This window comes from Rana temporaria, chromosome 1 (genome assembly GCF_905171775.1).
Source record: "Rana temporaria chromosome 1, aRanTem1.1, whole genome shotgun sequence".
Lineage (NCBI taxonomy): Eukaryota > Metazoa > Chordata > Amphibia > Anura > Ranidae > Rana > Rana temporaria.
Genome location: NC_053489.1, coordinates 342,682,810 through 342,754,898, shown reverse-complemented (window position 1 = coordinate 342,754,898; position 72,089 = coordinate 342,682,810). Strand labels below are relative to the sequence as shown.

At 43.3% G+C, this 72,089-nt stretch overlaps 1 protein-coding gene across 1 annotated transcript; it reads left to right on the top strand.

The window, feature by feature from the left end:
• The first annotated feature begins 25,722 nt into the window (after positions 1-25,722).
• Positions 25,723-48,471, top strand: NANS (N-acetylneuraminate synthase). Its single transcript, XM_040361795.1, has 6 exons — positions 25,723-25,854; positions 36,313-36,528; positions 36,703-36,802; positions 40,029-40,183; positions 41,951-42,217; positions 47,476-48,471. Exons 1-6 carry the CDS (start codon positions 25,723-25,725, stop codon positions 47,683-47,685), a joined length of 1,080 nt encoding a protein of 359 aa, XP_040217729.1. The 3' UTR covers positions 47,686-48,471.
• The last annotated feature ends 23,618 nt before the right edge of the window (positions 48,472-72,089 follow it).

Sequence of the window (72,089 nt, the reverse complement as noted above, 5' to 3'; positions counted from 1 at the left end):
GCAGAGCTGTTTCTGGTCTGGAACGCATTAGTGGGTCTTAAGTCAGGTCCAGGTAATAAGGGAGAATGTCTTCCACAACAAGTAGTGTATTGATGGTAGCGTGGATCCCGGATTCAATGCGTTGATGGTAGCGTGGATCCAGGATTCAGTATATTGATGGTAGCGTGGTACCGAGGTTGACAAGGCTATGGCTAACAATAAAGGAACGCCGTGTTTGTGTCTCTGAAGTGGTTTTATAGGGTCCGGAAGTGCGGAAGAGAGGAGCCGCACGTTGCGCTTGGCACTTCCGCGTTCCAGCGTGGAACGCAGCGGCGCCGAGCATTGACGTCATTGCACGAGCGCCGGATGCGTTCTAACATGGAACGCAACCGGCGAAAAAGCGACAGATGTCGCTTACACATTGCCTCTTCATCTGATCCCCCCCACTTTATCCTCACTGTTTTTTGTAGACTAGCACATGTACTCATATACCAATGTTCACAAGGCCAACATGCAGACAAGCCAGTATAGAAATCAGATGTATATGCAGAGGGGGCCAGCTACCTGCTTAAAGGACAGTCTGGGAAGCTGTGGGTAGGCGGACCAGCTGATATCGTATATACAGTTCTAATTATTTAAGATCTAACATATGTTCAAGCTGGTTGCTTCGCTGGAGGTCAGGTAATCTGCTCTGAAGTAGGCATAATGTACAGACACGCCAAAATGTTGTGGGTCAGTCTATTATAATTCTACTACAGCAGTACCTTCTTATCTGTTACCTCCTCTTTCACACTTGCGGTCCTCCTTGCCTTTGCTGCCACTGGTATCTTTTGCCAAGCTCCTCACAGCAGTCTTTAACACGGCTTTAATGCAAGTTTCCCGTTTGTCTGTTCAGACCATCGGCTCAACCAAGACTCGGTCAGCGCCACCAGGGATGCAGGGGGTGGGGGGGGAGACAGCACAGGTTTCGGTCCTCTAGCGTCCACTCACATGTCTGCGTTACGCCTGGCGAGTCTGTTTGAGGTGTAGGATCTGGTCAGGGTCGGGCTCATCATTTGTGGCGGCGGCGCTGCCTCTCACGCTGGGGGTCGGCCATGGCTGTTTCCATGTTACGCCTCTAACCCCCTTCGGCGGCACGGTCAGGCCCCTCCCTTAGCGCACGCGTCACGTCATCACCCGGCAGGAGAACCTGGTAGGGTGTATACGCTAAACTTTGTTTTCACCTTTCACTCGCCATCTCCAGTAGTAACTCGGCTTCTCACCTATTCTTTGTCACTTTCCCCTTTTAGGTCAGTTGAGTACCAGTTGGGCCTTCTCGCACCAGGTTTGGACAGTATTACCCCCCCAAAAAAATATTTTATATATATATATATATATATATATATATATATATATATATATTTTGAGTACTTGCATCTTTTCCAGGAGCGCCAGCTACTGCCCAGAACAGCTTTTTGCAATCCCCCTTGTCAAAACAAATTCCCCATGTCACCTTACTACAGGTTCCCGGTCAACCCAGTCCTCCACCACAATCAAAACTTCACAACTAGGGCATCAAGTCAGGCGAGTATTTCTTGGGAATTCCCACTTTGCTTTTCTCTTAAACACTCTTTCACAACATATTTTACTTCACATACACAATTCAACTTGCTCCTGAGGCATTAGTGACGGCCACATACTTCTGTGAATGTCAGTCTCTTTTCAGAGTGACATCCTTCACCACGCAGACTAGGTCGCCTAACGTCAAGCTTGTCGGCAGTGCAAGTGTTAGCAGACCAAACATATGTCAACAAACTATAGGTCGCAACATTCATACTTAGAATACCAGACTTTAGCTACCCACCCCAGTTCGCCCTGGGGGCTCTGGTTCATTAGTCTGTGCCAAGCACACACGTACACTGGAACTATTGGTTACCTAGCCAGCTCACCACTGTTGCCACGCATTCTTTTGAGTTTTTAAAATCTCACTCAACAGCACTCGCACGCAAACTAGCATTCACTAAGCCTATCGTTCCTTCAAGCTGACCCGCATCAGCTCAGTTCTCCAAGACTTCACCCGTACACAGGGGTGTACTAAGAAGCAGCTTCAATCTCTCCTGGGAATGCTTAATTCTCCAGTGGGGATCATTCCCCAGTGTCAATCTTTTGTGTTTCGCCTCCTGGTCTTCCTCTCCCAATGACTGGACCCCGATCAGATCCTTAGACAGCGCGCCAGTAGTGGACCTGTCAATGTGGGAGGAGTTCCTTACTATATGGAACGGTATGTCAATGTTCATACCATCTATATCCCCTTATCAAAGCAGGTAGAGACAGATGCCGCAGCTCCCACAGGCCTCGCTGCAATTTTTGGCCACCATTGGTTTGCAGGACCATGCCCCCCAGAGATACTCTTAAATCTCAGGGTTTACCAGGACTTCCTACCTGTTCGAACTATACCCGATCGTGGCAGCCGCTCAGCTCTGGGGTCGTATCTGAACAGGACAGACCGTGGCCTTCACCACCAACAACCAGGCCACGGCTGACATTATTAATAAAGGCAGGTCCAAGTCGCTCTCAATTATGTCCTTCCTACGCAGGCTGGTACAACTGTCTCTACAGCACCAGTTTAATGTCCACTGTACAATCGTTCTGCGCAAGTGCAACCTTGCAGCACACGCACTGTCCTGCTTTAATTACACTTCCATTTTCAGCAACATGCTCAAAGCCTACCACACAGCTTGGGACATATTCAGCAAATTCCTAGGGTCCTGCACCGCAGAAACAACGATAGACACCAAGCACATACTGACTTTTATCTCATACTGCCATAATCGCTTGGCCCTATCCCATAACACTATCTGACTATACTTAGCTGGCATCCAACACTTTCTGACTTACAAGATCCTGCAAACTGTCGATGTTCGCATCCCATGCACTTCGAGCCGTCCTACGCAGCATCCAAAATGACAACCCGTGATCAAAGCTAATCGTCTGTCTGTAACAAGTGCCATCTTCCGGGATATGTCTACTATCCTTGCTAGTTCTTCATTGGCCTTCTCCACAGCCTGATCATACAAGCAGCCATCTACTTGGCTTACTACGGGTTCTTGTGGCCAGCAAGTTCACCTGCGGCAACCCCGCTGGCCAAGTTCTGCGTAGACGTCACTTGGCTCGCTACCAAGACCATTTCATACTCCAACTTGCAGTATCTAAAACCGAACTATCAGGCTCTATAAAACAATGTCTGGTGTCTAGTAGCCATACTCGATCGCCTTCTGTCACTCCTACAGGAACGTTCAAACTCTAGTCCCCTACTACCTTTTCCGATCAAACCCTTGAGTGCCTGCCAGTTTGTCAAACACGTGAGTATTCTTCTACGCAACCTACACCTCAACCCCAGTCAGTACTTTCGGTCACTCTTTCGTATTGGAGCAGCCTCGGCCGCATCCCAGCATGGGGTCCCATATCATGTCATTAAGTGACTAGCCAGGTGGAAGTCTGCCTGCTTCGTCCGGTGCATCCCCAATCCTCAGGTGGAAATGGCACAAGCATTTAGCAAACTTGCTCAATGAATAAAGCTAAAACTAATAAAACTACACCCCTACCTGAATGTTTTTGCCCCCTTATTTTGGTATACCGTCCATCAGACCAGGGCACACTTCAGGTCCATTTCATGTTGTAAGTCTTATGGTAAGTCTATGTTGTTCATATCCGTATCGGCCATAGGGCTTCAATCATAAGTAAGAAGGCCAGTACGATGGCCTGAATTTATGGGAGGAGCCTGGGGAGTATTTAACCAGCCCGCTCGCCTGTGGTCTTCGTCGGTTTCCTGTGTGCGATACCCACTCTTCCATCCCTTTTTTTAGGGCATTTCTCAAATTCATTTCTCTCCACATAATATTTATTTCTAATCTTGGGTATGCCCTCTTATTTTGGCATACCGTCCATCAGACCAGGGCACACTTCAGGTCCATTTCATGTTTCAAGTCTTATGCCGCGTGCACACGACCGTTTTTCATGACGAGAAAAATGCCATTTTTTTAATTACCCGGGCACAGGGGTGCACTGGGCATCCATCATATAGCACAATGGCAACAAAGGTGTCCAGTGCGTCGCCTCACCAGTATTCTAACAGTACAAACAAATGGCCACTGCCCCCACTTATAACTGGCCTTTGCAGCAAGGAGCACTCTGCCTGATTCTGCCCCCCCCCTGTAAACTGACCATGATATTCATGGCTGCTGAGCCATGACACCGTGGTCAGTTTACATGCCTCTGTCATCTGAAGCCCTCCTGTCCTCCTCTGTCCTCTCCCCAACTCCCTCCCTGCCTGTCTGCTCTGTGTCATGTGCCTGCCCCCTCCTCTCCTGCTGCTAAAATTTATTTTAACATCTTATATAATCCTGTGTGTTTCCTAATGATATGTGCTCATGTCTCTGTTTTTTATAAAACAAATGCCAGCTATACCTTATTTCAGAGCATCACTCTGCGCTCACGTGACCCGCCGGCTCTCTCCTCCTGACTGACGTCAGTGGGAGGAATCTTGGCCCTGCCTGCTTCAGCTGTCAGATGGACAAAGGAAAGAGCCACCTGGTCATGTGAGCACCTGCTGTGAAATGAGGTATAGCCAGAATTTTTTTTTATAAAACACAGACACATGAGCTCATATCATTAGGAAACAAAAAGGATTATATGAAGTTAAATGAGTGGGTGAACAACCACTTTAAGGTTTGACATGTATCTATCTACTCCGTGCAACAACATCTTTTATATCTTACTAAAAAAGTGTTTTTTTTTTGCATTTATGTGCCCTAAAATAACTTTAGTGTACTCTTTTTTCCTTTTCGGTAATATCTTGTGCCATAAAAAAAAAATGGGAACTACAACAATTTTATTCGCTGGGGTGTCTGCTTTCAGAAAATATATAATGTTTTAGGGGTTTTATCCAACCTTCAGGCTTGAAATCATTTTTTAAACGTGTGCAATAAAAAAAAAAAAAACATATTCAAAAGGGTTCTGGCAATGAAAGAGTTAAAGCTGAACTCCAGGCACATTTCATGGCCACAAAGGATATAAATCCACCTTGTGTGTGCCTTTTGCAAACCCAGATATAACCTTGTAAAAGTAGCAGTGACATCCTCGTTGTGCTGTACATAGCTGGTGCCGAGCTGTGGGAGGGACCCAGTAGACCAGTGGCAACTGGTGCTCAAAACCTTTGGGGGGGCGCAAACAAACTGAAAAAAAAAAACACATCAATTGCAGCCCCACTGTGCCATCAAACGCAGCCACTGTGCCCATCAAACCCAGCCACTGTGCCCATCAAACGCAGCCACTGTGCCCATCAAACAGGGCCACTGTACCCATAAATTGCCACCACTGTGCCCATTAACCACTTCAGTCCTGGAAGAATTTACCCCCTTCCTTACCAGAGCACTTTTTGCGATTCGGCACTGCGTTGCTTTAACTGACAATTGAGCGGTCGTGCGACGTAGCGCCCAAACACAATTGACGTCCTTTTTTTCCCCACAAATAGAGCTTTTTTTTGGTGGTATTTGATCACATCTGCGGTTTTTATTTTTTGCGCAATAAACAGAAATAGAGCAACAATTTAAAAAAAAAATCTGTATTTTTTACTTTTTGCTATAATAAATATCCCCCAAAAATATATAAAAAAAAAAAAAAATCCCCAGTTTAGGCCGATACGTATTCTTCTACATATTTTTGGTAAAAAAAAAATAAAAAAAAATCGCAATAATCATATATTGATTGGTTTTGCGCAAAAGTTATAGCGTCTACAAAATAGGGGGTTTATTTTTTTCTAGTAATGACGGCGATCTGCGATTTTTATTGTGACCGTGACACTGCGAAGGACATATCAGACTCTTTTGACACATTTTTGGATCATTCACAATTATACAGCGATTAGAGCCCTTTCACACTGGTGCGTTTTTGCGGCGTTTTTGCCGCATTTTCGCGGTAAAAATATCCCTATTAAAATGCTTCAAAAACGCCCCTCTCCATTGAAATGAATTGAAAACGCTGTAAAAACGTGGTAAAATCGCAGTGTTTTACCGCTATTTTAACACTCCGCTATAGGCATTTTTTGTGTGAAAGGGCTCTTAGTGCTATAAAACGGCACTGATTACTGTATAAATGTGACTGGCAGGGAAGGGGTTAACACTAGGGGGCGCTGAAGGGGTTAAATATGTTCCCTAGTGAGTGATTCTAACTGTAGGGGGAGGGGACTCATAAGGGGAGGAGACCGATGTGTGTCTCTGACAGGACGTGGATCTGTGTGTTTATACACGCAGGCCGCGTACACACGGTCGATCCATCCGATGAGAATGGTCCGACGGACCGTTTTCATCGGTTCCCCGCTGAAGTGGCCTGACGGACTGATGTGCGTACACACCATCAGTTCAAAATCTGATCGGGTCAGAACGCAGACACGTAAACCACGTACGACGTCACTATAAAGGGGAAGGCCAAAGCCTTCGTTATCGCCCTTGAGTCCGCTTTTGCTAATTTCATGTAACCGCGTGTTAGTGAAAGTTTGGTGAGAGCCGATTCGCGCATTTCAGTCTCCGTGCTTTTTCAGATCGTATTCTCGGGTTCAGTGTGTGCTTGTGGGTTCGTATTTGGCATTCAGTGCTGGCTTTCGGGTCGTTTCTGCTTTGCAGTGCCGTCCTGTCCGTATCTGTTTCCAGTGCGTTCTTTACAGGTATTGCTGGATTTGGGGGTGCTTTCTGTTTGAAGTGCGTTCTGACCAGCCGACCGGTTTGAAGCCATGATGGAGCAGCGTGATTTTGCTAGAATTCGTGCTGCCTTCTGCAGTTCATATTAACTCAAGGACTTTGGCCAGGACCAGGGGGAGGAGGAGTTCCTGGGCCAAGAATTGGTTGCGCCAGCATGACCAATTCTCTCATATGCCTCTGCTTAGGGAAATCCAGGAGAATAATCCTGATGACTTCAGGAACTTTCTCCGTATGACGGCCCCCGTTTTCCACCGTCTATTGGATCTTCTGTTCCCCCTATATCACGAGGCAGGACACTGTGATGCGCCAAGCCATCAAGGCCGAGCAGAGGCTTATTGCCACGTTGCGGTACCTGGCGACTGGGAGGAGCCTGCAGGACCTCAAGTTCTCGACAGGCATCTCTCCCCAGGCGCTTGGGATCATCATACCGAAGACGTGTTCTGCTATCATTCAAGTCATGCAGGAGGACTATATTAAGGTAAGTTTCCTCCTTTAAACATCACAATCTATGTCTTTTTAACCGCTTCCCGACCGCCGCATGTAGATATACGTCGGCAGAATGGCACGTACAGGCACATTGGCGTACCTGTACGTCCCTGCCTAGACGTGGGTCGGGGGTCCGATCGGGACCCCCCCACGCTACACGAGGCGGTCGGATTCCCTCGGGGAGCGATCCGGGACGATGGCGCGGCTATTTGTTTATAGCCGCTCCGTCGCGATCGCTCCCCGGAGCTGAAGAACGGGGAGAGCCGTATGTAAACACGGCTTCCCCGTGCTTCACTATGGCGCTGCATCGATCGAGTGATCCCTTATATAGGGAGACTCGATCGATGACGTCAGTCCTACAGCCACAACCCCCTACAGTTGTAAACACACACTAAGTGAACACTAAATCCTACAGCGCCCCCTGTGGTTAACTCCCAAACTGCAACTGTCATTTTCACAATAAACAATGCAATTTAAATGCATTTTTTGCTGTGAAAATGACAATGGTCCCAAAAATGTGTCAAAATTGTCCGAAGTGTCCGCCATAATGTCGCAGTCACGAAAAAAATCGCTGATCGCCGCCATTAGTAGTAAAAAATTATTTTTTTTTGAAAAATGCAATAAAACTATCCCCTATTTTGTAAACACTATAAATTTTGCGCAAAGCAATCGATAAACGCTTTTTGCGATTTTTTTTACCAAAAATAGGTAGAAGAATACGTATCGGCCTAAACTGAGAAAAAAAAATATTTTTATATATGTTTTTGGGGGATATTTATTATAGCAAAAAGTAAAAAATATTGATTTTTTTTCAAAATTGTCGCTCTATTTTTGTTTATAGCGCAAAAAATAAAAACCGCAGAGGTGATCAAATACCACCAAAAGAAAGCTCTATTTGTGGGGAAAAAAGGACGCAATTTTGTTTGGGAGCCACGTCGCATGACCGCGCAATTGTCTGTTAAAGCGACGCAGTGCCGAATTGTAAAAACCCCTTGGGTCATGTAGCAGCATATTGGTCCGGTCCTTAAGTGGTTAATGTATGCTAATGTCTTGTATTTCTTGCATATTTCCCTAATGACCATGATTGTAATATGCTGTGAATGTTCCCTTTTGTCCCCACGCATGTTGTAAGCTTTCCATGCTCTTTTCTTGGCCTACATACATCTTTCCCTTCACTAACCTGTCCAGCATGCTATCCTAGGGCCAAACACACCTAGCCTAGTCTTTGTACAACCTGATTTTTGTCTGCTCCATTGTAGTTTAACCCCCCCCTCCCTTAAAATGTGTCCCAGTGTTTTTTTTCTACTTCATTTTAGGCAGAGTGCTACCTGTTTATAATTTTAGGGCCTACACTCAGTTAGAACCCCCCCTAAAAATGTTTAATGCCCCATCAGAGGGGTGAGGAGTCTGATAAGTGGGCCTATATTTTTGAAATACTCACTCCTATACTAAATGTTATACTGATGTTGCACAAGGATGTTTTTTTAATTGTGATTGCAATGTTTATTTGGCAAAGTACTAATTTTCTTATTTTGTTTGTCCCCACAGTTTCCCTCCACGCCACAGGAATGGCAGACTGTGGCTTCCCAATTTGCCCAGCGGTGTGATTTTCCCAACTGCGGAGGGGCAATAGATGGGAAACACGTACGCATAGTGCCGCCACCCCGTTCGGGGTCGTACTATTTCAACTATAAAGGTGTTCATAGTATCGTGTTGATGGCTGTGGTGTCGGTACAGTACGAATTTTTGTATGTGGACGTGGGGAAGAACGGCCGGCTGTCTGATGGGGGAGTGTTCGCGCAGACGGAGTTTGCCAAGCGTCTACAATCTGGTGGTCTGGAACTGCCACTGGATGAAGACAATTTGGAGGGACTTCCGTTTGTTTTTCTCGCGGATGAAGCTTTCGGGCTTGGACCTCACCTCATGCTGCCTTTTCCCCAGAGGACCCTCACCCCGGAGAGGAGGGTTTTCAATTTTCGGCTGGCCAGAGCCCAGAGGGTAGTCGAGAATGCCTTTGGGATACTCGCAAGCCGGTTCCGCCTGTTCCAGACAGCGATACACCTGGCAGAATATAGATTGAACACCGATGTTTTTGCCTGTTGCATTTTGCACAATTTTTTACGCAGGCACTCCCAGTCGTACCTATCCAACATTGGTGCTGAGGCAGGACTACCCTCAGATACCTTTCCTGGCATGGACACTGGTCGCGCTGGCTTGGCCCCCCAATCTGCTCGTGAGGCATGCGACAAATATGTTGAGTACTTCATGGGTCGGGGGGCCATTGCTATGCCAGAACATATTTCTTTCTAATTCGGCCCCCAAAAGAAAGAAATATTAATTAATAAATAATTTGACCATTGGAATTTATACAGTTGTTTATCATTCTTGCTTTGGTGTCCATTTATCTGTCTCCCTGGTTCTCCAACTAGTGCACTTCTGTAGTTCTCTGTTTTAGTAAATAACCACAATTGCACAGTAGTCACTCACCTACATACTGGTATTGAGCATAGAAAGAAGAAGCCACTCCATTTTATTATTTTTCAGGGGTTTTTTATCCTGTGCTCAACCTCTGCGTTTATTAATTTTTCTGGTAACAAAATAGTACATTCTTGTGCTTTTTTTTTTTTTGGTAATAAAAATAGATTCTTTTTTTTTTCATGTTGTACAAAAACCATGCGTTTTTACAAAAAAAACAATATCTCCAAACAATGGAACTTACAAAGTTCAACCTTATTCGAAACACATGTGATGGGGTGATGTCACCCCTGGAACAAGCCAGAATTTTAAGATGCACACATTTTGACTGGCCAAATGGGGAATTCTCTCCTGATACCATGCCAAATGTCAACATGTGCTATCTGCCATCATGGGTGATCAATCGATGTGTTTTGGGGGTGCAAACCCTTCCTCTCACCTACTTGAGTAGCGAGAAAGGGGTTGCACCCACAAAGCACAGACAATCGATATCCTGTGAAGGCAGATAGCACATGTTGCCACACTGTGTGCATCTTCAAATTTTGGTGTGTGGATTATCCAATACAAATTGGTGTGCAAAACATAACATTGAAACTGGTTTGGGGGGGGGGGGGTTAATCTTTTATGCGGCCCATCATGTCAATGATGTTCTTAAAATTTTGCTCCATGACATTCATCCTATTCCTCATAATGTCCATTTCTGTACTGCATTCCATAATTTGTTGGATGACGATTTGAGCACTAGCACTGGAAAAATGTGTACTACCAGATGCTGGGATACCACCATCTTCATCCCCTAAAAAAAAGCAAAAGGGTTTTTTAGTAATGTGCAGGCCTACCTACATCTCTTTTTCCCTGTAAAGCTGGGGTGACACTGACCTATTGTGCTGATAATCTCCACCTCCCCATCTTCCACAACTCCTTCTTCCTCCTCTATTTCTTCCACCTCTCTTTCTTCCTCCTCTCTTTCTTCCACCTCTCCTTCTTCCACCTCTCCTTCTTCCACCTCTCCTTCTTCCACCTCTCCTTCTTCCACCTCTCCTTCCACCTCTCATTCTTCCACCTCTCCTTCTTCCACCTCTCCTTCTTCCACCTCTCCTTCTAAACAAATTGGGTCTAAGGTCCCCAAACCAGAGAACCAGGAGGGAGTGGGCCAGTAGGACTATTGCGGTACAGATAAATTAAGATAATAAAAATGTGATTAAAATATGAAAAAGAATAGAGAATTTTATTAAATTAACAACACAATATACATTAAAACCGGTGACGACCATACATGACACCAATACAATGATCCCAAGGAGGAAAAAATGATGGGTTGATGGTCACGACATTAAACTTTACTAGTTTCGCGGCCAAGGCCGCTTCATCAGAAGCATGTCTACAATAAAGTTGGAAAAACAAACAATTAACACATAAACAAGTTATAGATTATACATTGGGGAACAAAGGCTCAGCTGCTTACCTGGGGAGAACCCGCAGGAGAGAGAGGCGGGGATCACCAAATAGCGTCCCATATATCGGCCAGGAGGCAGGCAAATGGGGAGATATCTACTTGCCAGGAATATAGAATATAAGATAAAAGGGTAATTAATATCGAGGCCATGACCGGAACTGCAACAGGAAGGGGGGGGGGGGAAGGTGAGGGGTATGCGTGACCACACGTGTTGATTGTTAGTGCTAAAAAAGGGTGTTGGGTAAGTGTTGTGCAAATTGTGAGTGAGGGACGACATAGAAAAAAGGGGGGGAGGGGGGATAGGGGAAGGGGGTTTGTGGCAAACATATCAGGAAGGGTGAACACAGAAAAGGGAGGGGGGCGAGGGGGGAAGGGGAGGGAAAAAAAGGGAGAAAAAGGGGGGGGGAAACAGAAGGAGCAGGAGGGGGGGAGGGAGGAGGGAGATGGGGGGGGGAAGAGAGGAAGAAAGGGGGAAGGGGGAGGAGAAAAAAGGGGGGGCCAAGGGCGGTGGGGGGAAAAAAGAGGGAAGAAAAGATAACGATGTGTTGTGTGTACCTTAAATGTGGAAAGGTAAGTCGTGGAAAAGAGGGTGCTCCAGGTAATGGAGCCCAGCTTGAGTATGTGTTGGGAACACAAATGGCTCGATAAAGCCGTGTTTTGTAGGTTGATAACCACAAATGACGGAGGGGTGGCGTCAAGGTAATGAAGCCAGCCAATTACACCTATAGGGAAAAAATGATGAATTGCATTTTTATTATCTTAATTTATCTGTACCGCAATAGTCCTACTGGCCCACTCCCTCCTGGTTCTCTGGTTTGGGGACCTTAGACCCAATTTGTTTATATTGAAATTTCAGGATGATGGTACCTTTTTATATTTTGTCTACTTATTATTCCTTCAGAGGCTTTATTATAAATCATATTCCACCTCTCCTTCTTTCACCACTCCTTCTTTCACCACTCTTTCTTCCACCACTCTTTCTTCCACCACTCTTTCTTCCACCACTCCTTCTTCCACATCCTCCTCCTCCACATGCTGAGGTTGGTGGTTTTTTTGGGGTCTGGGCCTCCTTGCCTCCTCCGAATGGTGTCCTCTTCTTTCCCCTAATAACAATAAACAAAAGGTATACTCAGCACACAGATTTTGGAGGGCAGAAAGAGAAAACATTGTTTAGAAGTAACGTAAAATTGTCTGTTTGGTGGCAATCATAAAAACATAACCTTGGTTTGTCTGACTTCTCCCAAGCTGGGATCCTGACGCTTTTTGGCAAAGTGACACACATGGATGCACCCCAAAAAAAATATTTGTGGGAGACCCTATTAAAAATGTTAGTTATTGGGGGACACACAGGTGCTCTTGAGTCCAGATGTGAAAACAGCTGCTGATTATCAATGTGTGAATGAATCCGGTTTGCCGTTCACAATCTAGTAAGGTTGAACAAACACATAATCTTGTCAACATTGTTTATAAACATTGTTTTACGCCAAATAGGCATGTCCAGGTGTGCTTTTCGTGGAACACCGGAAAACATCGGATTTGTGAGGAACTATGTGAAGGAACGATGTTTACTACGAACGGGAAAATACTACACTTTGCTAAATCCAACAAATAAATTTGCCATGTTAAAAAGTACAACCAGGCCAAAGAAGCACATGGAGAAAAACATGTTCACAAATTATAAAGACAATAGCAAAAAACACATTAAAATTACCTACTTTTCTCAATAATTCTCTTGATCCTCCTATACTGCTCACGCAATTTCAAGTCCAACCACCTTTTTCTGAGCTGCTCCTTGGACCTTCTGACCCCAAATATGTCATAAAGTCTCCTCGCCATTTTGTCCATTATTTTGGCCTTCCTCCGATTAGGGGTGTTGTATGGGCCATGATCTCCATCATAATCTTTCCTCCGCAGTATGTCCACCATCTCCACTATATCTTCTAGTGACATATTTGTCGCTTTGTTAAGCCTGGGCCTGGATCGTGACGTTCCCGCCTCAGGCCTTTCCTCGTCGGCAAAGGGTAAACCACGCTCCTGTGACGCCGCCATATTCTCGTTTCACAATGATTTGGGGCGTGAAAAAGAGGAAAGGGTCCGTCATGGGCGGGCGAAGAGGGCGGCGGCTTCACGCATGCGCCGGTATATAAGAAGAACGACGTGATTACGTTAGTTACGCGGAGTCTGCTTGAGCAGAAGTGAGGAACGGCAGAAACGAAGGTAAATTTGAAAATGGGACCAGCAGAGGCCTAGAGACTTGAGTCATGGGATGTGGGGTTTATATGTTGATTGCACCCTTGCGCGATTATTTAGCTTGGGGCCCCCCGTGCTATTTTGCTCCCCATCTGCTCGGAGACAGCTCCAAATATATATGTGAGATTGCAAAACCTCTTTATTTTATTGTGTATCAGATCAGGCAACGATTGTGAATGTTGGACAGAGGTAATTAGGCAGTGTATCATCTCATCAATGCTGAGGGGCATGATATCTACACATGAATAGTGCCTTGATGAATGCTATCATTACTTTTGCATGTTTTTATGCCACTTATTTAGTAAAATGTAAACGCAGGGTCTGCAGGTAAAGTCAGCATTTTCAACAACAATGGGGCAGAGCTGGGCATCATTTTAGCAGCAGGAGACACTGTGTTTGAAGCTCAAAAGATTGTGCGCATATTGTGACAATGTAAAAGCTGAGCCTAGTGTTTATAATTTTTTGTTTTGGTATTCTAGAAAAACAATTAAACGATGGACCACCTAAATGTGCATGAAAATGTTATCAGATTTATCGATAAATATTGCGAACTACCCTCCCTTTGGGATTCCAGGAACCCAGCCTACCACAAGGCCAATGTGAGAACGGCAACACTTGAACAATTTGCAATATACATGCAGACTTGGATTCCGGAGTGCACATCCACCATGGTTAGGGATAAAATCAACAACCTCAGGGGCACATACAGGAAGAACTGCCGGAATAAGCACAAATCACAGAGGTCAGGAGCAGCAGCACGTGCTGTAAAGGAGCCCAAGCTGTGGTACTACAAGGAGCTCAGCTTTTGGAGGATCAAATGGATGGCCGGGATTCAATTTCCAGTCTTCCTTCCAGGCTTCCTTCCAGCGGAACTTCCACGTTCCCCCCACCCCTGCAGAGTGTGAGCAGGAGCTGGCTGACATAGAGGGGCAGATCTGCCGAGCTTCAGTGAGGTATAGTAGTTTACAACATATTTCTTGGCTGCAAATTCTTGTTGGTTTATTGAGATGAATTTGTAACCAAAAAGGAAAGCTTGGAAACACAAACAAAAGTCGTGGGCAGAAAGAATTGTGTCAGGGATGCCAACTGCAGGGGTCAGAATGAGAGTCTGTTCAATTTAAATGACGAAAAAATAAAACAGTCAAGAGCATGAAAATGTGTGTGATTGATTGTGCAAAATATTACATGTCCCCTTTTTATACACAGGAAGAGACCAGCCAAGAGGCGGCAGGTCCCAAAGATGTCAGCCAGGCGGAAGGGGTGAGTGGAAGCCAGGAGGAGGCTGGGCCGAGTGGATGTCAGCAGGTGCCCAGGCTCAGCACCATCTCACAGGTGCCTCCCCTCCAGATGCGCCAACCAAGCCAAAGGAGGCGCTTGAGGCAGCTGGAGGAGGAGAGCCTGCAGGTCATCAGGGAGGCATCCCAGATCATGCGGGCCCCCCTGAACCCAACGGAGAGCTACAGTGCCTCCCTCTCCAACGACCTTAACAAATTGGGGGAGGAACAAAGGGGCCTGGCCAAAGATCTGTTCAACAAGGTCATGTGGTGGGCGAGAAGGGACCTGCTGACAAGGGACACTGATTTGAGTGACCCGACCCGGCCTGCTGCTCATCTTACTCCTGCTGCCACATCATCACCACCTGCAAGGGGTCGTGGACGGGGCCTTAGAAGTTACGCTGCAAGGCAGCCTGGAAGGAAGGCTGTAAGGAAAACCATAAAGTGAATCCCTGCCTTCCTGCTGATTTGGCCACAAACTGAGCTTGTTGTAGTACCACAGCTTGGGGTCATTTATGTCATTTGCTGCTGTTTCTGATTTCTGTGATTTGTGGAGCACATTGTGACTCCTGAGTTTGTTGATTTTGTTCTTGATCATGATGGACTGTGCCTTTGGTGTCCATAAAGTCTGCATGTATTTTGTAAATTGATCAAGTGTTGCCATTCTTTTTCTTATTTAGTTTGGCCAGAATAAATGGTAATTTATTTTACGCTACAACCTTGTCTATTGTGTTTTTCTGGTGAATAGCCATCAAACATTTCTGAAATACAATGTGTAATTAACAAAGGACACAACCTCCTTGAGGGGGGGGGGGGGACATTGGTGTGATAACTTGCCAAAAAACAAAAAAATAATCTCCATAAAAAAGAAAAAAAAATGCCCAAAAAAAAAAAATTCTCACAAAAAAAACATTGGTGTGATAACTTGCCAAAATATATATATATATATATATATATATATATATATATATATATATATATACAGGGAGTGCAGAATTATTAGGCAAGTTGTATTTTTGAGGATTAATTTTATTATTGAACAACAACCATGTTCTCAATGAACCCAAAAAACTCATTAATATCAAAGCTGAATATTTTTGGAAGTAGTTTTTAGTTTGTTTTTAGTTTTAGCTATTTTAGGGGGATATCTGTGTGTGCAGGTGACTATTAGTGTGCATAATTATTAGGCAACTTAACAAAAAAAAAATATATACCCATTTCAATTATTTATTTTTACCAGTGAAACCAATATAACATCTCAACATTCACAAATATACATTTCTGACATTCAAAAACAAAACAAAAACAAATCAGTGACCAATATAGCCACCTTTCTTTGCAAGGACACTCAAAAGCCTGCCATCCATGGATTCTGTCAGTGTTTTGATCTGTTCACCATCAACATTGCGTGCAGCAGCAACCACAGCCTCCCAGACACTGTTCAGAGAGGTGTACTGTTTTCCCTCCTTGTAAATCTCACATTTGATGATGGACCACAGGTTCTCAATGGGGTTCAGATCAGGTGAACAAGGAGGCCATGTCATTAGTTTTTCTTCTTTTATACCCTTTCTTGCCAGCCACGCTGTGGAGTACTTGGACGCGTGTGATGGAGCATTGTCCTGCATGAAAATCATGTTTTTCTTGAAGGATGCAGACTTCTTCCTGTACCACTGCTTGAAGAAGGTGTCTTCCAGAAACTGGCAGTAGGACTGGGAGTTGAGCTTGACTCCATCCTCAACCCGAAAAGGCCCCACAAGCTCATCTTTGATGATACCAGCCCAAACCAGTACTCCACCTCCACCTTGCTGGCGTCTGAGTCGGACTGGAGCTCTCTGCCCTTTACAAAGCCAGCCACGGGCCCATCAAGACTCACTCTCATTTCATCAGTCCATAAAACCTTAGAAAAATCATTCTTGAGATATTTCTTGGCCCAGTCTTGACGTTTCAGCTTGTGTCTTGTTCAGTGGTGGTCGTCTTTCAGTCTTTCTTACCTTGGCCATGTCTCTGAGTATTGCACACCTTGTGCTTTTGGGCACTCCAGTGATGTTGCAGCTCTGAAATATGGCCAAACTGGTGGCAAGTGGCATCTTGGCAGCTGCACGCTCGACTTTTCTCAGTTCATGGGCAGTTATTTTGCGCCTTGGTTTTTCCACACGCTTCTTGCGACCCTGTTGACTATTTTGAATGAAACGCTTGATTGTTCGATGATCACGCTTCAGAAGCTTTGCAATTTTAAGAGTGCTGCATCCCTCTGCAATATATCTCACTATTTTTGACTTTTCTGAGCCTGTCAAGTCCTTCTTTTGACCCATTTTGCCAAAGGAAAGGAAGTTGCCTAATAATGATGCACACCTGATATAGGGTGTTGATGTCATTAGACCACACACCTTCTCATTACAGAGATGAACATCACCTAATATGCTTAATTGGTAGTAGGCTTTCGAGCCTATACAGCTTGGAGTAAGACAACATGCATAAAGAGGATGATGTGGTCAAAATACTCATTTGCCTAATAATTCTGCACTCCCTGTATATATATATATATATATATATATATATATATATATATATATATATGTGGAGTACAAAGAAATATTTTGGAGATCTGGCTTGCGAAAAAAACAGGAGATCGCAAGCAAAAAAGAAAATAAATCAGTATGGGAGAACTCTGTCTAAATAGCATCAGCAAAACAACGTGTTTATTCTAGCAATAGAGCGAAGAAAAAAATGTGCAGCAAGAACCGAGACACTAATTTTAAAAATGTAGAATGTGCCATCTCAAAAACGAACACGAGTTTTACAAGAACGAGCGCTCCCGTCCCCTCATTTAGTCTGAGCATGCACAGGTTTTGAACCGATTCTTTTGTGTACTAACCATCGCTTTGGACCTATTGGTCAGCGGTCCATTGGTTAGATTTTAAAGCAAGTTCTAAAATTTTGGACCGAAGGACAACAGACCGATGGGCCGTACACACGGTCGGTTTGTAACAATGAAACTGGACCTCAGGCCGTTTTCATCGGTTTGGACCGACCGTGTGTACGCGGCCACAGATCCACAGTCCTGCCGTGATCGCGGGTGCCCGGCGGACATCACGACCGCCGGGCACACGCACTGGGTCCCCTGCATAATGCTGTGTGCGCGTGCGCCCCCTAGACGGCCGGGAAGCCCAGGACGTCATATGACGTCCACCCAGGATGGGAGATCCCATCTGTGGACATCATATGACTATGGGCGGTAGGGAAGCGGTTAAACGCTGCCACTGTGCCATCAAACGCAGCTACTTTAACCATCAATTGCCGCCAGTGTGCCCCATCAATTGCCGCCTGTTAGCCCCATCAATTGCCGCCAGTGTGCCCCATCAATTGCCGCCAGTGTGCCCCATCAATTGCTGCCAGTTTGTCCAATCAATTGCCGCCAGTGTGCCCCATAAATTGCCGCCACTTTGCCCCATAAATTACCACCAGTTTGCCCCATCAAATGCTGCCAGTGTACCCCGGCGCCTGGCACTTACCTATCTCGGGTCAGCGCTGTCCTCCATGCTCCCTCCGAGTACTCAATGTCTTCTCCGTTCTCTTCTGCTATGATTGGATGCCTGATACGCGTCCAATCACAGTGCCTACCGCTTCAGCCAATCAGGTGACAGGTAACCAGACCCGGTGCACCTGATTGGCTGAGATGCGGGTAAGTGTTAGGCCGCGTACACACGGTCGGTCCATCCGATGACAACGGTCCTAAGGACCGTTGTCATCGGTTAACCGATGAAGCTGACTGATGGTCTGATGTGCCTACACACCATCAGTTAAAAAAACGATCGAGTCCAACGCGGTGACGTAAAACACAACGACGTGCAGAGAAAAATTAAGTTCAATGCTTCCAAGCATGCGTCGACTTGATTCTGAGCATGCGAAAGTTTTTAACCAATGCTTTTGCATACTAACCATCGGTTTTGACCTATCGGTTAGGCGTCCATCGGTTCAATTTAAAAGCAAGTTCTAAAATTTTTGACCAAAGGATAACTGACTGATGGGGCCCACACACGATCGGTTTGGACCGATGAAAAGGTCCTTCAGTCCGTTTTTATTGGTTTGGACCGACCGTGTGTACAGGGCTTTGGGGAAGCGATTTATTCCATTCCCTAACACAGCAGTGCGCCCGCTGTTTACCAATTTGGAAGCCTATTAGAGCCCATGGCTCAATAGGGACGTCTATTAGAGCCGACGGCTCTAATCAGGCACTTCCAAAAACACCCCTGCCGCTGTAATTCAGATGCCCTGCAAGGGCTGGACACCTGAATAGGGGGCGGCAGCGGCGACAATAGATAGATTCTTTGACGGGTGCAGGAGAGAGGGGGCGGCGCTCATGCGCCCTCTATGCACGCACCTCCAGTGCAGCAGACCCCACTACAGACTGCCTGCAGAAGTCTACAGGAGGGAGCAGAGACAATGCCAGTCACCCTGCACAAGGAGAGAGAGCAGCAGCAGTGACTGTTTTTTAGTTCCAGCAAAGAGGCAAAGTTTTACAATGGATTACTGCACAGATCTGGAAGAAATTCACAAAGCATATGAAGATTCAAGTAAGAATACACATGGCTCTTGTATTTAGATCAGTGGCCCAGATTCAAGTAGATTTGCGCTTTATTTGCGCAGGCACAGGGCAACGATTTTGCCCTGCGCCCACGCAAATATTTTGCGCTGCCCTCGATTCACGGAGCAGTAGCTCCGTAAATTGCGAGGGCGCGCCGGCAAAATTGCCCGGCGTAAGCGCGCGCAATGTAAATGATCCCGCCGGGGGCGGGAATCATTTAAATTAGGCGCGCTCCCGCGCCGAGCGTACAGCGCATGCTCCGTCTGGAAACTTTCCTGACGTGCATTGCGGCAAATGACGTCGCAAGGACGTCATTTGCTCCAAAGTGAACGTGAATGGCGTCCAGCGGCATTCACGATTCACTTATGCAAACGACGTAAAATTCGAACGTCGCGACACGGGAACGTGGGTATCCTATAGCATTGGCTGCGCCTGCTATTAGGATGTGTATCGTTACGCCAAACCCCGAAGTACGCAAACTACGTAATTTGCGTACGCAGGGCTCGCGCAACGTTGTGAATCGGTGTTAGTATGCAATTTGCATACTATACACAGATCACAATGGGAGCGCCCCCTAGCGGTCATCGCTAGAATGCAGCCTAAAATCTGTGTGGCATAAGAGCCTTATGCCACGCAGATTTTAGGCTGCAGTCGGCGTAGCGATGTTCCTGAATCAGGAGCATTCGCTACGCCGGAGCAAGTAAGCAATTGCGCCGTGTAACCTATGGTTACACAGGCGCAATTGCTTCTTGAATCTAGGCCAGTGTTTCTCAACCTTTTTTTTAGTCAAGGCACCCTTTATAAAATGATGGACAGTCTTGAGGCGCCCTATTCTAAAATGTAAAAACTATTCTATTAACCCTTACAACCCCTTTAATGCTTTGGAACAAGTGACACTGACAGTGGTCAGTATATTTCTATAGGAAAAGTGTCATTAGTTGTAGAAGACCCCAGAATAAGATATTGCAATGGGCTGGTACAGTTCAGCATTGCCTGAATGAAAAGCTAAGGAGATAGACTGCATACTAAACTCAATGGACTTCCACTGTAATGCCGCGTACACACGGTCGGAATTTCCGACAAGAAATGTTCCATGTGAGAATATAGAAAAAACACCCAATCCAAAGAGTGGGCAAAGTCGGACTTTGAGGCACGTGGAAGTATAAAATATATTATTTATTACAAATATGAAAAAATATATAATGTACAATAACAGTGGTATAATGGAATGTGAATAAATACAGTCACAATAAAAAACCATCTGGATCAGAAATATATGGATAGTGAATAAATCCTATTGAAGTCGCCTACGCGTTTCACCATGGGGGCTTCTTCAGGACGAGACAAACAGGATTTTTGCTAATATGCAGATATTGTTTCACAATCTGATGCAGTACGGTGGGTACAACCATCCAGGAAAACTCTGAACATACACAGAGTATCTACCGATAATGTCAGATAGTTTACAAATCACTTTTAATGATATCGGAAATGGTCATCAATAGTCCAGGCCAAGTGTGTCTATGATGACAATTTCATGACGTCAACGATTGAGCGCTCGAATCCATATATATAGAGAGGCAGGCATGAGAGGGGTATAAGTCAGGGTAACGGAAAACCCCCTGGAAAGTCCACCGGGGGACTTAAAACTGGGGCAGAGAGAGGCTCTTAAATGAGAGCATAGGATATCCAAAATCGGATGGGTGACATGTCCTACTTGACAGGGATCATCTGTTAAACGCGTTGTGGAAGCGCAGCGTCCGTTTGTGCCCCAGGGTCACAGCACAGGCTTCTTTTCCCTTATCCTTTTCTCCTTTCCTTCCCCTCTCTCCCTCTCCTGCCCCTTCCCTCTCTTACTCTCCCTCCCCCCCCCCCTCTCCCCTCCGTTCTTTCTCTTTTTTCTTCCCAGTTATGTGTTTTCCCCTTCCCCTTTTGTTCCATGTGAGCTTTTGGTTGAAAATTCCGACCGTGTGTGGGCCCCATCGGACATTTTCTGTCGGAATTTCCGACAGCAAAAATTTGAGAGCTGGTTCTCAAATTTTCCGACAAAAAAAGTTCTTGTCGGAAATTCTGATCGTCTGTATGCAATTCCGATGCACAAAAATCCTTTGCATGCTCAGAATCAATTCGACGCATGCTCGGAATCATTGAACTTCATTTTCTCGGCTTGTCAACGTGACCGCGTTCTTGGCAATCGGAATTTCCGACATTTGTGTGTAGCGCTACCCCCTTAGGAGCCGCTGGTTGTTGTTGGGATCGGCATATTAAGTTACCTCTTACCGTTGTCTAGGGGTGAAGTTGATGAGTAGATTAGTGAGCGAATGTCCAGACAATAAATAAAGGTTTTCCAAATGCTTTATTCTCGGCCCAACATGACCAACATCAACATGAGGTAGAGAGGAAAGGTTGATGAAGCAATAGAGAACTTTGCAGTATCAGGCCTGGATATGAAGCGAGCAATCCTGCTCTCAGTAGTAATAAACACAGTTCGTCGTCACTCTAGCCAGAGTGGGTGAAGTGCCCCAGGACAAACTCCTGCCACGAGTTTGGCAGCCGAAGCGCTACTTTAAAGTGGTTGTAAACCCACTATTTGGACTTTTACCTACTGGTAAGCCTATAATAAGGCTTACCTGTAGGCAAGGAGAATATCTCCTAAACCTGCACGGTTTAGGAGATATTCCCCCCGCAATGCGGGCGGCGCATGCGCAGGGGGGATTCCACGGCTGAAGGACCGGCATCCGCCGGACCCTGCCGATTTTAAATCTCCCGCACGCACGCGCGGGAGTGACGTCATCCCTGCTCCAGCCAATCACAGCGCTGGAGCGGCGATACCCGGAAGACACACCGGAGCAAGATGACATCCTGCTCGGCGTGGACCAGGTAAGTGGTACACACCTCGTTCCGAGGTAAGTATTTCATAATCGGCTAGTATGCGGTGCATACTAGCCTATTATGCCTTTTGCATTGCAGGTTTGGGAAAAAAAAAAAAAAGTTTATGCGGTTTACAACCGCTTTAAGGTTGCTGGGAGGAACAGGCCTCTGCCACAGACCTGGCTCTAGGGCCTCTGCCACAGGCCTAGTACTTGGATGAGCTGAATGGATTGAGCGAATCCTCCCAGTAAATTAAGTCAGGGTCACCGGGTGACAGTTGAAGTGTACCTGTCAATGTCCCGGTCACCAGATCCCCGATGGTTCGTTCAAGCCCCTCAGATAACCTGCCTCTGGATTCTCCTTGAGCCAATCCCCCACCATTCAGCACATAGCTTGGGATCTCTTCAATAGAGCCGGGGACCCAGCGAGTCACTGGGGCCCCTTTCGGCAACATGGAGCTCCGCGTAGCATGCGACCCCGGCCTGGTAGGCCATATCGCCGGGGTCCATTGGATGCGCACACCCTAAAGGTGGGTGGCGCACCTGGAACCCGCGAAGAACCAACAAAAATGGCGTCTGCCACAGATATACTCCCCCCCAGCATGCCCCGCGAGGGAAAACCCCTCTAATTGGCTGCTGGGGAAAAGCGGCTCTGCCAGAACCCCTCTAGCGCCAACTGTCGCCCAGGGGTGGGATCGGCACCCCTGGAGCACAGACTGACCTACAGGACAGTACAGGACTACAGGACGTAGTGTGGGCAAGTTTGCCCATATTCTCTTGCACACCCATTGGTTCCTGGTGCACCTGACATGGGAGGTGCAATGCTGTCATGTGACAGCATTATACACTACGAAGCGCAGAACGCTCAGGATGGCCACATAACAATCATCTCGGTCACATTTTTTAAATGAGTACTGGAAAATAGACATGATCAATATACAGACACCACTTGGATCGAGATGGGCTGCCTGATATAAGCGATCTAAGGATTTATGAGGTGGATTTTCCAATCTGCCTTTCTGTGTGAGTAGCAAAAAAATCCTTTTTATTTTTACTTCAATATAAACAAAATTAAGTAATTTTTCTTTTTTCTTTCTTCTCCTTTTTTTGGCTGTAGTTGATACTCCAGCTAGATGAGCAGGAGATTTCAGGAATAGTTATTTTTATATTTTAAACATTTCCCTTATCCAAGATGGCCATTAAAGCTTCAGGGATTCTGGGAGCTCAGATGGGGGCAGTACCCTCTGTGTTAGTTAGATATAAATTGCGGTGAGTCAGTACGCCGCTCGTGCCCCTGGACGAAGTCTTCTAAGACTAAACGGCGTAGGGTAGCGGCGTGCTGACGTCTATAACCGCATACTGTGTCTCGGAGTGAACGGGTTGTGCTAGCCGGCCGGCTATATTTTCACAAGCGAATTTTATCTACTTTCTTGTAAGTGTGATTTTAATTTTTTTTATAATAAACTGCTATATGGATTCACACTATGTCAGCTCTTTTCCTTCTCCACATTGGTTTTAAACGACACTAATCATCGGTCCATTGTGGGAGAAATCTCGGCTCTTGGAGATCGTGCCACACAAGCCCTTGGCTAGGGAATAAGCCATCTGCCGTCAGAAGATCTCTAGTTGGGATCTTCCCCTCTGGTAAGAGGCAGTGTGTTTGAAAGGTGGAGGTGTCTTATCTATCCGTGCACTGTTCTGAGGTTTCCTTGCATTGATGTCACTATCCACTTGAAGGAAAATGATAATTGACTGTCAGTAATCATCATCAGATGCACGTTTTTGTGTTTCATGTTTTCTAACGATAGACTCATTTTTCACTTTATTTTTCTATCGGTTTAATACTAAACCATTGGGACTGTTTTATTTCACTTTTTGGACGAATCAATTTGTTCCATGCAAATTTATTTCATCTGTATCATATCACTAAGTGTTATACATATTTGTATGTTTATATTAGTTGCGCAGCTTGTTTTCCATTGACCTACAGGACAGTTCAGGAATGACAGCAGCCCAAATTTAGCAAATTATGAATGGGAGCAAAATAACTCTCCCATTCCCCACTAACTTTAGTGTAGTACCCATACTGAAAGTAAGGGGCGCTACATGTGTGACCGTGTGTATGCAAGACAAAGTTTGAGCCAAAATTCAGTCGGAAAAAAAATCCACGGTTTTGTTGTCGGAAATTCCGATCATGTGTACGTGGCATTAGTGATACTTACCTGCAGTGGATTTGCACAGAGCAGTCTAGATCCTCCTCCTCTCAGGTCCCTCTTCTGTGCTCCTGGCCCCTCCCTCCTGTTGAGTACCCCCATCCCTCCTGTTGAGTACCCCCATGGCAAGCAGCTTGCTATGGGGGCACCCGAGCCGAGTCACAGCTCCCTGTGTCCATTCAGGCATGGAGCCCCGCGCCCTCCTCTCCCCTGATTGGCTAGCTGACTTTGATTGCCAATGATGCCGCTGCTGCGTCTCTGGTGGGAGAATCTTGAATGGCTGAGACGCACGTGGACATTGCTGGACAGAGATGGAGGCTCAAGTAAGTATTAGGGGGGCTGCTGCATACAGAAGGCTTTTTATCTTAATGCATTAAGCTAAAAAGAACCTTCTGTCTTTACAACCCCTTTAACTTACAAGTAGTATTAGGTTTGTAGAGAAATATTTATATTTACAACTTTAGAGGTTTCCCGACACACACACACACATATATATATATATATATATATATATATATATATATATATATATATATATATAGCTTGCTATGGGGGCATTTACAAGTTGTAAATGTATATATATCATAGGTGTGCGCAGCCTATTGCATTAGGGTGTGCACCCCAAAGCTCAAACACACATGAATGCCCCCTGCTGTCACAGGGAGGAGATTCTGGTGGTGAGAGACAGTTGATTAGGAGCATTATACGCGACACCCTAAATACGAGTGTCATGTGTTCCTAAAATTGAACCTAGCCTTTAATATAATAGGGGCATTTACACTGGCCACCGGCATCCCCCAACCACCCACCAGGTGCTGCCCCTGGATAATACTAATTCACATGGGGTGATTAGGGTGTGCCCAGGCACACTCAGCACACCCTGTGCGCACGCCTATGATATATATATATATATATATATATATATACAACTTGTGTGTGTATATATATATATATATATATATATATATATATATATTTACAACTTGTAAATGCCCCCATAGCAAATGTAAATGCCCCCATAGCAAATATATATATATATATTTGCTATGGGGGCATTTACATTTGCTATGGGGACATTTACAAGTTGTAAATATATATATATATATAAATATTATATATATATGGAGATACTACCTCACGACCGCATTCGCAGCTTCTGTCCCTGGCTTCCTCCCCCCCTCCGTCCGAAAATTGAACGAGAAAAGCAGCAATCCTGGGCGTGGCCATAGCGGCACGGATCAGGTGACGGAGCGTGTTTGTCAGGACCGCTTTGATTGGCTGGGGCGCGGCAGCTCTGGGGGAACACGTCACTGACAGACTGCATATAGGCTGTGGAGAGCCTCTCGCAAATCCTGCCCGTTCGTTGTCAGCCCGGCCGTTCACACAAGTCTGCAGCTGCCATGTCTCTAGAATTCGAGCTGTGTCCCGGCCGCAAGGTTGGGGGCGACCATCCATGTTTTATTATAGCCGAGATCGGGCAGAATCACCAGGGAGACCTGGAGATCGCCAAGAAAATGATTCGCATGGCTAAGGTAATGAATGAGCAGGGAATCCTGGCTATTCTGTATGGGGTGGGGGCACCGATGTCCATAGAGGGAGGGGATGTCATGTGACCATTGTATGACAGGGCATGGATGGAGACAGGGAAGTGATGACGGCACAGTGTATGTCACCACTTTCTTTATTCCTCCAGTGTGGGTGGGAGTGGGCTGCTAGAGATTGCTGCAAAGTGTAGGGGGTGATGTGAGCCTGCCTCTAATGCCATCCTCCACCTCTCTGCATTGTGCCAGCTTCCAGCACCTTCATCTACTGCAGGGGATTCATACCCCTCATCTACTGTGTGTGTGTGGGGGGGGGGGGGGTACATCTTTATCCATTCTAGACACATTCCATTATCACTTCTTTACATATGTTTCACAGTATTAGCAGGTGATAGAGGCAGTCATTTAGGAGGGATTGAAGTGTTAAAGGGAAATATGGACAAAGCCCCCCCCCCCCTTTTTTGGCTTTAATTATAGGGATAACAGAGGTGTACCCCCCCCCCCCCCTCATATTTATCCGGCCAAGACTTTGGACAGATCCCAACTTTAATGTTGGGATCCACCCAGATGCTGCTCTTCTGCCGTCAGAATACACTGATCAGCACAGCAGCTGACAGGCTGGAAAATTGTCTATCATTCCCATTTGTTAGAAGTTGATATCGTGGCCATAGATGGATCAAAATTCGGCCAGTACCTACTGAACTGTCTGGATTTCATTCCATTGCTGTTTTAAGAGTGTCTGCTTTCTAGATAAGTAGTAAAGCAGCCGCCTTGGTACAGAAGCATTGTCGGGCTGGCCAGAGGGTAGTGTTAGATTTGCAGATTTAGAGGGGGTTATAAAGGTTTGTTCTTTTGCAGCTTAATGCATCCTATGCATTAAGGTGAAGAAAAACCTGGCAATGACAGCCCCCCGGTTTTACTTACCTAAGCCCCGAAACCCCGTGTGCTCGTTCCCGTGGCAGTTTCCGCCAGCTTGAGTCAGCTCATCATTGGATATTGATAGCAGTGCAGCCATTGGCTCGCGCTGCTGTCAATCATATCCAATGACGTGGCACGCCGGGAGCAGGGCCAAGTGATACAGTGAGCGGCTATAGCTGCCGGCTGTATCACAGGAGCGCGCCCGCAAGAGCTTTCCACCATGCAAGCTCGTAAAGTTTTTGCAGGGGGGACCCGAGGGACCCCAGAAGACCAGGTTCGGGACCACTCTGTGAAAAATGAGCTGCACAGTGGAGGGAAGTATAACATGTTTGTTATATATAAAAAAAAGAAGAAAAATTCTCTTTAGTGATGCTTTAAGCTGGGTACATGTGGTCAGAATATCGGCCAGTTCAGGAACTGGCTGCCTTTTGGGCCATGTGTACAGGTGTCAGAAGCTAGACAAGGGGACATGCTAGGAAAACCAGCATCCGATCAGCACGTGCAGCCAATAGCTGTGAGGGCTGATTAGTATGATCTGGAGGGGGGGCTATCACCCTGTCAGACCTTAATAGCACAATGGGAGAGATCGCTGCACTAACATCACTTGTTTAGTACAGTACAGTCTTTTTTTTTTTTTGTGTGCTGGGCTTTAAGCGGAACTCTAGCTAACACTTGTTCTTCGGGTCTGGGCGTTCCTTCTTGATTGACAGGCTTCCGACGGTCGCATCCATCACGTCACGAGTAGCCGAAAGAAGCCGAACGTCGGCGCGGCTCTATACGGCGCCTGCGCACCGACGTTTGGCTACTTTCGGAAAATCGTGACGCGATAGATGCGACCGTCGGAAGCCTGTCAATCAAGAAGGAACGCCCAGACCCGAAGAACATACCCGGAAGCGGCGGAGAAGATCGCTCCCTAAAACGGTAAGTACGGCTTCGATTTTAAAACTAGCCGATTCCCCTAGACAAAATGAGCATCAATCTAAGGGGGATCTACCGATTTAAGTTCTGGCTTGGTGTATTGGAGATAATGTTAATGATTTTAAAATATTCTTTAATAGGAAACTGTGCAAACTACAAAGTTGCATAAACAAGAATCACAAATACATTAATAACAAAACATTGATGGGGGGGGGGGGGGCTTTGGGGGTGAAGAAGGAATCCCAAGACATTAATAAAAAAAAAAGAATCAACAATTTTTTTTTATAAAGTGTTGAATCACAAAAGACATTAATGTAAAAAAATATATCACAAAATATATATATATATATATATATAAAAAAAGGTAAGGAATAAGAAAAGGCATAAAAAAGGTGGGAGGGGGGGGGGGTTAAGGAGTCACAAAATACATTAGTAGAAAAGGTAAGGAATCACAAGACTAGTAGGAAAGAAGGTAAGGAATCCCAAAAGACTAGTAGGAAAGAAGATAAGGAATCCCAAAAGACTAGTAGGAAAGATAAGGAATCACAAAAGACTAGTAGGAAAGAAGGTAAGGAATCCCAAAAGACTAGTAGGAAAGAAGATAAGGAATCCCAAAAGACTAGTAGGAAAGAAGGTAAGGAATCCCAAAAGACTAGTAGGAAAGAAGATAAGGAATCCCAAAAGACTAGTAGGAAAGAAGATAAGGAATCCCAAAAGACTAGTAGGAAAGAAGGTAAGGAATCCCAAAAGACTAGTAGGAAAGAAGATAAGGAATCCCAAAAGACTAGTAGGAAAGAAGGTAAGGAATCCCAAAAGACTAGTAGGAAAGAAGGTAAGGAATCACAAAAGACTAGTAGGAAAGAAGATAAGGAATCACAAAAGACTAGTAGGAAAGAAGATAAGGAATCACAATAGACTAGTAGGAAAGAAGGTAAGGAATCACAAGACTAGTAGGGAAGAAGATAAGGAATCACAAAAGACTAGTAGGGAAGAAGGTAAGGAATCCCAAAAGACTAGTAGGAAAGAAGGTAAGGAATCACAAAAGACTAGTAGGAAAGAAGGTAAGGAATCACAAAAGACTAGTAGGAAAGATAAGGAATCACAAAAGACTAGTGGGAAAGAAGGTAAGGAATCCCAAAAGACTAGTAGGAAAGAAGGTAAGGAATCCCAAAGGACTAGTAGGAAAGAAGGTAAGGAATCCCAAAAGACTAGTAGGAAAGAAGGTAAGGAATCCCAAAAGACTAGTAGGAAAGAAGGTAAGGAATCCCAAAAGACTAGTAGGAAAGAAGGTAAGGAATCACAAAAGACTAGTAGGAAAGAAGGTAAGGAATCACAAAAGACTAGTAGGAAAGAAGGTAAGGAATCACAAAAGACTAGTAGGAAAGAAGGTAAGGAATCACAAAAGACTAGTAGGAAAGAAGATAAGGAATCACAAAAGACTAGTAGGAAAGAAGGTAAGAATCACAAAAGACTAGTAGGAAAGAAGGTAAGGAATCACAAAAGACTAGTAGGAAGGAAGGTAAGGAATCACAAAAGATTAGTAGGAAAGAAGGTAAGGAATCACAAAAGATTAGTAGGAAAGAAGGTAAGGAATCACAAAAGACTAGTAGGAAAGAAGGTAAGGAATCACAAAAGACTAGTAGGAAAGAAGATAAGGAATCACAAAAGACTAGTAGGAAAGAAGGTAAGGAATCACAAAAGACTAGTAGGAAAGAAGGTAAGGAATCACAAAAGACTAGTAGGAAGGAAGGTAAGGAATCACAAAAGATTAGTAGGAAAGAAGGTAAGGAATCACAAAAGATTAGTAGGAAAGAAGGTAAGGAATCACAAAAGACTAGTAGGAAGGAAGGTAAGGAATCACAAAAGACTAGTAGGAAAGAAGGTAAGGAATCACAAAAGACTAGTAGGAAAGAAGGTAAGGAATCACAAAAGACTAGTAGGAAGGAAGGTAAGGAATCACAAAAGATTAGTAGGAAAGAAGGTAAGGAATCACAAAAGATTAGTAGGAAAGAAGGTAAGGAATCACAAAAGACTAGTAGGAAGGAAGGTAAGGAATCACAAAAGACTAGTAGGAAAGAAGGTAAGGAATCACAAAAGACTAGTAGGAAGGAAGGTAAGGAATCACAAAAGACTAGTAGGAAAGAAGGTAAGGAATCACAAAAGACTAGTAGGAAAGAAGGTAAGGAATCACAAAAGACTAGTAGGAAGGAAGGTAAGGAATCACAAAAGACTAGTAGGAAAGAAGGTAAGGAATCACAAAAGACTAGTAGGAAGGAAGGTAAGGAATCACAAAAGACTAGTAGGAAGGAAGGTAAGGAATCACAAAAGACTAGTAGGAAAGAAGGTAAGGAATCACAAAAGACTAGTAGGAAAGAAGGTAAGGAATCACAAAAGACTAGTAGGAAAGAAGGTAAGGAATCACAAAAGACTAGTAGGAAAGAAGGTAAGGAATCACAAAAGACTAGTAGGAAAGAAGGTAAGGAATCACAAAAGACTAGTAGGAAGGAAGGTAAGGAATCACAAAAGACTAGTAGGAAAGAAGTAAAGAATCACAAAAAATAAGTAGAAAAAAGGTAAGGGGAATCACAAGAGAATAAAGAGGGGTTAAAGAGTGAAAATACCTAACAAAGGTCCTGGTTCTGTGAGTTCTGGCAAAGTCCAGTAAAGCATAACATGGATCAGTGGTTCGTATAAAAAGAATCTTGGCTGACTTTCTTTAGTGAAGTAAACCCCCTGACTGCTCATGCGGTCGGATTTTTCTGATCCCTGAGGAGGGTGGGGACAGAACTGAACTCCTCTGACCAATCGGTAGATCTGAGGAGTGGCCAATGGGATGTCTGTCTTTACAATAATGCGACTGCCGCTCTCTCAGCTACAGTTTTCTAAATGTATTTCATGTATGCCATAATCTAGTAACTTGCATATTGTGCAATATGCAATTGCCATTCCAGAGATAAGTGATGTACCTGGGCAGGTCATTCAGGAGGTGCAAGATGTCTATTCGGCCTCCTTTTATAATATGATAGACTAGTCATGTGTGATTTTGATCTGTTCAGTATCTTCCCCATTAAAATATATAATCAGCTTTCTCATATCATCTGCTTTTCTGAATTGTGTAGCTATTGGAAGGGGTCTATTGCAGGTCGTGTAGGATAGCAATTGATGCAGATCAGGTCTAACAGGCTATTACAAACTCTGTAACCCCTGTTTAAGACATTGTAAGCGACACGTTTTTAAAGCACCATGGATTTCACACAAAAGCAATACAAATCGAACTGGAGACTTTCATACAAGCACATGGTACATATCGGGGATATTCCACGTTGGTGTAACATACACTTTAATTACGCTGAGGTCTATAGTGATAAAACTCGACTGATCTTACAAATGCCTGATCCCTATTCCCTCATTGGGACTAAAGATGTTGTAAAGGTAAAAGTTATTTCACCTTAATGCATTCTATGCATCAAGGTGAAAAAAACATCTGCGGATTAGAGGGCCCCCCGAACCCCCCCTTTACTTGCCTGACCCCTTGAAAGTCCCACGCTGTGAATGCACAGGCTTCTCGGCCATCTTCCCGGCTCATTCATTGGTTGATTGAAAGCAGTGCAGCCATTGGCTTGCGCTGCTGTCAATCACATCCAATGACGTGCCGGGGGGCGGGGCCGAGTGATGCAGTCGGCGGCTATGGCCTCCGGCTGTATCACGGGAGCGCGCCCGCAATAACTCATCACCATGCGAACTCGCTCACATGAAGGTGTTGAGTCCTTGCAGGGGAGGAGCCGATACAGCCACCAAGGGGCACCAGAAGACCAGGTTCGGGGCCACTCTGTGCAAAACGAGCTGCACAGTGGAGGCAAGTATAACATGTTTGTTATTTAAAAAAAAAATAAAAAATAACTTTAGTGATCCTTTAAAGAGTGTGTACATTTTTTTTTTTTTTTTTTTTTTTTTTTTTTTTAAATCAAACTATACTTGCCTCCACTGTGCAGCTCGTTTTGCACAGAGTGGCCCCTGAACCTGGTCTTCTGGGGTCCCTCGGCAGCTGTCTCGGCTCCCCCTCGCAAGAACTCATCACCTTCATGTGAACGAGCTCGCATGGTGAGGAGTTCTTGTGGGCGTGCTCCTGTGATACAGCCAGCGACCATTGCCGGACACTGTATTACTCGGCCCTGCCCCGGCATGCCGAGTCATTGGATGTGATTGACAGCAGCGCCAGCCAATGGCTGCGCTGCTTTCAATCAACCAATGAATGAGCTGAGGACCTGGCTGCTCTAGGACCCGGTTTGACGAATTTGCTCGGAATCTAGGAGCCAGCTAAAGTTAGGAGCCAGAAAACGCACCCCGTCCCGCCAAGCTCACGCACAGAAGCGAACACGTACGAGTAGCGCTCGCATATGTAAACGGTATTCAAACCACACATGTGAGGTATTGCCGTGATCGTTGGAGAAATAATTCTAGCTCTAGACCTCCTCTGTAAGTCAAAACATGCAACCTGTAGAATTTTTTAAAAGTTGCCTATGGAGATTTTAAAGGGTAAAAGTTTGTCGCCATTCCACGAGCGGACGCAATTTTGAAGCGTGACATGTTGGGTATCAATTTACTCGGCGTAACATTATCTTTCACAATATAAAAAAAATTGGGCTGACTTTACTGTTTTATTTTTTAATTAAAAAAAGTGTATTTTTTTCCCCAAAAAAAGTGCGCTTGTAAGACCGCTGTGCAAATACGGTGTGACAGAGTATTGCAACGACTGACATTTTATTCTTTAGGGTGTTTAGAATAAAAAATATATATGTTTGGGGGTTCTAATTGGAGGGAAGGAGATGGCAGTGAAAAAACTCTAGAAGAGTATTTAAATATTGTATTGCCCAAAGTATGGGGGCTGATCTGGAAAGGGGATGTGCGAGCACCACTGGGTGAATGGAGCGGATGCTTAGTTGCTGCTTTGGCCTTAAAGCTGAGATTGCAATGATTGGCAGTTTAGCTATAGATCTGTATAATTTGGGGGGGAGGGGGACAGAAACTGATGGCCTGTTAAAGCACACATTTGGTATTAGACAAGAAATCTGCTTCTCTCTAGGTAAACTATTGATCACATGGTAGCAAGGTGTCGCTGTCATTGTATAAGTGACACCTGAGATGTGACAATGTAATTAAGGAAGACTATATGTAGTATAAGGAACCCCATGCAGATGACTCTAATACGCTTATAGTTGGGAAAAGATCCATGCAAGCCCCTTAGATTAAATGCACTGCAGTTGATTTGTTCTGAACGATACATGAGCAGATTTTTGCCTGTGATTATGACAAGAAAAATGCAAGACCGAGCTATAGGCATGTTCAGTGTCTTCGAACTATGTGCCCCTGCTGTCTGGAAGCAAGGCGACTTCTGTCAGGAAGTAACAGCAGGTGGGTAGGATCATGTACTGGGCCTCTTGCCTTGTGGGCTGGCATGGTGGTAGTGTAGGCACAATCTTCTAATTCAGAGACGGTTAACATGTTGCAGTTTTTTCCCAGTAAAGTCACTTCTAAGTGCACCCAGACTATGTGCAATAAATTAGTTATACATTCACGTATACGCTTTTACAATACCAGCATTGTAATGACAATTCAAGCAATTGTTCTATTTGACAATTCAATATAAACTTAAAAAATCTGCTGCTAAAATTTGTAAGTAGGAACTTTTTTCCTTAATTTCTTCAGTAGCTTCCTGGTTTTTGGCCTAGGTCAAAATTTGTCATACATCCCAGGAGTCTTTCATTGGGAGGAGGGGCTTTCCCAGCTAAGCATGGCCTCCTTCTTGCCTGAGCGAAGAGCAAATGAATTCCAGGAAGTAAGGCCTCTTTCACACGGAGCGGATCCGTATTGATCCGCTCCGTTAGCCCGTTTGGCTCAGCGGGGATTCCTCCGTTAATCCCCGCTGAGCTGTCGGCTGACAGGGCGGTCCCTGCACACTGTGCAGAGACTGCCCTGTCTCTCCTCCGCTATCCCCTATGGGGAATCTGATGAATGCGGACCGTGTGTATTACATGGTGAATAAATCGTATACCATCTCTATAAAGATATAATGGCTATTTTAACTCCTTCAGATCCATGTTCTAGCCAAATGACTGCTACAGCGTGGACCTACTTTACCGGATGGCTGTAAATAGACGACCTCCCATTTGCATGCTCCCTGTGCGCCTGGCGTGCACTGTGATCAGTCAATGAGACCGTACCCGGCCCCTTACCATGTGATCAGCTGTCGGCCAATGACAGCTGATCATGTGATGTCAACAGAAGTTCGGTAATTTGGCCTTTTTTTGTGCTCATGCTGTAAAAAAAAAAAAAAAATCACGGCTTCTGTGCAAGGGCCATCGGTCCCGATGAGGAAGAGACACAGGCAGCATATCTGTGCTCACCAGTGCCGCCTATCAGTACACAGAACATGGCAATGCAATTGTTTTGGTTAATATAAACTGCTAAATACTAGGGGTGCACCAAATGAAAATTTTGGTACCGAAAATGCAGGATGCACTTGGCCAAAACCAAAAATTTGTTTTTAAAAAATATTCCTATTATAATTAAATTGTGTTCGACTTTTTTTAGTTGATATAAATTTTAGGTTAATGAGTTTGTTGGCCATTATTGGCACCTTTTAGTGCAAGAAAACCGCAAGAAAAATGCAGTCTGACATCTCTTGTATCATGTCTGCAATCTTAAACACATTGGCAAAATTTCCATTCGGTGCGCCTCTAGCAGACATGAAACTGGAGATGGTCAGACTGCAGACATGATACAAGATCAAAGGCCACAGTAACAATGTCCTGCCTCCTGTGATACGTCACACTGAATTTAATGTCGCAGCATTGGATCAGTGTGCCTTCTATCACAGGAGGCAGGACATTGTTACTGCGTCCACACGGACAATTCAGCTCCATGACACAGGGAGATCGCCACTCTGTGAGGGAGGGGAGGATGGAGGACACCCTCGCAGTGTGCGGCACCCGGGGCGGACCCTGCCCCTTTTTTTGTTTCTTTTGGCTGCATGCCAAACAGTTTTCGGCCGATATGTTTCGGCGGACCTCTAAAATGCCTTTTCTCATCGGTAGTATATAGCGGTCTTGTTTTTTTTTTTTTTAATCAGTGTCTAACCAAGCACTGATTAAAGCTTGTAGGAGAAGTTTTCATTCTCCTCACTGCCCTAAGAGGCTGCATGACCCAGTGAGTATAAAAAACATGTTACTGTATATACAGACAGATTTTACTGTTGTGGGTTTAGTAACACTTTAATATGCCACACAGGCATATATGCAGTTGACCTACAATCTGTAAACTGTTTTATAGGACAATTTGTCACTCCTAAATCACAAAAAACACATTTAAGAAAATGCCTCCAGCTGAACTGACTTTTTAGGTCGGAGACCGGAATAATAAGCAATTTGTCCCTGAATGCAAGTGGGCTGTAAGTCCTCATTGCCACTTCCAAAATGGAAACGGTAAAGCCAGTTTTTCACTCTACTTTTCTTGGCTCATACACTTAGTGAATTCAGTTGTCCTGTTTTGTTATGATGAAACCATCTGTAATTAATTTTATGCAGACGCTCAAAGTCCTACTCATGTGAGTGGGTGTAATATAGTCAGCATGCAAATATATCTTGTAATGAAGGGAGGAATAACTATGTAATGTGTCTGCACAGAGGAAGACCTTGGCACTTTTGGGTGTGTGCGTGTTAAAGTGGTGGTAAACCCCTCTGTGCAACTTGTACCTATAGGTAAGACTTTTCTATAGGTACTGTAAATATCTCCTAAACGCGCAGCCTTTAAGAGATTCACCTTGTCAATGTCGGCGCATGCGCAGTGAAGAAACTGCCCTGCGTGTCATTTCTTCACTAGCAAGTGATGCATACAAGCCCATTATGCTTTTACTTTGCAGGGGAAATGAGGCAGTAAAACCCATCAGTTTACTTCCTTAAGTTATATTTGTGTCGTTTTCTATGACATTAAAGCTGGTCTGTTAAAGTTCAACATCAGTTCTAGGCAGACTTCATCATAGGCTTGTGCGAAATGCATCTTTATACTCCATTAAGTGCAAAGTATTCATATGCATTAGCGTGTTTAAAAAGTATTTAGTTCAGCTTACTAGTGCAGAGAAATGGTAATAAGATGGCCCAGCTTGCACTAGATCGGTAGTTATGACAGGACTAGTGACACATTCCTCCCAGGGTAGAAGTCCATATTAAGGACCCAGGGGAGGGTCTTAATCTTGGCTTACCCAACAGATAAGTAAACATTAGTTTTTGATGGGGTTATATTACAATACCATGTCGGTCAAGTGATTATTGGTTGGGTAGTGTAGGCTCTTTCCAATGTCTTGAGATCATTCTATAGTTCCAGGTGCTGACCTTGGAGTATAGAGGATCACTATTAAATGAAAGAAGATCCAACAAGTAGAGTGGGTGCCCCTTATAATTGCTATGGTAGGTTTACAGTCGAGTTAGCTCGCCACCAGGGTCTTGTAGCGATGCAAAGCATTTGAAAAAAAATGTATCAATGTTCAGTGACCTGATCCTGTTCTCAGCTAGACACTACCAACAAGTTTTCATTAAGATATGTATGTTGTACTTTCAGGATTGTGGCGCAGACTGTGCAAAGTTCCAGAAAAGTGAACTAGAGTACAAATTCAACAAAAAAGCCCTGGAAAGGGCATACACTTCTCCACACTCCTGGGGAAAGACGTACGGGGATCACAAGCGCCACCTGGAGTTCAGCCATGATCAGTATCGAGAGCTACAAAAGTTTGCAAAGGAAGTAGGCATTCATTTCACAGCCTCTGGAATGGATGAGGTAAGATTAAAACCAGGAATATTCATTAAAATGTTAATGTGGCTACCTTCCCTCTCCACTATAAAGTTTTTTACTTTTATTGTGTTGATGAAGGAAGGCAGAAACATTTAGGCCAATACAACAGAGCAGATTTGATGCATGTGTATGAATTTTTTTTGTGGTTATTTGTTTCAGATGGCAGTGGAGTTTCTACATGAACTGGGGGTTCCATTCTTCAAAGTTGCATCATTGGACACAAATAATATGATCTATTTAAAAAAAATGGCCCAGAAAGGTTGGTAGAATCTTGTTGACTTATTCCACAGACAACTTCAACATAATCCTGTTTAGAATGAATTTATAGTGTTGGGGGGGCATAGGTAATGTTTTTTTTTTTTTTTTTTTTTTTTTTAATAACCTATTAAAACTGTGTTTAATTAAAGGAAAATCATTTTACAATGGGGGGGGGGGGGGGGGGCACATAAGTATTGTGCATGTATGCTAAACTTTCTGTCCACAAATAACTGCAGTATCTGAGGCAGACCCAAACGACTGATGGTAAAAATGGAGTGTTATGCACATTTTCACAAAAATCAAATGGGTTTAATTGTAATGCATTATTTAAAGCTCATGTAAACCCTCACATATACCCAGTGAAGTGAACAGCCTCAGATACACAGATGAAACAAATCTCCATACATAAGTTTTAAATGTATATTGCCGTCTTCAACTGTATATATCCTTTAGAAAGTGTACATTGTGTTAGATTTTTTTTTTCTTCCTGTTCAGCACTGAGTGTGAAGCCTGGACATACAGCCAAGCCAGCTAATTGGCAGAAAGGCACATACCCCACGCCACATTGACGAAGGAAGTAATGTGCAGAGAGCTCTGCTGTCAGATGGCAAGCTGTCTGCCACCTTATTTATGGCAACCTCCCATGACACAACTTTCAGGCTGCTTTTAACGTCTGACAAGTTCTGACACGGGATATCGGGCTGATGATGGAGCTACAGAGCAAGAAAGACATGGGATTCAGTGATTTGGAGAAAGATGAGAGAAAACGCTATAAATATGTGCCCAGCTCACATTTCATGAGTCCGGTTTACCTCCACTTTAAGCATTTCTCTAGCATTTCCAAACTCATGTACTCTAGATTAAAAAGCCCCCCCACCCTAAAGCACCTTGTCCTCATGTTGATGACAAGGGCCTCTTCCCGATAACCGGGGTCTGTGGGCGGAGGGCTTATTGGAATATGGAAGCCCCCTTTAATGGTAGGGGCCCAGATCCCAGCCCCCCACTCTATGTGAATGAGTATGGGTTTGTACCCCTTCACCAATAAAAGTCAAATAAAACGCAGTACACAATGGCAGCTGTGGCGTGTCTTCCAACTTCTGCCTCCTCCGCTGATGTTTTATGCCTCTACCAGGTCTTCCCGCTCTCTGGTTCTTCTCCCTATGTCCGCTGTCTTCTGCCTCTGCTGGGTTTTCTCTCCCTCCGTTCTTCCGATGTTGACTCGACACTCTCCCGCTCTAAAGCTGTGTGCACGGTGTGCCACTACTTATAATGGCATGGGGCGGGGTCACCCGCGGCCCACCCCTTATTACACTACGCCCATCATGCCCAGGTGGTGATGTCATAAGGGGCGGGGCCTTGGAGGGAGAACCCATACCAGGTTTTTTAACATTTTGTGTGGAGTTCCCCCTAAAGATTCATACCAGACAGTGCCTGGTATTGTTGGATCAAAGTCGGATCCCTGTTTACTGAAGTCTGATGCATGTCGGACTTCAAGTCGCAGGGCAAAGTGGTATGACTGTCGTGTTGTACCAGTGTGAACCCGGCCCAAGGCTCAATTCACTCCTTGACGTTCAGTTTTTGTGGTCGGAATTGCGATTCGGAAACGCTGCAAATCGCAGGACGACCTTGCGATCCCCGCTGTGTTGGATGGCCCCAAATTGTGGCTCGATTTTTTTTTCCGTGATTGTCCCACGATTCTGTTTCCATGTTTTTACTGCGATTAAGGGGTAGCAAAATTGTCTCGATTTGGTACCATTCAGGCTGCAATCACACCTTTGTTGCAAAATCCCATTAATTTCAATGGCACCAGTTTACTTCTGAGCGTTCTGTCGCCTGAGCTTCTTAAGGCAGATTACAGACTTTTTTCTGCTTTTACATTGGTGACCTTTTTTAGCCTTCAACTCCTGTACAAAAACGCTGCAAAACTCCTGAAAACTGTACGCTCGGGTGTGAATGCAGCCCATAAATGGCAGGGATTGCAAGGGCGTCCCGTGATTTGCGGCGATTCCACCCGCAAAACGGAATGCCAAGGTGTGAATGGAGCCTTAAGGTTTAAACATGATTTATTTTTGACAAACAGAAGTGCAACATTAAAATATTAAACTCCAAAAACTAAACTATTGTCTAATGCCAGGCTATTAGTGGTGATTGAGAAGTAAATGAGAGTGAGGGAGTGCACAGGGCAGAGAACTGGTCTGGGGAGGGTGTTATTTTACACAGTGCCAAGACCTGCTACCTTGCTGGGAGGGGAAACCTTCACCATGTCATATCCAGACACAAATACAGGAGTTTCTCTTCTGTGGTTTGCAAGGGCATTGTTCCAGAACTCCCAAGCAGAAGGTAGACAGGGGGAGCCTGCATCGCTCAGCCAATACAGCTTGTCGATAGTCAGGGGGCTTTAACAGGCTGAGCTCTGAGGAAAGCTAAATTTCACATGGGTACTGGAGATTTTAGTTGTCTAAATTCAACCAAAACAATTCAGAAAACTAAAATGCAACTAAAATTAAAATGGCATTTTAGTCAAGACTGACTAAAGCTTAGTACACACGGGCCGAATGTCTATTAACCACATTTAGCCAGTGTACTGCCGTTGGCCTGACTTCTGTCAAAAGGGCATGACCGAAAAAGGTCTGCCAATCGGTTCTCGATCAGTGCTCTCAGCCGCTGACCAGTGTGTTCTGGTGGAGGGGCTGTCTCCTTGTAGGAACACCATAGCGCAGAAGGGGAGATCGCTATACCAACATTGGTTTGTTAGTAGAGCGGCTTCTTCTGAGAGAGATGGAGAGATTATTATTCAGCCCTGCTGGTTTGAATGAAGAAAAACTAGTGTGTACCAGGCTTAAAACTTAATTAAATCTTGATGTCAGTTTTAACAGGGCTTCTATGTTGGATTAGGGAAGCTGGAAGTACAGTAAAGATAAATGGATACCTGCGCTATTTTATATGCAAAAAATATAGTGCATCTGCACACAGGTCTTTGTCTGTATTAAAAGCCTTCACTTTATTGCAAAATCATGGCAGTACAAAATAGTTAAACTCCTATTTCATATAGCAGTGTTTCAGACCATGTTTAGCCCTTTATCAAGTTAGAAGTAACTGCTTTCTTGTACCGTGTAATGCACACCAGAAAACAAATGCTAAAAATGAACTTTTATTGCACTGGGTAATTTCTTGTGAAAACATCCATGTTATACAAATTGTATTTTATTTTTTTCTGTCCTGTTTAGGTCGACCTATGGTAATTTCAAGTGGTATGCAGTCAATGGATACCATGCGCCGGGTTTATGAACTTGTAAAACCAATCAATCCAAACTTCTGTATACTCCAGTGTACTAGCGCATATCCCCTTCTTCCAGAGGATGTCAATCTACGCGTGATACAGGTGTGGGATCTTTTTCATTGTAATTCCATCTTTTTGCAAAACTTTATTTTTATTTAGCCATGACTTGGAGCAATATATGAGAAGACCTGCATTCAAAAATATTTTAATGCTGCTCTTATACTCCGCCATACATATATATTTGCACCAAATTAGTTTCCTTTTATTTAATTTGTGACAGGAAGAGCCAAGCTCTTATTCATGGTTTATACAGAGCATCAGAGATCAATTCACAAGTTACCTGGCCTATTTCAGGATATGTCTGCTTAAAACTGGACCACAATTTTGGGTGGACTGTGGCTGATTCAGTAGGAGTTATATAGAGAAAAGCAAAGTCAGGCTGACTCATGGGCTGTGTAAAGTAAGCAAAGATGTGTTAGGACTATTTGACTCACAAGCTTGCTATGAAAGCTTCCGGTGGGTGCTCCCTAAAGTTTGATGAAGTTGGCTTGTCGTGTAGGTATTTGGTAATCTGACAAAGTATAAATCGGTATTCAACCTTTTCAAAGCCAAGACCCCAAAACTGGCCAAAAAAATTACAGGACCCATGTATTTGGATTTTAAAATTAACTGGTACCCCAGTGTTTGACTAGCCAGTCTTGTCTTAGATGTGCTATGTTAAGGAGGTACATAAGGTGTACATGGAACTCTGTTCTCCTCTCACTGCTGCTGCTCCCCCTGACACTTTTTTTTACTGGTAACTCATGCCAGGACCTACTGTGTAAATAAAGTAGCCAGCTCTACCTACTACCATCAACAATTAACCTTCTGATCAGTGTTTGTTAACACTGTACTGTGATTCAGTGTGAGAAAGGCATGTTGTGTACATTTCCTGCAGTGTTCAAAACGCGCTGCCTGTGCTATTTGCAATGTATTGGCACCCACAGCAAACGCAGTGTTTGCACATGCTAGATTGCATGGTACCGCAGTGCCATGGAATTTGGTGTGGTTTTCAAAACTAGTGTATGCACTACTTTTTGTGCATTCCAGTGATATTCCATCCCATTCAGATGAAAGGGCTGAAAATTAGCATTTTTAAATATCTTTGCAATGTGTTGTACTGGTAACATAATTTTAGCATCATTTATAAATGGGACAGACTATAAAATGTGGTGTTTTTGTCAAAGTAGAAACACCCTGGATGCATTTACAATAAAAAAAAATGTGTAAAACAATTACCAAAGGACTGCCTTATTTGTCACTGCATTAACAGGCCAATGCAGAAATGTAACTTGGGCTCCATGTACACGGGACGTTTTTCCAACTGCTCCTAAATGATTAAACTTGACAGATGGTAACCCACATTTAAAACGTCAGTTTTGCTGCATTTACATGCTGCGTTTTGCCACGTTTGCGTTTAGAAGCGTTTCCAAAAAACGGCGTTTAGTCGCGTTTTGCATCAAACTTGGAAATCTTCTGCGTCTGAACCCATTTTTTTGCTTTCAAAGAAAGTTAAACGCAACTGCCTAAAAACTGCAATAAACGAGACTGTGCACATGGTCACATAGGATAATGAGTTCAGGAACAGTTGAAAAAAGCATCCAACTGCCTCTGAACATACGTTTAGCAGTGTCCCGTGTACATGGGGCCTAATACTCTAGTTAATTTTTAATTCAAGGTCTGAATTTCATGTAATGAGAACAAGGTATATGATTGGTAAAAAAAATTATTTTGGCTTTTAAGGACCCCAGTGCTGGTATGACCCTAATAACTATAATCTGCATAATTTATGGTACACACTTTAAAGACTGCTTATTTCTACTTTTTTAGGGATACCAAAAGGCCTTTCCAGATATCCCTATTGGATACTCCGGTCATGAAACTGGTGTTGCTATTACAGTTGCAGCTGTTGCCATGGGTGCCAAAGTAGTTGAACGCCATGTAACTCTAGATAAAAACTGGAAAGGAAATGACCACCAGGCTTCATTAGAGCCAAGTGAACTGGCTGAGCTGGTCAGATCTATCCGGACTGTGGAGAAAGCCATGGGTTCTAGTGAAAAACGGCTTTTGCCTTGTGAAATTGTTTGTCGCGACAAGGTAATGTTAATCTCCAATAGTTTCTCTGAACTGTTTTATATACTTTGCGGGTGCACTCATTAAGTCTTGCATATGATATCGTGGCAATATTACAGGCGGTGCTGCTCTCCTTGAGCGGTGAGACTCTACACAATGAGGGCGCAAATGCATAGTGCATTACCTTGAACACTAAAGTAAATTTATTAAAATACAGAAAACATGCTTGCAAACACAAATAAGCCCAAATCACAACTCGGTATGGTGGCTAATCCTGTTTATGTAGTTGGAAAACTGACGTGTTTGGAGAGACAAGCCCCTTTCCTCAGAACTGGTCCAACTTGCTACATTGACATGATTCTTATACCACTATGACAGACCACCCCCAAAAAAAGCTTGATGGGACAGGTCTACAAAAGCTACTACATAAACTTGACTTGTGGGACATCCCATTCTTAGCCCTTGGATAGTGGCAGCTAGCTATATTGCACAGCATAAGTGTACTATAATGATGGTCAACCATTACATGTGTGGATGGCATCAAATATCCAACAGGAACTTCCTGTATAGGAATGGCTGGTTGGCATCCTGCTTGCACGCGAGTGGAACGCAGGCCATTCAATACAAGCTCTCGCTCATTCAGCTTTGCAATGTACACGGTTTACCAGCAGTGTCGTCATCATGGGGGCAGGGTCTTGTACACAAGCCCCCATGTGAGCCTACTGGACCAAGCCCTCCGTACATCCCCCCAAGACATGTCTGTTCATTGGTGCAGCTCTTGGCACCCAGTATCTGGGGTGTTTATCGTGGGGGCTCAGAGCAAAGCCTCGGACACATCACTATGTGCCTGCCCCGCTGTCAAGCCCTGTGGGGTGCTGCAAAGGAGGCATGGGTCGCAAATGGGACAGCTGTAGAATATACCCATTACAGGGATGGCACTAGATCTGCCCGGCCAAATCAAACCCATCTAGCAACAAGCGCCCCCAAGAAATAACTGGTGCATCTACACGAACAACTAGGGGTGCAACGGATCAAAAAACTCACGGATCGGATCGATCCTCGGATCAGGAGTCACGGATCGGATCATTTTTGGATCAGCAAAAAAAAAAAGACAAATCTTGTTACACCCACCAGAGTTTTAGATTTCACCGTTCTTCTCAACACAAAACGGAGCTTATGTGCTTAAATACAGTGTTTGGAAATCCGACGGACTGTTTATTGCTAATGTGACAGAACACCTCTGATTTTCACATTTAAACAGTCCGTCAGATTTACAAATACTGTATTTAAGCATATAAGCTCTGTTTTGTGTTGAAATAACTGCATCTCGCAATACTTATATGTGCAGCCAAGTGGAAGTCGCAGCCCCATGTACGAAAGTGGTGTCACCAGTTCCCTACTGTGACCTGAACTATCCCAATCATCAGATCCCTTTAGTGTCATTGATCGGCGGGCTGAGTGTCTAGTGAAAATCCCCCCTACGTGCTCAGTCCATACAGATCCCCCCGATCGCCTCCTCTCTCTTCTCTGGCAAGCAGCAGGACGCCCGGTGCGGCAGCGGCTCCCCGTGTGGATTCCTCAAGGTGCAGCATGGAGCTCATCGCTGGGCTGTTAGGAGTCAATGACATATTGAGCTCAAGTGCCCACAAACTTCCAAGGAGCAGCCTGCATCCCCCGTGCCGGGTGGACCTCGATGGCCGCCGTTTCGATAGCTAGGCCGAAGCCGCGGCCTTTCCTATGGACCGGGAGGCCCGTGGATCGCTGTGTGTCCCGACCCGAAGGTGCTGATCCGTACGGATCAGTTGCACCCCTAGTGACAAAACTTGATGTGTTCCCACTGTCATATGGCATTCTTGTGCCACAGTGCCTACACACCGTCACGGTTTTATCCACTAACCTCTTTCCTTCATCATTATATTTGACAGGGAAGCCAAAATACTCCCATACAGGGGATTTAAATGACACAGGGCATTCAAGCTCCTCCGTTCGCCATGACCACGCTGTGTGTGGACTGAACATGCGCAAATTATTATTATTTTTTTTAGAAAACAATCCTCGGATCACGTGTGTGCGGTTCGGATCACGGATCAATGACGATCCGTTGCACCCCTACTAACAACTAGACTTCTAGGCCCAATATGGGATCAGTCTCTGCAACGTGCATCTGAAAATATTATTTTTATATTTTTGAGATGGCAATGCACCAAAAGGCTCTGGTGTAATCAGACTTCTGGCATAGTATTACACGTAGGAGTATTATGGGGTGTGGACTTCCAAACACTAACCCTACTGTAAGATGGAACCCACTTGTGCTAATAAGACCTGGTACCCAAATGGACCAGACTGCAACCCAACGTGGATATAAGGGCTACTAAAGGCTACACCCCAAAACAAACTCCTTGTCAACTTGCCTCAAGGCACCACGTTAATGTCCAACCCCTCATTCAGGCCCTTAGGAGCTATGCAACCTAATTGGTGCATCCAATAAGTTTCCCTATTGCATAGCTTCTGGTATCTCAACCCGCTGTCTGAAATACCCACTAGATATTATACTGTAAGCTTTAAGGCCTGTGTGATTTTTATTTTTTTATTTTTTTATTGTGCACATCACAAGTGATAAGGGAATGTTGTCAAACCCCTTGATGTTGCATTTGTGTTCTCCAAAACGTGTCCTAAATGGACATGTGCAGCCCACATGAGGCTGCAAGGGCAAATCAAACCGTAGACAAACTGTCGTACTGTTTGTTAAAATTTGATGGGATACGTTCTTCCATCCACCTCTGCAGCTTTCTTTCTATGCCACATAAAGGAGCAAGACCCACAATTGGGACCCCCACACCTGCATTCACTATACTGCCATTTTTAATAAATTGACTTTAGTGTTGAAGTAATGAACTAGTAGGCATACTAGTACTGAATATATTCCATGAGTACTGGTTTGAGTATTTGGATCAACGGACACAAGTCTTGGGGTTGCCTTTTCTCATTCACGGATTCAAGTGACTTGGGTCAGAAGTGAAGTTCTTACAACAGAAGTTTGATTATGTGGGAACACATGTTTCATAGCGGATATTCTTTGTACATCAACTTATTTCATTCTCTCCCAATTAATATAACCAATTTTTCATCATATTTTCATAGTTCTCTTAAGACTTAGTTTTCTTAAATCATCAAGTCTGGATTTGTGTTCTGTATACCAACAGGAGGTTGCATTGACTTTATCCAGCATAAGACAGTCTATCACTTTAAACTGAATGGGGAAAATGGACATTCTCTTGCTAGTTCACCCACCAACCCACATTTCCTTCCTTCCTCTGTAGCAGCTTTTGCAAATACCTAGTACTTCCAGGTATGGGGGGAGCATGCACCCACCTCCCAAGATGCAGTTCTCAGGCCTGAGCAGTCAGTGCCAAGGAAAAGCTTTATGAACCTGACAAGACACTGCAATGTACTGTTAATCTGCAATACAGAACTTGCACATGGTTAGGACTGTAGAACAACTGTGGGAGCATAAATGGGTCATGGAGTGAACTTAAAATAGAATGTTTTTGTCCTAAATGGCCAGGGTGACAGTACCTTTTAAAGCCTGTAACCAAGTTCTGTGCATTTTATGTCAAACAAGTTGCTGTTTTTTAAATGGCTTGTGGTAGAAGCACAGTTAAAATAGGAGTTGCCATAGTTTAAGACTTCCTTGCTTCCCTGCCTTGCTATACCTAGAAGATAGCTACAGCACAACTCCAGTTCTGTGGTGGGGGGGCGTCCATGGACATCTTGCCATGCGCATTAGGTGCTCTTTGTGCTGACCAGTTCACGGTAAAAGGGCCAATCCACAGCGGCCCTTTTACCATGTGTTCAGCTGTCCAATCACAGCTGGTCACATGTAAACAGACTTGCTGGTTATCGACATTCCTTTCCTCACATGCCCTCTGTGTGAGGAAAGCAGGGTACAGTGAAGTGAGTACATTGCTAACACTGATAATCTGAGCACTGATCATCAGTGCCTCTCAGTGCAGCCCCATCAGTCCATCAGTGAAGAAAAATTAATTTGTCTGTCGTAAAATCTAGCAAATGAAGACTTTTTTTGTAAAAAAAAAAAAAAGTAGTTAAATACCACCAAACAAAAGCTCTATCTTGCTCATGAATTTTTATAATTTGAGGACAGTGAAACCTTGCATTACAAGCATAATCCGTTTCAGGGGAATGCTCGTAATCCAAAGTACTCGCATTTCAAAGCGAGTTTCCCCATTGAAGTCAATAGAAACAAATTTGTTCCGCATTGACTTCAATGGCATACAATAACGCATGCGGCCAGAGTTGTGGGGGGGGGGGGGGGGGGGCGCCAGAGAGCCTCGGAAAGACGCCATTCCCAAACCTTTTTATAGTTTGCCGAGGTCAGCCGAGCTGTCCTTTCCGTGCATTTCTGAATGGCGTCACCTCAGGCCAAAAGCGGTACTGCACACCGCTTTGGCCGGAATCCTGCTAGTTTTGCGAGACAACACTTGCAAACAGAGTTAGTATTTTTTTATTTATTTTTTTTAAATACAATGCAATGCTCGTATTGTAAAAAACACGTTACTCGCAATCCGAGGTTCTACCGTATAGTGTTGCATTACTGCACAATTGTCATCCAAAGTGTGACGGCGCTGAAAATGTAAAACCACCCACAAAGTGCCGCTGCAGCGGTATAGCCGCAGTGCCCATTAATTTCAATGGGCAGGAGCGGTATACACCACACCTTCACTGCTCCAAAGATGCTGCTAGCAGGGCTTTTCTCTTTTATTGTCCTGCAGTGCACCGCTCCAGTGTGAAAGCCCTCTGGCTTTGCTCCCCACATGCATCAATGACCCTTGACTGCACATGACCCTGTCACCAGTTTTCCTTCCGAAGACCACTTTTGGTAGGCCCTGACTACTGCAGACTGGAAACAGCCCAAAAGAGCTGCAGTTTTGGTGTTTGACCCAGTCTAGCCATTACAGTATGGCCCGTCATTCACCCAAATCTTTATGCATGCCTATTTTTTGTTTTTAGCACAGCAATTTCATAGACTTGTTTCCATTCTATCCAACCCACTCTCAGATGCCAATGTAACAAGATAATCAATATTTACTTATCTGTCATTGATCATAATGTTATGGCTGATTTTGTATATGTATGTGAAATATAAATATAATTTTTTTTAATACTACTTTCATTTTAATGCAGTGTCTCTGTTGCTTTTTATTTTGTTCAGCTTATTATGCTGGTATGCTTAAACTTATGTATAATTTTTTTCCCCCTTTCAGCTTGGTAAATCTGTTGTGGCAAAGACTAAAATTTCCGCAGGCTCCGTGATCACTCTCAACATGTTGACGATAAAGGTAGCTGAGCCACATGGCTTCCCCCCAGAGGAGATTTTTGACCTTGAAGGCAAGACTGTTAAGCGAGATATAGAGGAGGATGAATCTGTCACAGAAGAGGCAATTGAGAACTACAACACAAGAACTAAATGTTAACTGAAAAGCTTGACACCCATCAGAATTTTATTTTTTTCTCCTGTCACCTATTACCTTACCAATACATGTTGTATGTATAAGTCAGTTGCACAGGTTGTTGGATCCTTTCAGTGGCATGCCAGATGGTGTTGCTGTAACTAGATCTGTTAAGTCTCAATGGCAAGCAGTGCTGTTTGTTGTAAGGCTATGAAAAAACTGCATGGCAATCACAATGTTTTGTAAGCAAATTTTGTCTTTGGAAACAAGCAAATCACAAATGTGTGGATGATTTTTAGTTTATGTACAAGCAAAAATATTTCTAAAAAAGTTGGTTAAGCTGCTATAAATTTGTGCTTCCTAAACTTTTTTTAACACGTTGTTGAAAGACCAATTGGCTTGGATAGATTACAACTCCATATATGATTGCATAAATTGAGTGTTTTCTGCAGTATGACTTAAAACTTTAAAATTTTGAATCGCACCTCCGCATCAAACCTCCTCTAATTTTAGAGCGTTTACCGCTTTTATTTATAGCATGTTAACTGTCATGTTTTTGTATCTGTTTGTTTATTTCTTGCACGTTTGCATCCCATCAGTCTGCCAACACAACTGGCATTTTTATTTTGCCTTTTAACAATGAAACGCACGGTTTGACCCAAGAACATGTCACTATTTATAAAAAAAATTCTGTGTGCTCAATTTTTCTGCAGTTTAACTAGAATTCAAATTATTATTCTCTTAAATTTGCTACTAGAATCTTGCACTTTGTAAGGATACATTTTCAGAATAAATGATTCTTTGTCAAGATCGGTTGTGTGCCTTTTGAATATTTTGTCTATATTAAAAAAATCTCTATCACTGGTGTAATGATCTTATGTTCATGCTCGGTAAAGGTAACTTGTTTAAAAAATATTGTGTAGAATGTCACATGGGTTCTGAATCCCAGGACCCCATACTAGTTCTTGGCAGAGATGTCTGGGTAAGGTCACACTTCCATTACTAGAACCTTTTGGTGCCCAATTCAAGACTTTGGTTGGATTGACTACTCAAAAGGCACCTTTGTTTGGTTTTACTGGTGTTAATATGGTGACGAAGTATGCGCTAAATAAGGGTAATGCTTCTCTTGAGCTACAATTCTAAAGTCCTCCTACATTTTGAAATCTGTAACCTACCAATGTACAACTTTGTGGAGGACTTTTACATTCTATGACTTTTATTTTAATAAACATCACAACTTCAGTTATCCTACAGCTACCATGTAATATTTACAATAAATATAATTACTAAAACCCTTGTCCTAATACAAATCTCACCTAGCTAAAAACAATGGCTTTGATTTACTAAAACTGGCTACCATGCAAAGCTGCCCCAGGTTTTGCACTCTCCAGTCTGCTAACTTCAACTTGTTCAATTAAGCTTTGACAATAAAATTAAGCGGATTCGTTTTTATGCAGGGCTGCGCCAGATTTTGTACTCCAGTTTTAGTAAATCAACCCCAATGTGTCTTGTGTAAAATATAGAAGTGAGGTTTTTTCTCTTTGCACATATTAAAGCAATATTTATTTTGGAAGTACAAGTGTAGCTTCGATCTAAAGTATAGATGCACATTACCCAAAACCCTTGTTCCTGCAACCTCTGGAAAACACAGTGCTCTGGAAAATCTGCTTCTAAGAGTAGTCAATTGAGCAGCACTACTGCCCGCTGGAGTTCTGCCACTTGTTGGCTGCTTACAAGTGACAGCAGGTTCCTCTGTTGGCGGCCGTGCAGATCCCTCCCTGCTCTATACATCTCTATGTGAGGGGGCGTGGAATGCACACAGGCACAAGCTCCTCGTCAAGCCTGCATGACCAAGGACATCCTGTAAGTTTAGAATGAGCCAAAGAGAAAGATGCCACTCGGGTGTGGAGATCTTCAAAATAATTGCGTCTCCCAGAACCACTGGTGCAGGCAATGCATATGAGATTGCAAAACAAAAGAACGTATTCTTGACAGCTGCACTCCGAATAAAAAATTGCCTCTATTGTAAATCCAAAAAGAAAAACAGCACTACATGTCACAGCACATCGGCAGCACTGACACATTTCACACTATACTTGGTGTTTAATCATAGCTACTGAACACACACATTTCTATTATGTACCACTCAGTCAAATGACCAGAACCCAAGGGTGTGGATAATTGGCTCATGATTGGTTAATAAGCCACCTAATTAAAGTTGCAAATATGTGGTGAAAGAACCCTTTCAGACCCTGAATAGAGATTAAATCAAAGTGTGTGTGTGTGAGATATATATATATATATATATATATATATATATATATATATATATATATATATATATATATGTGTGTGTGTGTGTGTGATATATAAAATGGGATAAAAATGGAAAGAGAAAATTGTGACTGTGTGATTAATAAATGGTGAATAGTCACAACGGTAGGCTAAAGCATACATACACACATAGCCTCCATCCAAAAAAATCAAAGTCTAGAACTCTAGACTCATTGTGCAAAATTGGAATAAATAATGAAAATGTGAATGTATATAAATAAGTAATTTTAGTGCCAAAATGGGATATATTTACTAATAAAATCATGAAAATGTGATGATGATTGATGTAAATGGTTTTGGTATAGAAAATGCCAGGGTGTTTACTAGATCATATAGACCTATCCAATCTACACGTATATACAGTTAAAGCAAATACTAGGTATAGAATAACCATTGGCACATAGAGCCATGAATACTGAGCCATCGCACAAATGAAAACCTTTTTGTGCGGATATGGGTAAATAAATTTAAATCCTCAAACACATATAAAATGTGGATATATCAAAATGTAATCCATCAACTCTAAAAAAAAAAAAAAAAAAAAAAAAAGAGGACAAATAATTTAAATAAAAAAAACCCATATGAACAGCAGGACTCTTAGTCTAAATGACATACGTATAGCCGACATAAAAAAAATATATGTACAGCTATGATTGAATATAACGTATGTGGTTATATACATATGTTATGTGAAAGCTCGAGTGTACATATATATATATATATATATATATATATATAGGCTGTTACTGATTAAAATGTTTCTGTTCGATTAATCGATTTTTTTTTTTTTTTTTTTTTTTTTAATTTTTTTTTAATTGACTAATTTCGATTAATTATAACGCACATACAGATCCAACTACTTTTAGCTGATCTCCTTGCAGGCTGATTCCCAGTGCAGCTACCAACCACTGGAAAAATGGATAGCAGGATACAAAAAACACACAAAGGCAGCGCTCGATGAGAATAGCATTAAAACTTTTAGTCTTCAAGTAGGTAACCAAATAAATATTGCACTGAAGATAAAATTGATGTAGCTACATAAACTGTAAAAATGGTGCGAGTAATACCAAACGGGAGCAAAAACAGTCATAGAAACATGTAGCTAAGTATGATACTGGTATAAAAATATGTACAACGATACCACTGCTGAATCCAGATGAGGAGAGGTTAACATCAGTCCGTCGGCATGTAGATGTCCCATGAAGGGAACTATCACAACTCCCAGTGGATGGCTGTAGAATCCCAGGTTGATAGAGGGAAGTTATGGAGGGAAGTGTAACAGCCCTTGCGTGTGGCAGATAGTAAGGTCCCGCCGGCATGCATATATGAAGGCACAGCAAAGGAGCCCTTCAGATGGACATGGCAAGCCCCGCCGGTGTCCGTGACATCACCGGATCTCCGACAGAACTCCCTGAAGGCCCAGAAGCCGGCGGAGAGGGGAGTACCAATCAAAAGAATTTTAATCGATCAAAAAAATTAAAGATTAATCGATTAATTAAAAGTTAATTTGCACAGCCCTAATATATATATATAGATATATGTATATATATATATATATATATATATATATATATATATACATACATATATATGTGTGTGTGTGTGTGTGAATCACGGATGATCAAAAGAGACACGAGCAATGCCTATGTCTATTGTATTGTTTATGTTCAGTATTCATGTCTTTATGTGCCAATGGTTATTCTATACCTAGTATTTGCTTTAACCGTATATATGTGTAGATTGGATAGGTCTATATGATCTAGTAAATACCCTGGCATTTTCTATACCAGAACCATTTACATCAATCATCACGTTTTCATGATTTTATTAGTATATTTATGTCCCATTTTGGCACTTAATTACTTATTTATATTTAGATACATTCACATTTTCATTATTTATTCTAATTCACACATTTTGCATGAGTCTAGAGTTCTAGACTTTCGGATTTTTTTGGATGGAGGCTATGGCTATGTGTGTATGTATCCTTTAGCCTACCGTTGTGACTATTTATTCACCATTTATTAATCACACACAGTCACAATTTTCTCTTTCCATTTTTATCCCATTTTATTTTATATATCACATATACATGCTATATAGCATGTTTTTACACATATTATATGTTTCACTAATTTTAATTCTTATTTCATTTCATTGGATATCTCATATATAAATATATATATGCACATTTTGGATATTTTGATGTAGTTCTTTCCCCACATATTTGCATCTTTTATTAGGTGGCTTATTAACCAATCATGAGCGAATTATCCACACCCTTGGGTTCTGGTCATTTGACTCATCATGAGTTGTATATAATAGAATTGTTTTTGTGTGTTCAGTAGCTATGATTAAACACTAAGTATAGTGTGAAACACGTCAGCTCTGCCAGTGTGCTGTGACATGTAGTGCTGTTTTTCTATTTGGATTTTCAATAAAGGCAATTTTATTCGTAGTGTGGCTGTCCAGAAGAATCCATTCTTTTGTTTTGCAATCCTGTAAGTTTAGTTGCTCTTCTGTAGCTAGCTACACACTGAGGCTTTCTAGATGTTGGGAGAGGATTTGCGGAGGGGGAAAAGCTCTACATTGGGCTCTGAACTGGAATCTGGGGGAGAGCTTTGTACTTGGAGGTGGTGGGGGGGGGGGATGGAGAACTTGGATGTACAAAGCCCTAAATCCTGCACCCCATACAAAGCTCAACCCTGCCCTTTGCACATGGTGCACCCCTAAAACACAGCATTCCATACATAGCATACCCCTTGACCGTGCATTCCTTGCATAATGCACCCCTCAACCAGGCACTTTGGACATCACACACCCTTCAACCCTGCATTCTATACATAACGCACCCCTTAACGCTACTCTGTAAATAGTGCAACCCTGTACATGGTGCACCCCTCAACCCTGCACGCCTGACATAGTGTACCCCTCAACAATGTACGTAGCTCTCCCCCTCAACCCTGCACTCTGTACGTAGCTCTGCCCCTTAACCCTGCACTCTGTACACCCCCCCTCCCCTTTCAACCGTGCATTCTGTACATATCTCAACACGGCACTCGGTATGTAGCTCACTCAACTACACTCTATGTATTGCACTCCAGATCTCTGGAGTCTGTATACAGTGCAATCCTGAAATCCTGGTTTATAATGATACCTCACTGTTAGTGAGGTTTAGCTACACTCACAATTTGATGCAGAGGCAATGATGTGCAGTAACCTCTAGCAACCAATTGGTGAATAGTAATGATCTGCTGTAATATCTAGCAATCAATCAGTGAGCAATAATGTGTAGTAACCTCTAGCAACCAGAGGCCAGTGTGCATGGAGCCTAAACTGGTTTGCTGTTGGCCTATTTCACACTGGTGTATTCTTTGCAGTATCCAAATTCTTATAATAAAACCCCAGCCTGTGCTGTTTGTCTCTAGTAAATTTTGGATTAGATGTCCTCATTAAAGGGGTTGTATAGGTTTGATTTAAAAAAATAACAAACATGTCCTACTTACCTCCAATATGCAGTTTGTTTTGCACAGAGTGGCCCCGATCCAGCTGTTCTGGGGTCCCACGGTGGCTGTCTCGGCTCCTCCCCGCTAAAGCTAACCCCCTCTGGGAACGGGCAGGTGAACTGGCTCAGGTAAGTAAATTGGAGGGCTGGGGGGACCCATGATAGCAAGGTGTTTTGTTTTTCACCTTAATGCTTAGGATTCATTAAGGTGAAAAAACATGAACGTTTACAACCCCCTTTAACATCCAGCTGTTGCCAATTTTACATTACTATATTCTCTGCAGTCTCTTAGATCGTGTAGTAAAACACCTGTCTCATTTTCATTTAGTAAATTTGGATCAACTATCCCTCAGTAAAAATGTCCTGCTGCTGTCCATTGCTATACTACTGTATCATCTGCGGTCCCTTTATTCTTAATGAGGGCTTGACAGAAACTGGCCACCGGCAGGATAATTTTGCAGGCGCACGAACAATGACAGCCAGAGCAAACTACTGGTCAAAATCTCTCTACTAATGCAGGCCTATTGCTACTTCATGAAAAATCCTGTGTCACTGCTAAAGCTACCTGGGGGGGAAAATGCATTTGTTCAAGCTGAAATTAGGTTGGTGTTCTGCTTGTAGGGCAAGCGAGTAACACTTCCATGTTCCCCGTTAACTCATTGAGTGTCAAGTGTGGGTCACATAGGAGGCCTACCCTGCGATGGGTTCTTCTGGGCTGCACAAGGCAATGAACGGGATCACTCGTTCCAGCACAGAGTTAACACCTTGCCCAAAGGCATACTTGCCAATGCCTGGGATTAGGCAAAGGGCCAGGGTCCTGTGAAAGTCCAGCATTGAGCTAGTCCCTTAGATGAGCCACTCATGTGTAGTGTTGCATTTAGAGTTCTTCCAAAGATATTGTCCCAAGTCCTACACACTTGAACCGATGTGTGTTGTATAAGGAGGGACATGCAGTGCCTATGCCCACTCTACCATTGGCGTACTTCTGTTACCTCATTCCCAGTAACAGAACGGGGTCCCGCCGAGCAAATGGCGCAAACTTGATGCATACTCTAATAATTAATCCTTTTCATTCCATACACAGCTACCAGGTATTAGGTCTCCATTACGCTAGTCTGCTCCCAGAGACAGACGGCTAGGGAAGGAGCCAAATGTCGATGCCCCTAACTATCGGAGAACCTGTCACCTACTCAGGCATCACTCAAATGGAAGGTTTCTGTTCTTTCTGGTTACTCATAGCAACTTGAAGTTAACCTTTTGTTGTAGTGATGTTCCACAAACCCCAATGTGCAAGTCCAGACCCATGTTTCCTGGAGAAATATGCCGGGGACCCCACATGCACCCCTTCAGTAACGTTAGACCAGGCTTTGAGAAAAGAAAACAACTTTACTGAACATTAAGCAGAACATACACGATATGCAACAACATCCTTTCCCTAATACCCCTTTCACGCTGGGGCATTTTTTAGGCGCTATTGGGCTAAAAATAGCACATGAAAAACCCCTCCCCTGCAGCCCCAGTGTGAGAGCCCAAGTGCTTTCACACTGGGGCAGTGCGCTTGCAAGAAGTTTCGGGTGGTGTGGGAGCAGTGTATACCGCTCCTCCACCGCCCCTGATATTGAAATCAATAGGCACCGTTGCCAAATTGCTTTGGCAGTGGCACTTTTAACCCTATATTTGCCGAAAGCGATTAACGGCGCTTTACCGCTAGCGTCCCCCAACCCAGTGTGAAAGTAGCCTAACTAAACGTAACTGTGGCTGCCCCAGGTTATCTGTGCGGGTGTAGTATCTTTGGGGAAAGTCGAAACTGGCGATAGCTTGAACATAGGAGTTCATGTCCGGGGGGTACACACATATGCCTGTTATCCCTAGTGTTGGGTCTGACACTTTTAAAATGTGAGTGAAACTATTGTATATGCTTTTAAAATAAACTTTTTAAGACGTTATTACACTATTGGAGCTTCATTCTTCCTCTCCTATATATGTGGAAATTGTAACTTGAATTTTGAAGAGGATTTTATGCATTGCTAGACATTTCTTAGCATTGATTGCAAAAAGGCGCAGCTGCTGGTTTATAATCTTACCAGCCATTTCATCTGGAGAGTCAGTTTGGTACGACTGGTGGAGGATCACATTGGGTGTTTTTTTTTTTTTTAACCACATTTGATCAGCATCCAAGATATCACTATTTACATTTACACATTTATGAATTTTTTACATTTTCACATTGTATTAGCAAATAGTTGGGATCAGCGCTTCCTTTCTTTTGCTTTTTCATTCTTTTCCTGGCAAATATTAGGGTAGCTGCCATCCAGTATTGATTTACATATTTATTTAGTTACTTATTTCTATTGTAGATCTTTGGCGCTGTGTTCACATGTCCTGGGAGTGTTCCGATGGGCCGGTGTTCCAAAGAGCTTCTTTGGAAATAATTTGAAGTCTCCGTACATGCATCACGAGCCTGTCCTAGGGTTCCCACTTCCCTGTACATGGTTCCTCTTTCCTTATAACCTCCCCCGCGGATCCAGACCTTTTCCCATTTATAGCACACAGGAGGGAGGCTAGACTCCAGAGGAAAACCTGCAGACATTCAAGAAAAGGCAGCATGAGCATTAACCTTTTTCTCCCAACCTGGGCAGGCAGTAGACTAACTGACCGAGAGTAGGCAACCTGCTGCTGTATGTAAACTAAGCAAATTGTAAAAGTAAAATGCCAAATAGGTAGGTCAGTGTATGCAGTTGCTGAAATTCCCAGGCATATTATTTAATGCATTTGTTTATTTTCAGTTTCCTCTCAAAGCTGCATGAAAAACCCCTCTCTCCACGGTGCAGTATTTAAAAAAAGAAAAACATTTTATTTGTTGGTACATGTCTCCTATGTCTTTTCCGACATAACTGCGTGACGTGGGGGGTGAGTGACGCACACGCTCGGCAGGGAGCCCCCGTATGATGTGTGGCGGCCGTACCGCGCATGCGCGTGACGTCACCCCTCTATCCGACGGCGATCACAGAACGCCGCCGACGCAATAGGAGCTCCCCACAGTGGTGGATGTCAAAATTACGAGGGCTAAAAAGAGAGATACGTGAATAGCACATCTCCCTACTGTGCCAGGAAGCCTGGCAGATTAGAGATAACGTCCCCGAGGCGAGAGGCGGACAAAACAACAGTGGTCCATGGGATCTGTGGGGGGGAAAAAATAGAAAATGACTTCATTACTTTACTTTACTTTATTTATACTTAAGTGCATAGCTTGCAATATTCTTACATTTCAACAATGTTAGTATTAGTATCTGTACATAATCATATTCATTTAGTAATTGTTTTTATTGAGAAAAAAGAGTGGTACATTGTATGGCAAATAACAAACTATAAGGACAACAGTATGGGGTGTTATTTTTTATGGCCTAATTCCGGGATACAAAGACCAGTCAGGGGTAGGTGGGTATGAGAGTAAAAAATGTATTCCGTATGTGTTTTATTTTCTGTGCGAGCTCGCGGGGACGGGGGCGCTTTAAAAAAAATTTGGGGGATTTATTGCATTTTTTTTTTTACATTGTGTTTTTTTTTAATTGCTCACTTTTATTGCTGTCACAAGGAATGTAAACATCCCTTGTGACAGTAATAGGTGGTGACAGGTACTCTTAATGAAGGGATCGGGGGTCTAAAAGACCCCAAATCCCTCCTTTGCACCTTATAATATTCAGATCGCCGAAAGCGGCTATTCTGTCTACTGTATATTTTTTTAAAACCGGTGCCATCGGAAGTGAAGTTGTGACGTCGCTTCCGTGTTTACACAGAGAAGACTGAAACTAAGCCGTAGGAAGTGGCAAGTCAAGGATCGGGTCTCCCGGTGGGACGGGAGGCTCGGTAAGAGCAGCGGTGGGAGGGGGTGATGTCCAACTGAGTGGCTTTTAGCCACATCGTTTTTTATCCCTGGAAAGCCAACCAATGGCTCTAAAAAACGATACCTGCAGCTGTGGGCATCATCCCAGTATAACCCCCTAAATCAAGGTTGCATATATGCGTACGCTCAGCGGGAAGGGGTTATTCTTTATCCAATCCCTCCATGTCTCCTCAGACCCGCTCGCTCCCTCCTCGCTACTGAACATCAGAGACTCTAAGTTATAGATTTTGTTTACTTTGTTACACCAGCTGTCTAGGTCAGGGGTGACCAACCTTTTGAAGAGCGAGGGCCACTTAAGCAACTTGGTAACCAGTCGCGGGCCACAATGAGCGGAGCGGGCGGATGGCAGGTCACGGCTACTCTATAGGCCCTCCAATCTGCCCAAATGGAAGGGGACAAAGGTAAGCGGGCGTAAAACAGACAAAAGTCTGTTTACATCTGTCGCTCTGTAGAGGTGAATTGAGGGTTCTGTTTGGTCGGGCTGATTGTGTGAAAAGGGCCTAAGACTGCTTTCACACTGATGTGCTGCGTTTTACCCACACTGCTGGTGCAGCGTAGTGGACCTGTGTCTATTCTGCGGGTTAGCTGAACTTTGCCTTAGATTCTGCCTGTAGCAAAAGCTGGTGCTGTAGAGAAAGCATCGGCTTATGGGGATCTGCTCCACAGCCGCTTTCTTCCTCTACCACTAGCTTCATTCACAACATGGATGCTGTGGTATGGCGGGTCGACAACCTGCGATCTGGGCTTGCTAACCTGCCATTCCAGAGCAGGAGGTCGCGGGCCACATCAGAGGGCTCCGCGGGCCACATGTGGCCCCCGGGCCACTGGTTGGCCACCCCTGGTCTAGGTATTAAGCTTTATATGAAACAACACACAAGTGAGAGTCCAAAGAGGCTGCACACCCCAATTAAAGTCTTTGAACAAAATAGAGGATTCCCCACGGGGCTTTTTAGCAGTAAACGGGAGTCAATAATTAGTAAAAATCACTGATTTTATTATCAAAACAGTTGAACATCAAGCATGTACAAAAGTTAAAATATGAACTCTGGTGTCCAAATGGCGAGACATTTTGGGCTAGAAGGGAATATACATCAAATGTTATATGCTGTTCTACTAATAATTCCACCATACCATTTATGGAAATGCCCCAATGCATTTCAACCTCAAAGATTATGTTTTTTTTTATTTTTTTTAATTCTTTATTTTGTTCACAGCAATCGTAACAACATTATGCATTAATATACAGTCACATATCAGTATTTCAATTTACAATTTTCATCCACTTCTCTGGTTAATACATTCTTTACATTACCCCTATCCTTTTTACCCCTGATTATCCTTTAATTCTGAACTGTTCCACTATCACTCTATATTATCAACACAAAACCTTTTTCCTCCGGTCCGAATGAGCCCCCCCCCCCCCGTTCTCAGCCACACCCTTCTTATCTGTGCTGTTTAAATAAAAATAAAAACAAAAGAGGAGAGAAGAAAAAAAAATAAAAAAAATAAAAACAAGGACAACCCTCCCCCCGAGATCCGGTCCCCACTCCCCTCCCTTATACCCCCTTATGAATTCTGTTTTTTATACTCCTCGTATGGTAACCATACTTCCTGATATTTCCCTTCCTGTTCTTTTAATATCATAGTCAGGTTTTCCATTTGTTGAATCTCCGTTATTCTCCCTATCCATTGCATTTTTGATGGAGCTACTGTACTTTTCCAAAGACTCGGAATACATGCTTTTGCTGCCGTAAGTAGATGTCTCACCAAGGAATTTTTATACTTTTCGTTGGATAGCGGGATATCATGCAAAAGGAACACTAACGGTTTTTCTACAAGAGTCACATCTGTAATTTTCTTTACTGTTTCAGCAACCATCTTCCAAAAATCTCGCACTCCAGAACACATGTAATATATGTAATATGGTACCTTCTGCATTTTGACACCGCCAACATTGATTGGACACTTGGGGAAACATCCTATTCAATACTGCCGGAGTTCTATACCACCTGGTTAAAATCTTGTACCCTCCCTCCTGATATTTAGTTGCCATCGAGGCTTTATGTGTAAATAACAGTATTTTCTTTTTCTGTAGCTCCGAGAAAGTCATTCCTAGGTCCCTCTCCCATGCTTTTAGAAAAGCCAGTTCTTGTGGTGCTCCTAGGTCTACCACCATCGCGTACATAACAGAAAGTAAATGCCTCAAAGGCTCTCCCTTTAAACATATCTTTTCAAAATCAGATAGCATTCGTAATTCTGCCATATGTTGCATGGCTACCCGTATATATGCTTTGAGCTGTATTAACCTAAAGCTGTCTAAATTTTCCGAGAACTCACTTTCGATCTCCTCACGGGTCATTACATAGTTATTCCTTGAAAAATGGACCAACCTACCAATTCCCTGCTGCCTTAACTCTTTAAACCGTTGGTCTACCAATCCCGGCTCAAAACTTGGTGTCCCCAAAATTGGGGTCATGGGACTTGGGTATACTGACATCTTTGTTTTCTTAAATACTTTTTTACTGACCTGGATTGTAGCTCCTATAGTGGGATGTCCCTTCACTTCCATTGGTATCACCCCTTCCTCAATCCACACTATTCCCTCCAAAGGTATGTCAGTTATATTTTGCTCCATCTGTATCCATGGTTTTTCTTTATCCGCTATACACCAGTCTACCACTCTCATTAAATGCGCTGCCACATAATAGCTTTCCGGGTCCGGAAGTCCCACCCCTCCTCTTTCTTTAGGTAGGGACAGCACCGTTCTACGTACTCTCGGGGTTTTCCCTGCCCAGATAAATCTCACAAATCTGGAACTGATATCTCTCAAAAATCCGGCCGGCAACTTAATGGGGAGAGTCTGAAATAGGTATAACAATCTGGGCATCACATTCATTTTGATGATATTTATTCTTCCAAACCACGTGAATACCTCCTTATCCCACCTTGCAAAGTCCAATTTTATTTGCCGAATTAAGGGTGCAAAATTAAGTTCAAAAACTTGGTTCAGTTTATTTGGTATTTTGGTCCCTAAATAACTTATGTATGCATCCGTCCACCTAAATCCCAAATTCCCCACTAATTGTTGTTTCAATTTCTAGCTCAGTTGCACACCCATTGCTTCGGACTTGCTATAATTTACTTTGAAATTAGATAACTCTCCGTATTTACGTAGTTCTTGTAGTAATACCGGTAGGGATACTCCTGGCGAGGTTATAAAAAACAGCAAGTCATCAGCATAGGCCGCTACTTTATGTTCTCTTCCTTTTGTTACCAAGCCCCTAACATCTTGATTAGCCCGAATTGTCCTTAACAATGGCTCTACCGTAAGAACAAATATGATAGGGGAGAGTGGACATCCCTGCCGTGTCCCATTACTTATTGGAAAAGGTTTAGACATCAGATCATTCACTTTAACTCTTGCCCTAGGGCATGTATATAAACTCTTAATCCAATTTAACATCCCCTCTCTCAGCCCTCAATGTTGCAACACCACTCTCAAGAATGTCCAGTCTACCCTATCAAATGCCTTTTCAGCATCGGCAGATATAATCACTAACGGCTTCTTTTGAACATGCGCTGTATGAATAGCTCCTAACACCCTTTGGGTGTTCTCCCTCCCCTCTCTACCAGGAGTAAACCCCACCTGATCTGGGTGTATAATTGCTGGGATATATCCTAGTAATCTGTTGGCTAAGATTGTTGTCAGGATCTTAAGGTCAACATTCAATAGTGAAATTGGCCGATAACTGGCACAATTAGTTGGATCTTTGCCTTCCTTAGGGAGTAATGTAATATGAGCCATCAATGTCTCTTCTCGCATCTCCTGTCCTTCCCTTATTGAGTTGAAGGCCGTCAAAAATGTTGATGCCAATTTCTCCGAAAAAATCTTATAATAAAGCTGTGTTTACCCGTCGGGGCCTGGCGCTTTACCTGGCTTCATTACTTTTAAGGCTTCTAAAAATTCCTCCATAGTAATTGGCCCGTCAATACCTCCTGCTTCCTCTTCCGACAGCCCGGGCAGCCCTGAGGCCTCTACATACTCTTTTGCCTGATGTTCTTGGTTAGACAACCTTACTACTTCTTGTTGCCCTTCTATTTTATACAATTTGGTATAATACTCTCTAAATACTTCTGCTATCTCCTTTGTAGATTTCACCAAGATATCTCCCTGTGTTTTTATCTGTTCAATATGATTCCTAGCCCGCGTTTCTCTTAGGGCGTTTGCCAGCATTCTACTAGGTTTATTTCCATATTCATAATACGCCCGTCTACATCGTGTTAATTTTGCTTTAGCTCTATCCATCAATAACCCATTTAATTCCTCTCGTAACCTCATAAGTTTTTCTTCTACTTGTTGGGTTTGTGATTTCTTGTGTGCCACTTCTAATACCCCGATCTCTTTCAACAATGTCTCCATTTTGGCCCCTAAGACACGTTTCCTATGGGCCCCTAGTGATATCAAAATGCCTCTGATATAGCATTTGTGAGCTTCCCAGCTACATAATGGTGGTATTTCTTCTGACTCATTGATAGTAAAAAAAGCCTCTAGTTCCTGCTTAATTTTGTGTTCATACTCGGGTTCCTTTAGGAGTGTCTCATTCATCCTCAAATTCCATTCCTTCGGGCTTACCTCGCCCAATTCCATCGTACAGCTCATTGGGGCATGATCCGATAATGTGAATGGGCCTATTGAGGCTTCCACTATGCATGTTATTGCATTCTGAGATGTAAAAATATAGTCGATTCTAGTATACGTTTTATGATTTGCTGAAAAAAAAGTATAATCTCTCTCATACGTATTTAACGTTCTCCAGGTATCTATCATCTGTAAGTCTTGCAATAATCTTTTCGCCCTCCGAAGTTTAGAATAGGACAAGTGAGACACTCCCTTCGAAACATCTAAGGTAGGGTTCAATGCAATATTTAGATCCCCCCCCAGCATGACAATTCCCTCTTTATTTTGATGGACCAGGTGCATAAATGTCTCCAGAGCAGTTATTTGATCCTCATTTGGTAAGTACATATTAACCAGAGTGACCTTTTGTTCATACAAGACTCCATTTATAATCAGAAGCCGCCCTGAATCATCCTGTACTATCTTAGATTCTTTCCATGGCACCTGATTGGACATCATAATTGCTACCCCGTTAGCTTTGGACGTTTGTGATGCACTATGGTACACGATTGGGAACCTACGGTTCCCTAGTCTAGGAATTTTGTCATTTCTAAAATGTGTCTCTTGTAGAAAAATAATTTGAGATTTTAATCTGCCTAACTATTAGCTACAAGCCCTTTCACATTATACGAAGTAAAATTACACCTCGTCATCTTTCCTACCCTAATTTCTCCCCAGCCAGCCCTAGGGAGGGATACGACCGGACCCCCGGGACAGATAAACAAAACAAAAAAAAATATTTATAATAAAAAAAAAATATATATATATATATATAAATAAATAATAAAAAAAAAAAATTTAGAACCTCAAAATAGAAAAAAAAAGAAAAAAAGAATATAAGTTCCTTAGGATCTGGTTAGATTCTCCAGTACCCTGCGTATTGTAATATCAAGGCAATTGTAGGCACTATGCCCTGGCGACTCTGCCTACTACTTGCCTACTCTAAAAAAAAAAAGAGGAAAAAACAAGAAAGAAAAGAAAAAAAAAAAAAAAAATTCTAAACGTCTCCGACTTCCCTCCACTTGGAGGAGAGACGTTGAAATAGGGGGGAATAAATAAACACAGCAGCGATCAGAGCCTTCTTATCCACCCCTTGCACCCCTTTTTGCCCACTTCTTGTTATAGTGACATCACCTTTAATTTTATTCCCCTCCCCTACTCTTCCCTTGAGCCCCCTTAACTCCTATTACTTATTCCCAACAATACTGTTTGAAAAATATGACCATTAAACTTACACTCTTACGGAACCCGAAACAAAAAAAAAAAAACCCCACTATCCTTCCCACCAGCTTGTGGGTATCCCTTACTAATAGTACCTTTTCTTAAGATTATCCCCTCCTCACCCAGGGGAAGACCAAAAAAAAATTACTTAACTAATCCCCACTTATCCCCCCTTACCCCCCATTATCCCCCCCTCCCACCCTCTTAGCTATATTCCTCCCCTCTTTATTTATAAACCTTCTACTTCAACTCTTCTGAATCCTAACTCCAGATTACTGCTTTCCCACACCAAAAAAAAAAAGGAAGAAGGAAAAATAGTTCCTCTTCACCCTTTCCTTCCAGATCATTATACTGATCCACTCTTTTTATACATTTTTATACATTTCCCCCTTTCATTTTCCCCTCCTTCCCTCCCATTCCTCTCTTCTTCCCTTAAAGGCCCCCGCACCTCCCCCTCCCCCACCCAGCACAAAAAAAAAAAGAAAAAAAGGTGGAGGGTTAACTCCCCTTATACTTTAGACCTGATTAAATACAAATAGAAACATTCTATCTTCAACTCTTCAATTCTTCAATTCTTCAAGTTACTGCATTCCCTTTGTATTTTAACCGTTTTACATAGTCTTATCAATTGTATCTCTTCCACCTGCACCAAAAAAAAAAAAACCCATCTCCTCTTAACCATTTCCTACCAGGTCATTATACTGAACAATCCTTTTATACATTCCCCCTTTCCTCCCTTCCCCTCTTCCCTCCCTTTTACGCACCGCACCTCCCCCTCCCAGCACCCCCCCCAAAACAAAACCAAAAAAAAAAAAAAGGTTTGTAGTTCGTGTTTAATTGATCATAATTTTCTTTTCTTTTCACTCCAGCCTAACTCCATTCCTTTTTCCTTTAGTCCAGTTATCCTCTTCTAAAAGAAAAATTCTCCTGCTACTGGCAGATCTGTCCAATTAGGAATCTCGATAGGCTCCAACTTAAACATCCTAAAAAGTTCTGGGAGTTGACCAGGATCTCTCAAATTAAAGCTTTGACCATCCTTCTTTATGATTACCGCCAGTGGGTATCCCCATCTATATGTCATCCCTTTGCTCAATAAGTACTCCAATAGGGGCTTTAATGCACGTCTCCTCATTTTCGTGTATTTACACAGATCCGGGTATATCTGAATCTCGCTCTCCAAATACTTTACTAAGCCTTCTTGCCATGCCGCCCTGAGTATGTCCTCTTTAACCCTAAAAAAGTGTATTCTGCACAGGACATCTCTTGGCTTAGTATGTGCAGGGTTGCGATTCGTGGGCACTTTATGTACTCTGTCCAGCTCTATAGGCAAGTTTAGGGGGAGTTTTAATAATTGATTAAAAATAGCCATAACAGTCTCTCTTAGTGCCACCCCTTCTACCTCCTCAGGGATACCTTTTATCCGAACATTGTTCCTTCTACTTCTGTTCTCAGATTCCTCTGACTGTAATTGCAAAAATATCATCCGTTGATGTTGGATATGAACCTTTTCCTCAAGCAATATGCGATTATCTGATAAAAAAAATTTCTGTTCTAGGTTATGCACTTTAAGATCTACTGTCTCAATCTTATTCTGCACTTCCACAATCTCTTCTCTTAATGATCCAGTTATACTGGTCATTAACTGGTGTATATCCTCCTTAGTGGGGAGAGCTTGAATTAATTGTTTGAGATGAGAAATCTCCTGCTCTATCCCCTTTTCTTGTCCCAAGGATACTGTGTGCAAGCATACCTGCGCATCTTCTTTACCAATATCAATCATTTGGAGCTCCTTTTCCTTCCCCAATTCACCTGATCGTATGGCTATTTCACCCTGTGGGGCTGAAGCAGCTGATTCCTGACTTTCCACCTGGCGTGCGGCTTCAAGGTATGGTTCCTGAATTAGAACCACCCCCCCCCCCACTGTCAGAAGTTTGCTTAAGGTCTTTTTTAACGGTTAAATACCTTGTAATATAGGAGTGAGTTGGCGTAGGAGCTCCAGGATTTCTCCCCCGCCTCGACATGAGCCACGCCAAGTCCACTTAATGCTGCACCCCTTTTCCTGCTAGTGTGGTAAAAACAGTTTGTAGGGGCTTGCAGACCCGCTCTCCTACCGTTTTCGCTGGCTTCCCTGCAGCAACCTCCACACGTGCTGGGTCCGTTAGTCAGCGGCTCACACCTCCGCTCTGCGTCGCTTCGCCTTCCACGCTCCTCCTCTCCTCTGCTACGCCGCGTGGCTGTGTTTGCTTTACACGCCCGCTTCCGATGGCTTCCCCTTCTCCCCCCTCTGTGTATCAGTCAATACCTAGGGGCGGCTCGGGGATTTGGTTCTCCTTTGCTGCGGTATGCTACGCTGTTAGCCGGTCTCCTGCCGGGTGCAGTACGGGGAGGTTTTTTCAGGCTCCGACCTCCAGGAGTCTCACACTGCCATGCTTAGACCACTCCCCCCCTGAAACGGAAGTCCCTGCCCCCCTCAAAGATTATGGTTTCTTCAGGGGGTTCTTACATTTCTATAAATACATCAAGGGGACAAATTTCAATATTCTTTATATCATAATATTCAATATCAGATGCAATCTAATTTTGTAAATATATATTGTCTCCATCACAGTATATTTACCCTTTTCAGCCAGAGAGGCTCGTTTAACCAGAGACTTCTTATTAAAACCAGAGAATCCCCTCAAAGCTGATCCTGGACCCACTGGAAGGTTGTCCACACCTTCAATCCAAGGGGGCGACCTCTGTCTGTTGGGCTTGCAGGTGGTCACATGTTAATGGATCACCAACAAGGGAATGGGCAAGAGCACCTGGAAATTATAATTATATATAATTAACATACCAAGGAGGGAAGGGCAGGCTTTCAAGGATATTTCCAGATGGGTAGACCCCTAAAATTGGGAGTCCCCCTCCATGCGCTGCTGGGAACAATTTCTTTCCTATTGTCTTAATAAATCGTTTATATTTTTTCTCTCTGTGAAGGGGTCGGTATATTTGTATTCGATCTCTGCACAGGAAAACTTGTATACTAAAAATTGGTGCGGTGTGTGATGTATTATTTTCTAATTTGTTATAAGTGTGAAAAATAAATTGTCTTAGTGATCATCTTAGTATTTAACATACAACAGGTGATCAAGATGTATTGTAAAAAACACAAATAAATTAGTTCCATCAAGGGAATATTGAGAAATTTAAAAAAGGGGGAAGTGGATATACAGTAAGTGTGTTGCTCCACTTAGGGCGACCCTCTGAGTATGTTTAATCAAAAAATACATGTCATAAAATGCTGAAATGTGCATAGGAAAAGTGTATTGTGTAAGTGGTGTTCGGGTATGCACACAAGAGGTTAATACCCAAACAACGAAAACAAAAGGAAACAGAAAGAACAATCAACAACCATAAGTGAAGGTTGAAATGACCTTATTATATATATTAACAATAAAACAAAGTGAAGGGGGTTGAGACAAGATGCCTAATAAGAGTGAAAGTGCAGTTAGTGCTATTAACCACTTCCATACCATGCACTTACGCACCTTCCCGCCCAAGCCAATTTTCAGCTTTTAGCACTGTCGCAATTTGAATGACAATTGCGCGGTCGTGCTACACTGTACCCAAATGACATTTTTATAATTTTGTTCCCACAAATAGAGCTTTCTTTTGGTGGTATTTGATCAACTCTGCGGTTTTTATTTTTTGCGCAACAACTAAAAAAAAAACAATTTTTTTTTTAAAAAAATTACGTTTTTATTTTTTTTCTGTTAATTTTTTTGTAAATAAGTAAGTTTTCTTCTTCAATTATGGGCACTGATATGGCGGCACTGGTGGGCACCGATGAGGTGGCACTGGTGGGCACCGATGAGGTGGCACTGATAGGCACCGATGAGGTGGCACTGATGGGCACCGATAGGCGGCACTGATGGGCACTGATAGGTGGCGCTGGTATGCTGCACTAATGGGCACTCATAGGCGGCATTTATGGGCACTCATAGGTGGGACTGATGGGCACTCATAGGCGGCACTGATGGGAACTCATAGGCGCCACTGATGGGCACTCATAGGCGCACTGGGCACTCTTTGGCGCCCCTGATGGGCACTCATGGGCGGCACTGATGGGCACTTATGGGTGGCACAGATTGGCACTGATAGGTGGGCACTGGGCATAGATGGGCACTAAGAGGTGGCACTGATGGACACTGGGTGGCACTGATGGACACTGGATGACACTGAGGGGTGGTACTGATGGCATTGCTGGGCACAGTCAGTGCCCATGTTGCCAGTCATTGCCCATTTGTGGGCACAACCATCGGTTAAAAATCCACGCATGCTCAGAATCAAGTCGACGCATTCTTGGAAGCATTGAACTTTGTTTATTTCAGCACGTTGTTGTGTTGTACGTCACCGCGTTCTGACACAATCGTTTTTTTAACCGATGGTTTGTAGGCACGACAGACCATCAGTCAGCTTCATAGGTTAACCTATGACAACGGTCCATCAAACCGTTGTCCTCTGGTTAACCTATCGTGTGTACGAGGCCTAATACAGGTATGCAATGCCTGTGTATTCGGTTTAAGGGAGTATGAGTACCAGGGCTCAAGTCCTGCGGGAACGCGTGGGAAAGGAGTTCCTGAACTTTTTTCACAGCAGGAACGCAGTTCCCTTTGCAGGACTAGAGCAGCCGAGAGCAGCCGAGCCGCCCGAGCCAATCCTTCACTAAGCGGCGATGCCCAGCTCGAGTCACTGTCAGGGGCAGGCGAACCTTAGTAATCCTTTATGTTACTGGCCGCTTCCTGTATATGGATTCATCGGGTAGTATTCCGTCACTTCCTCGATGCTGCAATGTCTCCTGGGAGCTTTTTTCATTGTTCCCAGGAGACATTGTGGAGGTCTGCCGCGAGTTATCGCTGGATTTAGACAAAAATTGCTTATTTTTTTCGAAAAACAAAACATGCGGTTTAGTAATTATGCATATGTGGGGTGTCCAAAACCATATTGACCCAAAAAGAAGCATCATATTTGGTCCCTAAGGTTCCACGCACCCCAGTGCTATATATTCTTCCCAAAATTCATAAGCATAGGACTAAACCCCCTGGGCGACCAATATTAAGTGGGATCGACTCACTATTTGCCAGGGTGGGAGAGTATTTGGACATATTCTTACAGCCCATGGTTTTAACAGGTAAGGCCTATCTAAAAGATAGCAGAGAACTCTGTCACAGTCACGGATACTACTTGGCTGGTAATAATAGATGTTGAATCTTTATATACCAATATTGCGCAATCTGATGCCATTGTGGCTGTAAGAGAGGCCTTCTATAATAAATCCACATTACAGGAGACTCAAATTTCTTTTTTGGTGGAAGGCTTTTTTTGGCAATGGGTAATAATTATTTTTGGGCCCAAAACCAGTTCTATAAACAAATCAAAGGGGTGGCTATGGGGGCTCGTTATGCCCCCAGTGTTGCCAATCTAGTCCTTGATAAATGGGAGGAAGAAACTATATTTAAGGAACCAGACAAATCGTTAGCATACTACAAACGTTATATAGACAGTATTTTTATGCTATGGGAGGGGTCCCAGCAATCTTTAGATGTCTTCATATCACAAATGAACATCAATAATTATGGTCTCAGCTTTACAGCTGATTTTAGTTTGGTTACCATCAATTACCTAGACTTGACCATAATGAAGAAAAATAACAAAATCTGTACCAAAACCTTTTTCAAGTCCACCGACAGGAATGGCTATGTTCCCACCACTAGCTGTCATCATCCCAAATGGTTGGGAGCGGTCCCTAAAGGGCAATTCATGCGCATTTGCCGCAATTGTGATGACATCGATGATTTTGAACAACAAGCAGACATGTTAACCACTAGGTTTATTGCCAAAGGTTACTCACAAACCAAAATGTTGGTCACCAAAAAGGAAGTTAGAGATATGGACAGAAATATGCTGCTTGAATCCAAACCAAGACCCCCTCATCAGGGTGAAATGTCTTTTTTGTCTGGATTCCACAGACAATACAAACATGTGGAAAAAAATTTTAAACAATTTTGGCCCATTTTATTAAAAGACAACGATCTGTCCAAGTTGCTACCCTCTAAACCTAACTTTATTTACCGTAAAGCCCCAGGCCTTAGAAATCAAATAGCGGGAAATGTCCCGGACCCTCCGGAAAGACCCCTCACTTTCTTGGATAGTTCGGGTTTCCACTATTGTACTCGCTGCAGATCCTGCAAAAATACCAATAGGAAAGGTCGGAAAGTCATCAAATTTAGTTCTAGTGTTACTAAACAAGAGTACACTATTAAGCCTCTTATTACATGTCACTCCAAGTACGTGACTTACGTCTTGGAGTGTCCATGCACTTTTCAATATGTGGGTAGGACTACTAGAGAGCTCAAAATAAGGATAAAGGAACATGTAGCTAATATCCTTAAAGGATACCCTAATCACAGTGTATCAAAACATTTTGATCTATTCCATGACAGGGACCCTGGCAAAATGACCTTTTATGGTATAGACAGGATCACCAGTCATTGGAGGGGTACCCATTTGACTCGAGCAGTGTCCCAAAACGAGACCCAGTGGCTGCATCGTCTGAGGACGATGCGACCACTGGGCCTCAATATTGAACTTGATCTAAATAGTTTTTTGAACAACGACTGATCATTATGGAGTCCTTAAAGAAGTTTTCTTTTTAATGATTTTATGTAAAATTAATAGTGAAATTGTATGATTTTAATTTCTTTATTTTAATTTTATTTTATTTTTAAATATTTAATTATATAATGTGTGAATTATGGGTCTATTTTTCATTTATTTGTGATTATAACCATACTAGGTTACTTGTTAATTATATTGCTGCAATTGCTGCTATTAACATCCATATATAAATGTTAGCATATGTGTTTTAATAGATTGCGTTTTGTGCACAATCTTTTTATTTCCATCTGCTCATTACTTACATTGAGTGCGGTTCATGATCGCATCTTGTATTGTGTTTTCCGGTTGCCTAGTAACCGAGATTGAGGCTTTCACTGGCGCTTTTACTCTCATGATATAGCTGATTGTTAGACCTATTTAAATCGGGTCTTGTGCGTGAGTCTGCGCGCTTCCTGATGACGGATTACTGAAACGTACGTCGAGGCGACACGCAGACCACGCACAGCTTCCTGTCCAGCTGGTTCTCAGCCTTTGCGAGTTGACACGCACGCTGTAGTTTCCACCGGCGCGGACATTGCTCTCCACTTGATCGGTTTTCAGGACTGACATTCTGATCTACTAGCCTAAAGCCTCAGTGCCGGGATGTGGGCACTTTCCAAGTAAGCCTCCATTTTCCCCACTGTGTTTGTTTTTATCCTACAATAAAACGTTATTATGCTATGGTGGCATCTCTCTGTTTTTATTCATATGATGCCCTAACCAGCGGACCAACAGGAATCTCAGATTATCCACGTTTTGTCCATGGTGACAACTAAGCTTTACTTGACCTCTTTTTAGTTAAAAAGGTCAACTACATGCGGTAAGGGGCCATCTTTTTATGCACTCGGGTTTATCGGGTGATAAAAGTGGTGAAGGTGGACATGCTGTTTATCTTATATCCTATATTTATCACACATGCAGTGTCGATCAGGGAACATATGGACATTTGCAATTTAATTTATGCAGCTCACGGATTGTTTTTTGAATTTTTGTGTATTTTCTATTTTTATGGTTTATACTGTGTGATATATTCACTTTAATAATTTTTTATTCTTTGTCTTCATGCACATGCACTTTAAATCTATTTTCTGTTTAGTTTATATTTATAGACAAGTTTTGTAATACAACACATTCATTTTGTGATTGTTTTTTTATGGCTAAAATTTACATTGTTTGCACATTATGCACAGGCACTTTATTGTAATTGTATAGTGTTTATTTGGATTTTCACAAATTAACTATTAGCGCCCCCTATCCATTTCTCTTCCACATGTCTATTCTTATTTGAATTTTCAGGGGAGCAGCTTTTTGATAAAGTTTTTATATTATTTCGTTGGCGCGAGATCCTTACCCCAATGCATATGAGCTTATCATTTTTTTTTTTGATGGGGGAGTGGATCTTGGGTGGGAGTACCCACACTTTTTCCCCCAGGACTTGACCCCTGATGAGTACTGCATCTAAAATAAAATGATTTGCAATAAGCCAGTCAGTAAAGGGATTTGCAACAATCAAACTCAGCGGCGCACTCATATCCATCCTTACGCGTCCGTCCAAAACCAAAAATGTCACTATGCTCTCCCCGGGGATCATCTGAGGAACCCCGGTGGAGGGCGTATTTTAAATACCTTTGTTGATTTGGAGATAAGTAACAGGTGTGTGGGCTCTGCCTCTAAGCATTCCCCTCAGGAGGGGACCATTTAGTCGTTGATGGTGGCTCTTCTTTGTCCACCTCAGCGTTCCGGAGGGTGAGACCACCCCAGTATCCCCTGTCGCCTCCGACATAACTGCGTGACATGGGGGGTGAGTGACGCACACGCTCGGCAGGGAGCCCCCGCATGATGTGTGGCGGCCGTACCACGCATGCGCGTGACGTCACCCCTCTATCCGACGGCGATCACAGAACGCCGCCGGCGCGATAGGAGCTCCCCACAGTGGTGGATGTCAAAATTGCGAGGGCTAAAAAGAGAGATACGTGAATAGCACGTCTCCCTACTATGCCAGGAAGCCTGACAGATTAGATATAACGTCCCCGAGGCGAGAGGCGGACAAAACAACAGTGGTCCATGGGATCTGTGGGGGGAAACAAATA

What these genes read in the sequence shown, in the direction of transcription:
- NANS (XM_040361795.1), top strand. Translation starts at nt 25,723, where the DNA reads ATGTCTCTAGAATTCGAGCTGTGTCCCGGCCGCAAGGTTGGGGGCGAC. An exon ending in TCAATCTACGCGTGATACAG is followed by an intron (nt 40,184 to 41,950) that starts GTGTGGGATCTT and finishes CTACTTTTTTAG; the next exon opens with GGATACCAAAAGGCCTTTCC. An exon ending in AAATTGTTTGTCGCGACAAG is followed by an intron (nt 42,218 to 47,475) that starts GTAATGTTAATC and finishes TCCCCCTTTCAG; the next exon opens with CTTGGTAAATCTGTTGTGGC.